Here is a 72,089-nt window from a genome sequence, read left to right as displayed (position 1 = left end):
TGAGTAAAATTAAAATACAATTTTAAAAAACGGACCCAATATGTGGGTCCATTAGACCCGACTTTCTATGTCTTTTTATAAAAAGAACCCAATTTATGAGGTTGTCTTGTACAAAATGACCCATTTAGGGTTGTTCTGTGCAAATAAATATTGGATTAGTCCTTTTTTGATACATAATTGAGTAATTTTCAACCTATTTTTTTAGAGTGTCGAGGTGGAACAATTTGCATGTTTTTTTTCATGGTTTTCAGTTTGTTGCATGTTTAGAAAAATCAATCATGTCCTGTAGTTAAACTTATATACTACATTCACGGATTTTTTTTTTCAGTATACAAGATATGATGATCATTTTTATTATTGTATTATTGTCTTGTGTGTACTTTCCAAAGAGAGGCATGCAAGCTCAACACAATTGGGAATAACAGTAATGATTCAAGCTACAAATAGACTTTGGGGTATATGTTGGGATGATGGTGGCACTTTTAGTATGTCAAATGAATCGTAGCAACAACCGGAATAGCACAAGGTGACAGCATCGCTTTCAGAAAAGGTCCTTGACTGCCAGAATGAGTCATCGTGAGAGCGTCTGACTTTTGTGTTCGGAGTAAAAAACAATATTGTCCTTTTTTTTGCCGGTTTATGAAGGATGCCACCTAAATGGACAACTGGTCAGATACTATATTCTAGGCTTTGCCAGTTCTGTAAGTCTTTTGCAGTTACTGAGCATTCTGTGTTTTCTTGAAATCTTCTTTACATTTGCAACACTTTTCTTCTCCATGCAAGTTAATTCGATTTAAATGTTCACTGAAGAATGGTTGAAATCTAGCAATGAAAAAAAAATGCTTATTTAATATAGCACGGCAGTTTTGACCAACATGTTTAGTCTCGTCACATTGATTGGTCTCTAAACTTGAATAGTTAGCCTTAAGGTTCACTTAATTTTTCCCTCTTGTACTGTGAATTTTTTTACATGGTGTTTCCTGTATAAACATGAACACACAATTAATCATGTGGCGTTAGTTTAGGTACTGGGAGGCTCCATGTTTCCATTGTTGTTACTTGGATGATCAGCTCAAATTTTATAATCTATCTAAGCAAAAAATTTCTACAGCGCATCGAAAGCAAATTGGAATCTCTCCGGAAACCAAGCTTCCTTTATTATTGGTTAATAGTATTTGCTTACTTTATTCCTCTGTCAGCTAAACATGGTAAAAAAACACAGTAGTTCCAGGTGGTAATAATGATTAAGACAAAAAGTAAGACATAACCATTAACCAAATAAAATATCAAATATCAACTTTCACAACAAAATTACTTTTTGACAAATGGCCCTTTCAAAACATTAACTAATATGATCATACCCATCCCTCCATCAGTTATCTTAGCCGCATATCTCCACTTGGGCCGCTGGATACTTTCTCAGCTGTCTCCAGGCAGTAGACAACCTGATTTTCTGTTATTGAATGTAAAACTATGGGTAACCATTATAACAGGCCATATAAATCCAACATGCTCACAGCTAAGTTTTGTATAAGAAGACATCCTGACTTTGCAGCAGCCTCACCCCACCTGAAGTAAACGTGGCTTGTTCATTTCTTGCCCATCAATACTAATGCACAACTAAATCTTAAATCATTTGCTAGCATTCCCAGATGAAATTCTGATCCAATAGTATCAATCAATAATTTCAGTCTGCCATGACACCAATTCCAGTCTTACCTGTCTACAACTGTAATGATGATGCAATCTTGCTCAAAATTTAAATATATTCATCAGTAAGATGTTGAAACACTATCCAGAGAATCCACTCCATTTCACAACTAGGATTTTTTGCTATGTAAAGTGTTTATTCCTTGTGCTAATTATTCTCTTCCTGCCCATGCTCAAACAGCAAAAAATGGTTGAAAATGAAAAAAAGAATAAAAAAAAAATATTTTGTGTCTGTCCAACACATATTCAAATGTGGTTGAAAAGAGACATTGAATGCCTGAAATTCTGAACGTAGAAAATGAAGGGTCTTGCTTTAAGAATAAACTACTATAATTGACCCCAAACAGGGATTGAGATTGTGACCCATGTGGTTTAAACACTGGACTATCTTGCTGCAAGATGATAATGGAGGATGTGCAGTATAATGGTAGCACTTTTTGTTCAACTCAATTTATTATTATTTTGTTACACACATACATTTCATTCCTGAAATTAATTCTGGTATACACCGTTGTTGGTAGAAATGAGAAAACACAGAATTTTGTCTAAAACAAATCTTCAACAAACTCTGAAGTACATTTAGACCTATTGGATGAGGAAAACAACTTATTTTTCAACCATTTTTAAACAAAATTTGGACTGATTAAAAACCACACTAATTTACACGCCAATTTAAAAAAAATAAAAAATTCTGGACGAAATTTGGACATTGGACAAACTAAACATAACTCAATTATGAATGACTATTTTTGGACTAAATTAAGATCTTATTGGATTGGTCAAATACAACCCTATTGTCAAAGACTATTTTTGGACTAAATTTGGACCTTATTGGATTGGCTACATACAAGTCAGTTTACAATGAATGGCTGCGTGCGGTTTCCGATCCACGTGAGCTGTTGCACGTTCTGCTATGCACAAAGACATAGACACCGAAAGTGTTAAAATCTTGTTATCTTTGTCACATAATCAGAACAATGACTTCAGCGAGCACCTCGTGTTGCTGTGACCTTTCACCTTACTTGGCCGCTCTTATCTATCGGGGCGTCCTTGTACATTTACTTGGGGTTATGATAGTTGAGCCTCACTTTTGTAGAAAGACCATTACACTGTGAAGAGGAGGAGGTCATTGAGTGCTAACAGCAGGGAAGGCTGCTTCAGCTGTCCTTCCGTGAAACTATCAGGACATTCTTCGAAGAAAAAGTGCACTTTGTCTTTTCGATCAGGCTGTAAACGAACTGGCAGCCATCCACGGTTGCATTGTAAAGCGGAAAAGAGCACAACATAAGTATAAAACGTTTCATTTAGCAGCATGAAAAACAGCTTTGCGCGCTCAGTCATGTAATAAGCGTGCAACCTCAAAGGTCTCCCTGATCCCTTATAACCCAGTCACCTTGCCTGCCGACACACCTGGTTGTCATTGGCTCTGATTAGGACGTTAATGTGTTGCACCTGTGCCTCTTAGCCACACTGGGCCAATCAGCCAATCAGTATCAAAAGTTGTAAAAGTCATCCTATGAGGGACATGGCTTGTAAAAGTCTATCAAACATGAAAGCTGGCCTGGGATTGATGCAGACCCTTAGGGAGACCAGCGCGATTTGTTTCTGTAGTGAATAATGTCCAGTTGAAGTGAAGCAGATGAATTAAAAAGCATTGCATGTTAAGTATGTTCTTTTCAGATTACTGGGTTAACATTTAAGGATATTTTAAAGAGTGCTGAACTCTTTCTGTTGCTTGTTGGGAGTCACATATGCATAGGCATGAGAATATACAGGAGAAATCATCTGCCATTGCAGAGTTCTGGTTCTTTTCCTCCTCCTCCTCCCTGTTGACAATTCTCCCTCTCATGACAGGTTCATGGTAAGGGCAGATGAGACATGGAGAGGGTTGGGAGATGGAGGAAGTGAAGGCGGTATATCAGCAAAGACAGTTGTCTGCAAATGATGGCCTGGCTCCCTACACGCAGACCACCAACATATTGAACCAAAGGCTTTGCTCTACTGAATGCGACATGTTCTATGTAGACTTCATTCTTTCACAAAATGCATTGCATAAAAGATCACGACATTTACACAGGATCTTCATTAATAAAACAAACAAAAAAAAGTCATCCAATCATGTTTTGGTTACACTGGCTTTATTAGAGCACTCTTATAAGACTCTATGGAAAGTTTCTGACGGACACGCCATGACGGCAGCCATATTTGCTGCTCCTTGACTGCTATTAGCTGTCGTAGGCAGCGCCAGATCGCACAGCATTCCATTCTATAAACACTATAATGGCACAATGTAAAGCGTATGAGTGCCCCAATAATAAGAGGAAACCCAAAGACATGCACTTCCTTAGTGTGCCTAAACATGTAAATTCAGAATGTAAATTTATCACAGAAAGGTAGCTGACAAGCAAGGATATATACTGTATATATATATATATATATATATATATATATATATATATATATATAAATGTGCACGTTTGTGTATGTATAGTATAAAATATTTATTAGTATCATGGAAACAACAGCAGAGGAAAATTATCAAACTATGAAGGTTACTTATTCTGATTAAAGTTCATGTAACTATTTGATTTGATTTGATTTGATTTGATTTGAGGATATCTGAATGGCCTCCTGTGATTTAAGAAAAAAGTCCAAAGAAACGTATTTCAGGTGTTCAAGAATGAAGTAGATTAATTTCCCCAGGCCTGTTTTTGATTAAAAGAAAGGGGAAAAAAAACTCATTGGAGACTGAAAATATAAGAATGGCTAATTTAATTTTAAATTTCTACTCAAGTTATGTTTTCAAAACAGTTCCAAGGAGAGAGGTCAGTTTTCCCCTGACTGTGGATCCCACAAAGAATTCTGTTCTTTTCCAAAGAGTTGAAAAGAAAAATAAATATTAAAAAGATCATCTGCTCTACTATAAATTAAAAGCAACACGGGAGCTGATTCTGCACATTTTGTTGTCAAAAAGTGAAGCAAGTGTTGGACGCAAAGGGAAAGTAATGGAAGGTGGAAATGGGAGGACTCAGACAGCCAAAGGCCATGTTTCTTTTACTGCTACGAGCTTTTCAAGGCTATGGAATATTAGAATCATAATAGCTGATTGTGAGTTTCAGCATTTGTCAGCAAGAGCCAAAGGTTGTGTTTTACAGCTCTTGTATTTAATTAGTCATTTCAATGATTTTTTTTTCCTCGCAGCCTCTCGTTCTGACTGCCAGACACTTTGTACATAATATAGAGAACATAATACATAGTGAAATCATGCATCCAGTGCAAAATATACACTGTTAACAGACAATAAAAAATAGACGACGGACAACGATAACAGTTGAAAGATTAATTACAGTTGGTGGCATTATCTATGTACTCTCTTTGAAATGAAAACAGTCTTGTGAAAATAAGAAAAATGTCAAACAATAGAATAGATAGAGCAAATGTGATGAATATTTAGTATGCACATTTTGATGTGAAATGACTGCCATTCAATAATGGGCATGCAAGCACAACTGCCAGGAATAAAAAGCACCTCTGTGTTTGTAGAATTCTATTGCAGTGTAAACATTGAGTCACTGTAGCTTTTTTATGTCACATATTTATTATATCTTATCACATACTCAGGTTTCGGGTCAGTAATGGAGCATTCACATTCACACGCAGTGTTTATTATTTTGCTCCAAGACATTATTGCACTCTGCTGTTTTCATAACGCGTATAGGGCAAAGGCTGAATGAAATTCAGTGTTGTCAATATTATCATTACATAGTGTGTATGTGTGCAGTATTAGCCATTCTTTTTGCATTTACTTTTGTTTGTGATGTACCAACATTCTCAGACTGGGTGCCAATCATATCGCGCCATTTTACGATCATAGTGGCAGCATTTAACTAGACACGCTGCAGCCTGTTGATTGGCAAAACACAACAGAAATACAAGAAAATACAATATAGTGGCTCATTTGCTAAGGTTAATGCCAGTGCAAAGTTTTTTAAGTACTGATATTTCATCAAGTGAAATTGTAAGGGAGACATCATCTTATCAGATATAATTAAAAGCTTAATTTAGCTTGACAACCTCTTGGAACTTCACCGCAGGGCTTAACTATGTTTTGTGTGTTTACCTGTACAATTATATGTGTGTCGTCCTTCAACTCACATGCTAGCCTTCACTCCTCCCTCTGCATGATGTGCTAACCTTCACAGCCTGAATATTATCCTGCTCTTCTGAGCTATACTGGATATCAAATCGTAGGTGCTAGCCTCGCTCCAGTTCAACTATTTATTGACATTGTAGTCAATTGGTTGTTCCATGTGCTCCATACTAGCACATTATTCACTTGGTAAATGGGAGAAAGCCAAATGTTAGCCCATCTTGTATGTAGATATTTTGCTAGGAATGGCTCACAGTCTGTTCTGCATTCACCCTTTACGTATTTGTTGCTAATGATTGCATCTTTGTGTCTACACCTGTTCCATTTCTTTCCTGACCCACCAGCTTTACTGGATTAAGTATAATGCCTACAATGAGTGGTAATTCTTGGTAATGATGTGGCACATATCTGACAAGCACTTTAATCTCAAAGGGGTAAATAAGGCATGCCAAATGAACAAAACCACAAAATCATCAGCTCAAAATAACAGGATTCATGATAACTTAAGAAACATGAGGAGGAAAGACTTTAGGGCCACATAGATCAGTGGAAGAGTGGTCGTCACATCGACTAGATCTGACAGAGATCACGAACCCAAACACCAAACTTGATGATGAATTGGCAAGGAAAGAAACCAAAAAACCTACATATAACAAACTCATCAATAACAAGACAACATGGTATACCTTGACAAGACACAAAGGATTGGAAGAAGCTGATTGGTTGACACAAGGGACACAGGTGGACACAATATAACTTAATCAGACAGACCTTCTCAAAAGTTATGAAACAAAAACATGACAACTTCAATCTAATCAAAACCAAAACCCACAAAGCATAAAGCATGACAGTAATGGCATAATAATGGCATAAATATGTTTTTTTTTTAGCCAGCTGTTTAAAACACTAAACGCACAGCATGTAGGGCTATGAAAAAATTGCCCTGCAAATGTGACACACATGGTTGTCATAAGACAGTAATGAGTAGCTTGTAAATGTTTGTAATAGGGTGTTTAGGTCCATGGTAGGAAGATCTAAGTGATTGATGGCCTGCCCTTCCTCTGGGTTGATGTGGACACATGAGCACGACTGCGCCACACTCAAGGCCAATGCTGCTATCACCCCTCCTCCCTGAGCTCATTTTGGCCCAACCCCATACCCCCCATACTCTCTAACTCCCCCCTAACTGCCCTGCATCTCCTTGGCTTCGATGGTCCCAGCCTAACTCATCTTCTCCCTGTTACCTGTTCTGATCACAAACTTAGTACATCTAAATAGACTAACAATTGGTCTCATGTGGCTGGAGCAAGAGGCAGCCATCTTGTGTTGCCACTATTACTGACAACTAATTTTTTGTGTTTGTTTTTTTTCTGGAATCCATTGTTATTAGTGTGGTTTTATGTCAGGATCCCTCTCTGTAAGGGGCAAGTGGGGCTCTCAAAGAATATGACCTCTGTTTGCTTTGACCATTAAGACCATATTATAGTGATGTGTCGTTCACAAACCAATAGTTCAATCCACCCCCCCTCTAAACCGCCCACCATTCACTCCTGCAGGGCACATCCATAAACTATTAGCACCATACAGTTGCACTGAAGCAAGCACAAAGAAAAAAAACAAAAAACAAAACGTCACACAGAGGGATGAGAGAAGAAAGGGAGTGAGGGGCAGAGGTGGAGCGGAGGAGCTGCTGGAGAGATTGAGTAAATGTAAAAGGCTCCAGGCTAGATCTGATAGATGTGATAATATTTTTCAAAACATTTCAGATCCAGTTAACATATATATGGTAGCCAATGTGCATAAAATGGTTTGCATGATTATAATTACTCATGTTTTAAAGAGAGTTAGAAGTGAATGTCTATTTTTGCCGACATTATCCACATTAAGCCATTTTTGGCACAATCCCCAACATGCCTTATGTACTTAGATGACAATATTACATGCCCCACCACTTAGACACCAAAGGTATGACATGAATTGCAATGTATGTATTGAAGTATTCCTTGTAGGATCAATTTAATAATCATTTTATGAGCTATGAAATGCATGAATAGCACTCTCCCAACCATGATGATAAATAATATGACAATACAATGGAGGAATCAATGTGTTTAAGTTAGACTTGATCAGAAAGTGGCAAAGTTAGTCAACTGACAGTGACTTAACTTCTCCGTACGGGAGTAAGCGCCATTGTCACTCCATTTATACAAGTCAGTGGTTCTGATGCAAGATGCATGTTGGATGTTTACAGTGAAAACTCAAAGTTCAACCTTTGGCCCAAAAAATAATTGAGCCTTGTGAGGTGAAAATAATCCAATGTAGGAAGGTCCATGTTCCACGTGCAACTCATAAATATCATCTGTGTTAAAAAAAAACAGTTATTTGGTGTGTTAATACCACGAAAAATGGGATCTAGAATAAACAGTGTTAAAGATTAGTGAGTATATATGAGTCTCATCATCTGGAATTCATGAGTTCCATTCTTGCTGCTTTGACTGAATTTATTCACATATCTAATTGGACATAATGATTGTTTCAAAACCACACATACATTAATCACATAAACTCACAATTTATCCTTGCAGACCGCTTCATGAGCACCAACACAAGGAAGCAAAGAACCCCCTTTGCTATATCTGACATGGCTGTATAGCATTTTTATTTTTCTTCTGTCCAGCCCAAAAAAATCAACATAACTCAAGCGGCCTATCCACTCTGGATCGTAAAGGGGGTGGTGGAAAGGAAGAAAGGCGAGTGGCTGCTTTATGACTGAGTGTGGGAAGTAAATTTTCATAGGCAGTCAAGCCATCACGCTTGGTCGTTGAAGGCCTCGATGGCGTGGGGGTGGATAGACCTTCAAACCGAAGAAAGACTTCGCACGTGTTCACAAAAACATAAACATAGATCCAACACCGCTGCACAAATGTCGCTTTCAACTACACACGTGCTTTCTTGGGAATGTTTTCATTTCTAACTCGCCTTGCTGGAGGACAGAGCCGGGTGATTATGCTACTTGCTGACGAGCGAAGTGGCTGTATTTATGGATCTGTCATAGGTTCAACATGAATAATACATAAGAGCTCATTGTTGTACAGGAGTAGTGAATGTAAATCGATAGGTGTTCACAAATGATATCTCTTCTAAGCACTCCCTGGTCTCCAACGCAGGTTTTATGCTGTCTATGGCTGTAACCCCGTCCCAGGAGAATAATGTTAACTGATACACGTGAATGCATCTATGTAAACTTGATACTGACATGAAAAGAAAGAAGTATACTGGGACTGGAAATATTTTTGTTAGTCCTTTATTCCTTGTGCGTAAAATATTAGAAATATATACAGTAAATCCCCTACAGTGCCAACTCGTTGACATACGCTCATAGACCAGTCAACGTACTTTATGATCTTGAGTTCAAATCAAACTGAGACTTAAGACTTCAACTATGTGTTTCAGAGGTTAAGTTTAAACTGCTGAGGCTCTGTCAGATACTCTGCCCTCCATAATTATTGGCATCCTGGTTGAAATGTGTTCTTTAGCTTCCAAGAAATTCAGCTTCAGGACTATAATACCAAAATTATTTAAAAGAAAAAAAAAACAACGCCTTTATTTAAAGTCAATTTATTCAATGGGAAAATGGCCCACAATTACCAGTAGAAGTAACTGTATGACACCAAATAATTTGTGTCACATTTTTGAGCATCTCTGTTGTAAAATATATGTATATATTTAAACATTTCAATATTTTTATGCTAATTGGTTTAAACCGCTGCTTCATTTGCCATATAAGAGGTGTTGTACATCAACAAAATAAATCCTTGATTAAAACATGAAATACACATTTTTACAGATTTGTAGTTTTACATTTCTTAGCACTTCTTCCTACAGATAAGAGAAAACTCATTGAAGACTCAAAGCAAGCAACTCTATCAAATGTTTCTATCTCGTACTGCAAGACCTGTTTTGTTTTTTTTAGGAACGATTCTTTCAATTTATCAGTACATAGAATCCCCCTATTTTTCTACCCTTTTGCACCTTACCTGCTGTCAGTGTTTCGAGTAGCAGTGTTATGATGTATCATTTCTTTCCAAGACAAAAGTTTCCTTTATAAGGGGCTACCTGAGACACTCTTTTTCGAGGTCACAAAGGTCATGACCTCAGAAAATGCAGAGTGTCTCTGAGTCCCCTGTTTCAAACCGATACCTTCAGCATTTGTTTACATGCTTTTTTTTTTTTAACGTCTTTTGCCTTACATTGAATGGGTTTACTTTCTACACATTTCTGGAGGTTTATTTATTCCTCTTTTGTTTTAGTCTTTAGTCTGACTCATTTCTGGCTTGGATTTCTCCTTCGCACGCACATACTCTTACTCTAATGGGATATACTTTTATTCCCTCTGACCTTCTCAATTACATGTCAAAATGCTGGATCTAATTTAAAAGCTGTACAATTGGTTCTTTCTTGAATCTGCATTCCCTCCCCATACCCACAGAATACACATATACAAACACATCACTCTCTGCCTGAAACCCCCTTTCAAAATTTATAACGTGGTAATTTGTCCAAATCCACCTTGCTCCGGCCAAACATTGACCCGAGCGCTTGTCATAACTCGGCACGCATCCACTTGCTGAGGTACATCAGACAGACGACGTGACTCCAGGAGGTATGTTTGAGGAGAAATTAGTTGAAGAATATAATTATTGAATTCAATTTGAGCTTCACCTTGGCCCAATAGTACAATGGGAGCCAAAGACACAAAAACCTTTAACATTAACAATTTCTTACTACTGAGAAAACATATTGCTGCCTGACACATCTAAAGTGTTTGTACGTTTATTTATTTACACACCTGTACATTTGTCTGTGTGGTCGTGGTATGAAATATAATATACTCTGATGAAAAATGAAACTTGGAGAAAATGAAATTGTCATTCATAATGTAATGGATTTTCTTAGACATATGAAAAATATGTGTATTGAAAGTCAATAACACAACAAGTGACATCGAGAGTATTATCAAACCAATTCCACTAAAACACCCTTAGTAAAATGCTAATAATATTATTGAGCATGGAAAGTAGCTCTATTGCTTAATACACAAATACTACAAGTTGTTTGTATTGTCAATACAAAAAAAAATTGGCATGAATGTCATATTTATGGGAAACTTTGAAGTTTAAAGTTAATGCTTTGTTCTTCTCTTTTTCCCCTTGACTTGCATTTGTTTCGAATGGCCAGCTTCATATCCTCTAACAAGGAACTGAATTATCCGGAAGTCAAATTCTATGACCGAATGAGTGAAGTCCTCCAGTGGGAAATTAGGGTAAACTAGTGAAAAGGAGAAATCTGAGAAAACCTACCTTATGCCAAGTGTTCCATTAGAGTTCCGAGTTTCATTGTTCGTAAGGCCCTGAGTCATACATTACTTCATCTTAAATAGTGGGATGTCCCAGGTGTTACATCACTGATCTTCAGATACAAAAACTAAGGAATAGATACCTCTCAGATTTTGACCTTGATACATATTTGTCAACACTGGGCTACCGCATTGACCATTACATTGCAATTTGATTTACACTGCCAGGTGGAAGATGGCACTTGAATTTTTCTTTTTGGGACTAGATTCAAACTAATTGCACATGGATGCTTCATTAACATTTTGAACATCTGCCTGAGCGTCTTGGGTTGGATTAGAGTCTGGTAGCTGTTGAGCATGAGGCATCCTCTGAAGTGGAGCTTCTCCAGACATAAGTGGTGCTTTTTTGGGCTCCCAGTAATCATGACCATCCTGTAGTTAATCTCTCAGTAATGAGTGATCTCATGCAGCTCCGTGTATGTGTGTGTGACATTCGAAAAGTGTGTTTTCCCCCCTTGTTCAGTTCATTGTGATCGTTGCTTTTGTTTGGAACAAAAATGTGGAGATACGCCACTTGTTTAACTTATTCAGCAGAGTGTGGGCTCCAACCTTTTGTTCTTCTTGAAGGCCCTTTGGTTATTTTTACCTTTACAATTCTGTCGGAAGATTGTAAGACCCCTTTTCTAATCCAGTATAAATGCACTTGAATGCCCACAACAACATTGCCACTTAGGTAACTTTGATGTGGAAGAATACTGGCCTGCATCACATCACAGATTAACCTGGACACTCATATATTATTTGTGCATTCAAAGGGAAGATAATGAAATTGTTGCTATAGCTCAATAATGACATGTTTTAATTTGTTAATCTGCATGCTTTGAATCAATTCATTGAAGTACACTGCATCTTGCTTGCAACATGACCTTATTCAGCATTAGTCTTGCCGGACTGCATATTCTCAGAATATAATATAAATATAGTTAATAGAGGTAATAGATAATAGAGAGATAAGAGATAATAGAGGCCTCCTGCAACAAAGCCATTCGTTAACCTGTCAAGAAGTCGCATCTTTTCAATGGTTAGCATCTTCCTCTGCCCCTGGGATTCATTGCCAGATACCTTAGAAGATAACCAAAATTTGGATGGAATTGTTGACTTGAACGAAAGGAAAAAGGTTCACTTATACAATACCTGTCACAACTAGTGGGTGTACCAAAATCCAGGAAGGCAAGGATGGCTGAACTCAAAAGAAAATCTTTTATTTACCATAAGAATAACAATTGGCTAAACAAAGTACCAAATATTAAATTAAAAATACTGAATAAATAGGAATCCAAGTGGCAAACCAAAAGAACAGAAATTGACACACATTTAAAAAGCGATGAAATTAACATGAACAAAATCTAGAACTGCAATCAGTTTTGGTATCCAGATAACCAACAGAAATTTCAAATTGAATATCTAGTATTGTGATAAAAATAATATTGTTTTTTTTTTTTTTTTTTTTGCTTGGTGAAAAAATTATTAACACAGAGGATGAAATAACACATTTCCACATTTTTCATCAACATTTTTTTTTAATAACTAAATTTAAACTATGCTGCTTTCCTCTCGAAAAAACATTGTGTTTTAGGCATCTGTGAGACAAATTTGTCAGCTGAAACAGCACAATTGACTCAGCGCGGTTTGCTAAAAAGTGATCAGTTGAAACAGCAACTGTCAGGCAGTCAGCATTAAAGTGTTCAGTTAACTACTAGCTAGCGGCTAGTAACCCCAGCCGTAATGGAATCCACTTCATTAGTAAACACTAGCAACAGGTGTTGTATGGCAATGTCTGCGTATTGAACTCGGTTGTTAGCAAACTGACTTGAAGCTTTAACGTGATTTTAGTTGTTTCTATAGGGAGTCGAGAGCAAAAACTGCAGTAGAAGGACAAGTCAAGCTGTTATGACATGTCAGACTTCCGGGATCAACTTCAAAATAAAAGTGTGCAAAGGCATTCATGTCAATTCTAGGTAAATGTGTTTTATTTAGTAAGGTGTTCTTTTTCCTGCTTTGTCTTGCAGAGCAATGGCAATTGCTGTGGTTGGCTTAACATATATTTTCTGTCGTGTATACTCATATGCACATTTCAGGAGCAAGAAAAAAAACACTCATGCATTTTTAATCGAAGTATTCAAATTACTCGAGGACTTGTTTCAGACCTTAAAAAACATCCCTAATACACATACCAGTACTTGAATCATCATCCGGAGTATATATTCTTTACAAAGCAACACACACAACCACATTTCTTGCACAAGCACACACATGTACTCCCTTCCTGCATTTTATAGTGTCCCTTGGGCTCATTGTATATGCACACACAAACATGATGCAACCCACTAGCCAGTGAGCCTTGCTTCTCTTTGGGCTCCAGAGGCTAGTTAGCAAAAGCTAGCATCAATCATTTACCCGTGGAGAGAGGCTCAGTCAATGAGGTCGTGTATAGGTGAAGAGCCCGGATCAGCACCACAATCCTTCACTCCAAGGGGAGGAGAAGGAGCCAGGATGACTGTGGGGGCCAGATTCCATAGAGTGAAGGATGTCTTGAATAGAACCTGAGGAAGCAAGCTCAGCAAGGTCGACTCGTGAGGCTAAAAATAAGAGAGCGAATACGAGTTCTCTTAACCGGCTTATTAGAGCTGTATTGATTACTCAAAAGTTTACAGTCAAAAAACTCATGCTGAACTTTTGTTTCAGCATAGTCCTGCTTTATAGTTCAGTTCAGCTTCTGTTCATTACATTCTGAAACATTGTAATAAACTGTATCCGTTTTCAAGTGTAAGTTTCACCATCGATATTTTCACTAAATACACATTTAAATAAAGTATAGGTAATGTGTTTTCAAAATCCAGGTTTATCTCACAGTGATTAGTTCTGAGATATTGATGAACATATGACAGAGATGTCCATTTTGGAATTTCTACAATAAACAGCCTTATTTCATTTCCTACCAGCCAAAAGGTTCAATTTGTAATCAAAGTGCATGAAAATGATGGATTAGTAGATAATGTGCAGCACTAAAAGATGAAAACTTTAAATGTGTTTTTCTCAAAACTAGGGACTAACTTGGCAACAATAAAATTGCTGTAACTTTATCAATTTATGAGCCCCCATGTATTGCATATCATTTTAAAGGGAAATCAGAACAGAATATATATATATATATATATATATATATATATATATATATATATATATATATATATATATATATATATATATATATATATAACAATATATAACATATATATATATAACAGAATATATCAATACCTCAATTTTCTCTTTCTGAGGGACAGTACAGCTAAATATACTGTAGTCTTCATATCCCAAAGACTTCATTTAAATATTACAGCATGAACACAGACGTAAAGCATTAAACAGACTTTCCATTTTTTCCCTATTTTAGGCATTCTGGATGTCAAAAATATTATACATATCTTGGTTTGTGCTGGAGTGAGCTCAAATTGCTTTTGATTCATCCGTCGTTCAACCAAAACTAATTAGAGATTTCTATCCATATCGATTTCCATTTTTCATTTTTGATTCTAATGTTACACAGAGAGTAATTAGAAATTCAGACACAATACCGTGTAATGAATATTATTTCAACCCCATTCCCCAATATATTGCAAAATCAAGATTAGACTGCGGGGGAATATGTGCCAATGTACGCATCTAAATGTAAATGCGCATGTGTGTGTGTCTGTCTGTGTGTGTTTGCAGGTGCATGTGTCAACCCACACAAGAACAGCGATTGGAATCTCACTGCTGTCAAGTCTGAAAGCAAAAGCTGCACCGAAAAGAGAAAATCCCAACACTGACCCTTATGGAGACATTAACCTCCTCTCTATCTTTGTTAATCTTCTCTTCTTTTTTTCTCACCATCTCAAACCAGCAAATGATGGATGAGCCTTGTGATGCTATTTTCCCCCTGTTCTATTTTGTTGGAATCAAATACATAACATAAAAGATGAAAGATGACATTTGTTTTTCCAGTCTCCCGAATTGGTTTACAACACTGCCTCAAAACTTTTTATAAGTTTTTATTTTTTCCCTTATCCAATTGTGTCACTTGGTCTTTCTATATATACAGCACATATCTGTTGGTCTGTCAGGATTTTCAACTTATCTTTGGAACCGGTGTTCTGCTTGTGCTGATAGCCTACTGGACTTTCATCAAGCAGTTGTCGAGAAACGGCGGGGGAGGAGGAGTCCGTGATGCTGGTGGAGGGGGGTGACTTGATTAACAATCTTGCCACCATGGGAGCCAATCCACATCGCCCAATTACTCTCCCCTTTAGAAATGTCGGAGCTTAAGGAATCAGAGCGGGAGCCTTGGAGACTTGAGAACACTTGCTCGCATGCTTTCTCTTGAGATTAACATGTTTGCGTAGGTATTTATCAATATGTTTATGCACTAGCAAGGTCATAGGTCAGTCTCTCCGGTAGGGCTTACAGTGTGGCCAGGGGATCTGGATGAGAAGCAGTTGAGCGGTCAAGTAGCTGACCTTCCACGGCCTTCATTTGGGGAAAGGCCACCCGCTGGCCCTCTTCAGCCCGGAGGTGAGATTAGTCTGGCGGGGCTGATAAAGCTCCGCGTTCCTCCAACAGGGAAACACTCAACGGAGGATTATGCTCCTGGAGAGAGGCGCTTCTCACACAAAGCAGGTGGGGAGACGGGAAAACATTTTAACTTTGGGGCTTCTAGTAGCGCTGCTTTGCTGTCTGTAGCCTAGAGCTTAAACTCGCCAATTTAGATGTGACACAAACAATAAGAAGGTATTTTGACAGACTAACAGCTGGGATAGTCATTAAGTGTTTGGCTGTTCAGCAATAATCACATAGTTTTGGCTACTAATTCCCGTGCGTCTCTCGGTTTTGTGTGCTTGAACTTTGGACAGATGTTCAAGGCCATCAACTATTTGGAAACTGAAATGTTTTATAAGGTGCGGAGTAGACAGTTCATAAACAGAGCGGAAAAAAATGTCCGCTCTGCTCACAGATCCCCCATCACATCCTTTTATTATTCCTTTGTGTCCCATCGTGCTCATCTACTAAGCGTAAAAAGAACAGAAACATATTTATCACAACATTTTACAGACACCTGTTCATACCTAGAGTACAACGACTGGATACTTCATTCAGCACAGCCTCCATAACATATTGTGATCAAATACACAAATTGTATTAAAAAGTGTCATTTTAAAAAGAAAATCTGCGCCAAGTCTCATCAATAATTCCAGATTGGGGTCAGTTGACCTCTCACTGCTGCAATAAAGAGTGATGTTTGCGCAAAACCCCGATGCACATGGAGCCAGGACTTCTCCATGGAACTGAAAGAGGCATTGTTTACTAATGTTTAATGTTTTATGTTGTTAATACGGGTTGACTCCAATTAACAGATGCACACAAGCACAACCAATCATTCTCACATTTATGGGCAATTTAATCTTCAAGTAACCAAGCAAGCTTATTTTTTGGAATGAGGGAGGAAGTCATAGTACCTGGAGAAAACTCACACTTGCATGTGGAGAACATGTCTTTTTCACACAGGAAGGGCATAGCTGAGATTCAAAGCTGAATCTCAAAACTGTGAGGCAGTGGACCAATAGACCACAGTAAATCTGCCTATTCCTTCAGTGATCTAGCTGTTCTATAGGTCAGTATCATGGTTGCATAAAAGTAGGGCCAGTTTACAAAATAACAGCCCCCATGCTATGTTTCTCCGCCAACACGCTAACACATTGGTACAATGTGTGTATAAATGGACTTTTCTTTTCTTTGGTATTTGGTATTTTGCAAGACTAGCACACATAGAAAAGGACATGCACAAACACACACACTAATTGGCACGTATAATTTGGTGGAAACCATGTTGAGTTGTAGATGCTTGCATGAGCTTTGCAGGACTCGGTCCTTTATGTAGTTTTTTTTAAGATATGGGGGTCCCCACATTTTGTTGAGAAACTCTGAAAAATTCCAAGACGAGCTGTTGCTCATCTCCACTTAACGCTTCATTTTATTACATTGCGCTGTTTCACAACCGCCAGCCACCTGTCTCTCTTGGAAAAGACAAATCTTAACACTGGATAGCCTCAAAGGAAAATTGCACTCGCCTTTATTACAGAGTATTCTCAACATCTTCTGCCTTTTAGTATTTGTGCATTCTACATGTTTTTTATCTTTTGTCAGTCAATAATATGAATTTTAACAGTACTCCATAATAGGAATTTTAGCAGTTGTTTAATAGTGCTGTCAGCTGCACAACACAAATGATGGCCCCCACCTCATTGATAAGGAAATTTCACTAATTAACCCTGATAAGGCACACAGGTGGTGAAAACCATGCCAAGTGACGACCTCTAGAAGCTCATCGAGAGAATGACAATATTGTAAAAAACAATAATTACAGGGTGGTTATTGTGAAGAAACCTGAATGTAAAATATATCACCATAAGCATATCCATGTTCACTCAAGGTTTTATTGTTGTCAGTGAAAATCTATAATGTAAATATGAAAATAATGAAAACACATTGAGGTGATGTGTTGCCTACCTGATAGATAGATAGATAGATAGATAGATAGATAGATAGATAGATAGATAGATAGATAGATAGATAGATAGATAGATAGATAGATAGATAGATAGATAGATAGATAGATAGATAGATAGATAGATAGATAGATAGATAGATAGATAGATAGATAGATAAAATTCTGTTAAATTATGTTGCCTAAGGAACAAATTCTCCTCCACAGTCAGTCAGACTAAGTCCTGCATTTTCCCATCCAAGCTTGCCAAATCTCTGTGGTAGGCAGACATTTCCTGATAACTATCAACCCTGTACACTTCACAATATTAATTCTTGCTTGCACCAGTGTTTTTGCAATAAATTTGCAAGACACAATTTGGCAGGACATACATCTCAGCTTTGTTTTCCAAAACAGTCACTTCCCCATCACCCCCTCTCTCTGTCCTTCTCATCTGTTCTTATCAAATCAAAGACTGCACAATCAGTGGTTTATCCCTGCTGGAAACGAGCACAGGAAGCAGATGTTATTCTGATTAAATAAACGTACTCACATGTATAAAAAGTGGCACTGCGAGCCACATCTCTGCCACTAGTCTGAGAAATTTACTGAAGCTAGGTAATGAAATCTTAGGTCTTTTTTGTTGTTCAAATATTCACAACAGAATATGCTAGAAGACTGATTTTGGTGCTACTTTGACCCGTCTTTTTTGTTCCATGAATAAACCTTCATTTTTATGGAATGAAGTGTAAAGCATATGGTTCGATTCCAAGGCCCAGATACAAAGTATTGACCATTAAATTCCAGTGTGGTCTGTGAAAGCAATTTTTTTTACATCCACTTCATTCATGTTCCTTGCAGAAATCATATATCGTTTTTAGATATTTCAAACTTTTTAGGGGGTTGATCAACCCCTTTTCAAAATAAAATAAACAATTATTTAAGCTATTTACGCAGAGTTCCGATGTCAAAACTATTGTAATGTTGCTATCCATTAATTAGTTTTGAATTTATTTTGTTTATGTTATGTCTATATTGTTTCACTGGTATGATGGCCCTAACTTACCATAACTATAATCGTGCCCACCACAAAAATAAATGAGACCTGTGGGTGTGTGTGCGTGCGTGTGTAATTAAGAGTCAGAGCATACATCACCTGGTTTCTACTATATTAAGTGCGCTTCGGCACCCCTTTATTTTCTTCACTTGAGGCTATTATTTTACAAACTAGATATAAAAGGACATAAATAAATGTCATAACTTACATGTACCTATATTTCCTTGACAAACATAACAAACAAAATGTGATCATGTCAAAAAAGTGAAAAAAAAATGTTAGATCTACTTGACTAGATCTTATGGCATTGGAAGTTATGCAATGACAACCATTAACTTCTGTGTTGTTATTTTTGTTCATTTTCTGTTCTCACCAGACATTGAAGTAAAGAAAAAAAATTATGTTACAGTACATTCTGTTTTCCTTCCCAACATGTCTTGCATATTTCCAAACAGGTCCTTTTATTTTGATCACTAAAATCCCAAAGTCACACAATGCCAAGAGGAAAGAGCCGCTGCATTAAGGATGGAGGTGTTTTTGTGAAGTGTCACTTATAAGTTAAAAACATTCACATGGGTATAGGTTCAAGAGATAAAGGAACAGCGCAAATGAAGTCCGCTGGGTTATACATGGGCTATACATGTATAATGTGTTCTGGGGGGAAGAAAAAAAAAAAAAGAAACATATTTTCCCTTCTTTGACACCTTGTCCTGTAACTCATCGTTGTGTCTTCTTCTAATACCCAGAGACTGTTTCATCATCACAAGCTTGACGAGTCCAAACTTCAGTCAGAGGCTTTTAGTCCCACCTCTGAGTGATCCTGTATCCAATTGTAATTTGTGACTCGCTGCCAAAGCGCAAACTGGTTGCTTTCCAGAAAATTGTTACAGAGTCCAGCTCACGAGACAGGAGCAACAAATAAAAGTGTGTTGGTTTTTCACAAGCTTCACAGTGGCCTGTGAATGGACAAGGTTAGTGTTTTTCAGGTCAACCAAACATCATACACACTTGTGCATTCATTCTCACATTCAAATCTGACTCTTATTTTACATGCAAGCAAAGAAGAAAACAACAATAAGAAATCCTGAAACATGAAAAAAAAAACAAAAACAGACCAGCATCCATTGGAGCAGGACTTTCTAGATTATATTACATTCTTCATTTAGTCTTATTCAATGCTCTTAATCATTCAAATGACTCCAGAATAGTGCTGGAGGGCCAAAGGTCCTTGGTGGGAGGAAAGAGCATCGCCTCTGTGTCAGGAGGAACTGCAGTAAGAAGAGGAGGAAGACAATGAGGAGGGAACGGAAAACTGGGCTTGGCGAGTGGAGACGTGAGCCTGAGGATGGACGACAGCAGCTGGAGAGCAAAAGAGAAAGACTAAATCAGTCACCGGCTTTGTCAATATCAACGACTTCCTTTGACTGTTCCATCCCAGACGGCATCATAAAACTTTCAACTCGTTCAAAACCAAAATTAGAGCGTCCTGGGATGGCCTCATTATTTGGGGTGATACAACAGTAGTTATAAAAGATGTGTGGCTATTGAAGTCTGAATGTATTGACTCAATGAAGACACTCTGAAATACCTGTTTGTTTATTTTGTTTTTATATGTTTATCAGTATTTTCCATTATTGGATGCATCAAGACACATGTTGAAAATATTGTTAGGCTTGGTTAGTGTCAAAACTCTAAATATTACAGAGGTCATAGAATTTACACGGACAGGATTTTGGAGCCAATCACATATGAGTTTAAACAAAATAATAACCAATCCCATCAGAAGATGGAAAAATATATCTGTTTTAAACAAATTGGTTTTTTTTTTCTGTAACAACATAATGGATACCAACAGAAATGCTTGGGAAATAATTATATCCTAAAAGTCCTCTCATATACAATGATTCAATACTTTACCAGGAAAACAGACAACCCCCCCACCTTTTTTTTTATTATTTCAAAACAAATAATGAATAAAAATGGTATGTATTATAATACCGGTATTTAATTTAAAAAAATCAATCTATATGGCTCTTTGGATTATTAACTATAAGCACAGAATGTCCCTGGAGTAAACTAGATTGGATTTGTTGTAATGTTTTGTTTTGTTTTGTTTTGCTGATCTGGTCAATGACATCAATGATCAATCAGCGAATTGTGATATGTTTATTGAATTTGCATGTCACCATACATTCAATGTTGTTCCTGTCCCCTAGTGTATATGATATCACATTATCATATTGCAGAAACAGCAAAAGGAACAAAAACAAATACCAATTCTCACCTTGATAACAGCTTGAGTAATCCTCTGTGGAGGGTGATGATTGTGATTCACTCCATATACATATTGCATTTGTTGCATACATCCTTTTGATTAAATACTGCCATATGGTCCTCTGTCTTGCTGCAAGAATAAACCCAATTAAATCCAGCAAAACAATTGTCCACTGAGACTGGCAAGGAAAGGTAAGAAAGTCTTGTAGCAAGACGTGGAGGCCGCCAGGGTTCTCATTCGGAGAGATGCATGGGATGAGCCACGCCGTGTGTTGGTCAGAGGGGAGGGAGGACATTTTTGGGAAGACAGGCCATTTGCTCTGGAAGATCAAAAAAATTCTCTGCAATGTCCTGAGGGCAAAAAAAAAAAAAAAAATCTACAAAAAAAAAGTCCACGATACAACGGAACATGCATCGCCCGCCACAAAATGAACACCGCAGCGCCACCATCTTCCTGACTTCTCTGACAGCTGCGATCCTCGATTTTGTGTGTGAGCTATCAAACAGATCCAGCTGAGACAGAACAATGGTGGCTGGGGCGGCCTGCGAGTCCCACAGGGACAATGCATGTACGATAAACACAGTCACAAGAAGGAAGAAGATCTGGTCTGCGCATCAATCCACAAAGAATGTTCCCAAAATAACACTTTGCCAATGAGAAGTACAAAAGGTTTCCCATCTGTCTTGCTTTTCCTTTCCATCCAATAAAGGCACTCCAGATTGGCCTCTCGGAAGCACTTCCAGCCTCCATTAATCCGCAAATGCCTTTTTCTCAGAAACAACAACAAAAAAGGGCAGAATAAAGGTCTGAAAAAGTGCCACTGTCCCCACTTTTGGCTTCATCTTTTTTTTCAGACCAAATTTAAAGTGCACAGATGAGGTAAACTATTTCTTCATAGTTTCTCTTTTGAAAGGTAGTCTTTTTTTGTGTTTTTTTTTCATTTTCTTAGGAAATGAAGTCATTTTGCGCCTATTTCCTTCTTTTTTTAATCCTTCAGACAGGAACCATTCTGCCTTGCATCTGTTGCATCTGGGACAGCATTCCCTGGACACTTGTCAGAATCTTGCTCTGGTGTGCTGCTGAGGAGATTCCAATGCGGGTCAGGTCCCTGAATGGAGAGGAAGCACACACTTAGGACAAACAAGAAAAACTGGAGACTAATGATTCATAGAATGGATTTTGCAGCTTTCCAATGGACTGGCAGTTAAATGGCTGAATAAACAATTTCATCTGCCAACAGCCCAATCCCAATCCTGTCATTTTAAGGTATTAGACAAATAATTGGAAGAACAGAGATTGACACGTCATAAACCTCCCACTGTGATCCAAAAATGGCCACGAATAACAGGATGTGTGTGTGAATGTGTGCACTGTCCAATGTAATGACATTTTTAATCATATTTTGGTAGTAAATGGGAACCTGGTAATAAAGACAGTATATTAAAAAATAATGCATATCTTCTTAGCCTTAACGCTATTGTACATTTACAGCATAGTTCCACTTACTCTTGTGTCAAGTGGATCACTGCCTCTGGAGTTGTGTAGCTGGCGGCTGTAAAGTTGTCAATGTATCTCTCCATGCCAATTGCCTGAAGCCAGTCCTCGACTGTGTTGGTGGCAGCGAAACCCTCGGGGCTCCCGGGCTCCAGCAGGGTCGTGGTGGGCCTGATGAGTAGCGATAGTAGTGGGAAGAGGGGTTTGAGGTGGGACAATATTGTCAGTTCGATTTAGCTTTATCATTTAGAGAAAAACGCGGCTCCAAAAAAAAAAAAAAAAACACTTTTGCTTTATATACCGTGCTTGTAAACGATGCATCATTTCTATCCACCATCGATCAACCATAGGTTGTTCTAAGGTTTGACTATTTGAAACTGTATTTTTGTTCTGTGTTGTAGAATTTGCAACAAAAGTATCCAGTCATTGTACTCTAGGTATAAAATATTGGTACAAACCTTGGCATTTACACCTTCTCTTTCCGTCATTTATCCTGACTTGTATTTATAGAATTCTGTTGTGCTAATTACGCCACATGGAACCCCTTTCACTCTGGTTGTGTAACATTAAGTGAGCATGGGAATGTGTGCTCAAACGCTCATTAAATTCAAAACAGACTTCCACTGGGCAGCAATGAGTCTGTAAACACATGTAGGTCATTCTTGACGTATTTAACCACTCAAGAGTAATAGCGTAGGGGATGTAGGGTCATATTTGTTGTTGACTTTGCATTACATTGGATTTCTCTATGCAGTTAAGACAGCAACTTTCCAGAATGTGTGGCACCATTCTAGATCATTTGAAAAGGAATCATTTACCCTGGCTGTTGGGGCTGAAATCAGTGACATGTTGCTCAAAAGTATATATGGTGTGTCATCATAAAATGTCACACAAACAAACCTGCCGTTAATGGGATGATGTTTCACACTTTTTTTTTAAAGATCATAAACAGTAAGCACACCCTTCAAACATTAATCATATACTTCACCATAACAAGCAAAGTCCATAAAGACATGCTTAGATGACTTTTGAGAGCCCTGACCTCCACACCTTCAAGCACCTTAGGGATGTGAGAGCTAAGTCGCCCCATTAAACACTTGTCACCCTTGACCTCAAAAATGTTCTTCTGGATGACAGGGCAAAGCTGACATAAGACGACCTGAAAATTACAAATATATATAAAAAGAAAAGAACCCTCACCTGACTATACTGTCTCCACCAGTCCCAGTTCTCTTCAGAGTGTTGGGGTTGCGAATCAGTTTATCCAGCATGTTGACAATCTGGCCAAACTTTGGTCGCTCTGCCCTCTCTCTCTGCCAGCAGTCCAGCATGAGCTGGTGGAGCGCCACGGGACAGTCCATTGGTGGGGGCAGCCGATAACCCTCATCAATAGCTTTGATCACCTATAAATAAATAAAAATGAAGCTATACAAGAAGACACTCTGTTTCTGATCATTTTAAAACTCAATTACTGTTCACTTTACTCCACATCTGAAACTATGAACTTTCAACATGTTTTATCTGTTCGTGTGATTTTTGTTATTATTGTCCTCCAGAGAACTAGCTTATTCATTTGTGTCCACTGTGGAGGACTTTTTTTGTTGTTCTATATCACAGGTGTCAAACTCAATGCCCGGGGGCCAGAACCGGCCCGCCACATCATTTTATGTGGCCCGCCAATGCTGATTTGATTTCAAGTTTCTTAAAAAAAACAACAACCAAAAAAAAAAACATGTTTCTGTTCCCGATCTGTTTATTCGACAGTTTTTATCGGCCTCTGATTTCAAAATTAGGTACATGTGTAAACAAGCAAAAACGGTGTTTATTTGACACATGTTTTTCTATTTTTAAGTCCTAATCAAGCCAGAATTTTCAGGATTTTAGAGAAATTTAGAGGTACATTAGAATTCAGGCAATGGCTGTTACGGATGCTTATTTAGACTATTTTTAGATTTATTCCGGCCCTCTGACAGAAACTATAACTACAATGTGGCCCACCATAAAAATGAGTTCGACACCCCGGGTCTATATTTATATGATAGGCAGAGTCTCAGAAGGTTATTATTCAGTGGTTTATAACTTTATGATGATACTGTCAATGGACAACATTGTACTTGAACAGTTTAAGTTAATTGATGGTTTAAATGATGTCACTTTTCAATGCAGTGTGTCTGTGGTTGTATTAAAAATGTCAATAGAAAGTTTCAATAATAAGCTATTTGTCATTATAGTTCCCTCTATAAAAGAAACAATGGACTTACATCTTGATTGCTCATGTCCCAATATGGCCGCTCGCCATATGACATCACCTCCCACATTACAATGCCGTAGCTCCATACATCACTGGATGAAGTAAACTTCCTGTAAGCGATGGCCTCGGGGGCCGTCCAGCGGATTGGGATCTTTCCTCCCTAAAGTGTTAAAAAAATGACCTGATAAATAAAAGCTGACAATTCACAAAATAGCGATGACACATAGTGAGGCACTTACACTCATACTCACCCTAGTAGTGTAAGCAGCCTCAGGGTCGTCCTCCAGCACACGAGACATGCCGAAGTCAGACACCTTGCAAACCAAATTGCAGTTGACCAGGATGTTACGAGCTGCCAGGTCGCGGTGGACGTAGCTCATGTCCGACAGGTACTTCATGCCTGACGCGATACCACGTAGGATGCCTACTAGCTGGATCACAGTGAAGTGGCCGTCATTCTTCTACAGAAAAGAGGAAACAGATGTTGAATTCAACTGTGAAAAAAACGTGATTTTTTTTCTAACCATTCTACTGTATGTAGAGCGCATATTTTGCATCAAATTTTGTCGACTAGAATGTACCTACACAAGCACAGTGGAATGCCATTTCAGGGTCAAGTCTTCCAAACAATAATAGGTGTGCTGAACTATTTCGTGTAAACGGGACTCGCCGTTCACCTCTACACCACAGGTCAATAAAAACGGTGCTCATGCGCACCAGGTAGTTTCCCGCGATACATATGACAATAAAAACTCCTGAATCTTGAATTTTGAAAAACTGGATTTTTAAAAATGTTTCAGTTGCTGGTTTGGTCCATCAAATGACAGAAATTTAAGAGAAATATTGATTGTTTTGCAAAGTTAAAATAAATGTTTGCAAATGTCTTCGATTCAACACAATGCCAATCAGTCTGCTTTCATAGAGGACTAAAGAAATCTGACAATATTTCCTTTGGAGACACTGAAATTCAGAGCATAATTAAGCCATTTTTTTGCACATGATTTCAGTACGTTGCATTGTTTGCAACGGTAGTTGGGAGCAACAGTTTGTGCAGCACAAAGACTAGTCAAGCCGTTATGCTGACGCGAAACACTGCAGGTAACAACTTCAAAATAAAAGCATACTAAGGCATTTGTGTCCTTATATTATTTGGTATGGTGAGATTTATTGAACATTTATTGTATCATGCCATTGTCCTTTCATTTACTGTCATGCCAGGCATGTATCCATTGCACCCCTGGCCCAACAGGCCAAGAAAGATCTTAGTTTATGAAGGAACGAAAAATTTTGTGCCATTCTAATCGAGGTCTTGTTACATCTATAAAAATGATCAATAAAAACATAATGGCAATACCATCAAAGGTAATGTGTGAAAAATGTGTTGCCAGAAGTGTATATAAAACTGGTAGCCTTTAGCACTTATCAGTACATAAAAAGTATCTATTAGGTTCAGAAACATTCAAGACCCTTGTTTCACAGTTTGTCCAGGATGCTTGATGCTTATAGTGATCGTCCAAAGTCTAGCGTTTAATTAATCTCACCATCACACATGTGAAATCTGAGTAAAATTCTTGAAACAAATATGCCCATTCGATAAAGGACGAGGATAAAGATAAGGCTGAATGTTTGTGAATAAATGCTTGTAATTTGGGTAGATGACAGTAAAGTGATAAGATTGAATCAGTATACTACAGCTGTATGTTATACACACGCACAGATACACACACACACACACACACACACATAGAAACGCATGACTGACCCTCAGGAATGCATCCAGCGATCTGTTTTCCATGTACTCTGTGATAATCATCACTGGCTTACCTGAGGAAAAAAAAAAAAAAAAGAGAGAGAGAGAGAGAGAGAGAGAGAGAGAGAGAGAGAATGAAAGGCAGATGATTATAGAGTTAAATGATGCACATGACAGCCCAGCAGATTCTCTGAGGAATTTTAAGTGTGTGTGTGCTCCTATGCGTGCACGTGTGTGTGTTGGGCCATCAATCTATGTCCCGCAGTGATTTAATTAGCTCAGTGTAACAGTTGCCCTGACATCCTCTTTCTTTTGCTGCACACGCTAAGGCATCTTCTCCTCTGCAATAAAAACATGGCGACACACTTCTTTGTTTTTGATGCAAGTATGACAGACTTTGGACATTTTGTGTGACATCTCGTCACAACCCTCCATCCACAGTCTATTTGACTCATCATTAATACCCCTTAATGTCCCTTTGACCTCTTTCTCCCGCCAATGTCTGACACATCTGTCACTCTCCGCCGTGTTGCACATTTCCCTCCATACGCCGTATCGTTTCCTTTTCCCCGTGACCCCGCCCATTCCTCTGGGCTTTTTCACCTCATCTCTCGATCTCTCGCACTCTTCTTCTCTTTGGGGAGCATCTGTGTCTTTATCTGCGCGGGAATTCATACAACCGTGAGGTTGGCTTTTCCCTGGTGGCTCTCTCCGTCTGTCTTTGTTTCTCATTAGATGAGGGGGATAGTATGCATGAGAAGCAATGCATGTGAAGAAGAAAAAACATCACGATGGCTTGATAGCTAACCAGCCATTGCATGACAGAGAACATGTTTTGTTTTGTTCCATTCCAAGCAGCAGGGCTAAGTTAAAAGCTGATTGCAATAAGAAGCGCTGACTTAAAGCTTTAGCTTAAAATGCAAATCTCCGATACATTCTGGAAGAATACTCGAAGGAGCAGAGCCGCTGAGCCGTTGGCAGCTCAGATCCCGAAGGTGACGTTCCCGTCCACAGCAGGCCGCTCGCCTTGCCAAGAGGCTGTCTCTCACCCCCTCACCCACTGTGTGACTGGCACGCTATTAATCACGGGGCGCTCGGACGATGCCCCCAAAAGAGGAAGTGGATTTAAAGTTGGGGGATAGCGGGGGCCTCTCTGTCAGCCATCTTTGTTCCCTTTGTTGAGGGCCTCTGCCCTCGAGGCGCCGCTGATTGACAGCTCCCCAATCCAGTCTGAAGAGCGTCTGACCTGCGACCTTAAACTCTCGCCTTTTCAGCTCCGCCCTATTCCTCGCAGCTTATTTGCATGCTAATTCCGTGTTTACTGAATACGCCCCGCCGCCTTTGGCAATGAACCCTGGGCAGAGACTCTCGAAAGAGCGCTGATTATCACCTGCCAATGAAACCGGGTAGGGAGAATCCGGCAACAAAGGGACAATATTGGGAAATCAGCAGGCAAACGCTCCTCGGAGGCCCACTCAAACTCAAAGACTCGCTTTTAATAACTCATCTGTCTTTAATTTAGAGGCTTGCTTTATGTAGATTCGACATTTTAATGGGGACTGGGTTTAAGGCTGAAGGCTTCCAAATGCACTCTGGCAGTCCTTAGTGAAAAGATTATATAAAATCATGTATTTTAGAAGCCCACTGAGGAGTATTCATAATTAATATGCCTTAACTGGCTCTGTTGGACATGCCAACAAGTTCATGCCACGTTAAAAATTCCTTTTAGCTTCATTGAAATAGAGAGGGAAGTACAATTCAAATAATTGGTTTTTAATAGATTCCGCCGACACGATCTAGTGTGAAGGACTCATTTGCCTGAACCTTGAGTTGAGCTCTCAGAAGGGAGAGTGGAAGGAGGCGGAGAGTTAGTTATCATGTTATCAAGATGCCCTTCTTGCTCCGGCTCACTGGTCTTTCGTGTTGCCGGCTATCGCCGCGGCACGGCTCATCCGTCTCCCTCATCTAACCCTCAACGCTTCGTCATTTTCAGCCTCTGGTTCACTCGCCTTCTCGGTTTCCTTTTTTTGTCGTTCCTGTTGTTGTCCTCTGTCGCTCCTCCAATCCATCACCTCCTAACCACCCGCCTGTCTTTTTCTGTCGGCGTCTCTATTTGCACCTCCCCTGGCTTGTCTCCGATTCTTTTTCATAGCTCCTGTCCATCGCTCCGCATTTCCTTATGCCTTTCCCACGGCTTCTGGTTGAGGTCCGGGGGGTCGTATAAGGGGTGATATGTGTTGGAAGAGATAAGTAATTCTGCCTGAGCCGCTGTTCGCTTTCAGGTCTGTCTAGGTCATGCACGCATCTGTCTTGTGTCGTGCGTGCAGAAGGGTCAGAGACGGTGTTATCGAGCAGATAGGACCAGGCTGCCGCTATGTCACGACGCATTAGGGCACTTCATCCATCTAACCTAAGCTGAGGCTGGCCATCGGCTATCGGCCGTCCCGAACACATGCATGGAACTCGAAGTGCACAGACGTGTTGACAAGAGTTTTACACAAACACACACGCACCTCAGTCCTAACAAACACAATCGGGACAAGGAGTAAATGGCATAGCCAAGGTTGGGGGGGCATGAAGGAGATAACACCAAGGGCAGAGGGAGGGAGATGTGACCAGTGTTTTGTGACCATGCAGCAGCAGATAGAGGAGGGATAGGGTATCACGCCCTAACCCCAAACACATTTAGAGCTGACACCATGATTAATGAGCCCATGCTGCACTACAGGGACTGTTCCTGGGCCATTAGCAACCCCCTCACCATTTGCCCACCTTGCTCTATTTCCCCTTACCCTTCCTACTGACGATGTAGCCTGTCCATCTGGAAAAAGGCCACCGGGTGACAGCCTGCCTGTGAGATACTTACAATACACCAATCATGTTGGGATGCTCCAGCTTTTACAGTTTGAGTTCAGGCAGCGCACATTGCTACAAACTCAACCATTAGTAAGGCTCAATTCATTAAATACATCATTTACTTATCCCGCAACCTTATGAAAAAAGCAAAGTCCGACAGACATTTATCTGAATCAACCTTCCGACAATGTCACCCACAATGTAGGCTAGAATGATTTATTGTTACATTTGTTAAGCGGCGGGTGTGGAGGGTAGGGAGCTAGGTACGTGGATGTCCTTTATGGTGTATTAACTATATTGCGTATTGGACAAACATGTAATAACAATGTTTGCATGTTTGTGGGTTGAGGGAGTTGGGAGTAATTGGAAATCTGCAAATGAGTCAAGGTGACTGACAAGTGAATTCTAACAACAGTAGTCAAGAAAAATAGACATACATTTGGTGACTACACCCTCAAGGTGGATGATGTTGGGGTGGTCAAACTGGCCCATAATGCTAGCCTCAGCCAAGAAGTCCCTCCTTTGCTGGTCGGTGTATCCAGCCTTCAGCGTCTTTATGGCCACACAGATCTCTCTCTTGCCGGGCATTTTCAAACGGCCGCTGCAGACCTCGCCAAACTCCCCTAAAACAAACATAGTATTATTTAAAGTGCAACCCACTGGCGCCAGTGTTTGTTTTTCTTATGTGTATCTTGGAAGAGGTCCTCTTTAAACATTGATCAGGGTCTCTAATCCCTTATTGCTCCCTCCCCGCAGTCGGTTCTGCGCTGAGGGAGAAACATAAAATGGATATTGATTCTTCTCTTTATTGTTTTGTCATTGGATGACTTTTCTTCAGCTGCAGAATTAGTACAACATATTTAGTTTCTACTGTTGTGCTCAAAGGCAACTGAAGCGTTATCCTCAGGGGGGGAAAGAGTCCCTGTGGAAGAACGGCAGTTTTTGCATGAACGGCAGTATTGGCATGAAAACAAATAATTCAACATCCCATCGCAAAAGTCTCTCTCAGCAACATCTCCTCAAAACAAATATATGTAATACGAGGTAAGATGAATAGTTTTAAAATATTTTCTACTTACCGACGCCAATCACTTTCTCGATCTTGATACAGGATGCATCAATCTCTTTGGCGAACTCGCGTACAGCTTGATTTGGGTCCTCATAGGTAAAGGGGTCGACATATGTCCTCACTCCTGAAAAAAGAACAAGAAAAAGTCAGTCTTTATCTCTTCTTCTATATTTGTTATGCTGCAGGCTACACCGCACTCCTCCACCATCCTTTTTGTCTCCAATACCTAGATTTACACTAATGCGTCCTTTCATGTCACTGTGGCTGTCTCTGATGAAGACGTAGTTTAATAAAATGTTTGTTGGACGCCAATACCAATGCTAATGGCATGATGATGAGTATTATAGAGTAAGCGAGGGTGGCAATATATTTGCCGCCAAATTGTTTTTAACAACATTCCCATTTCTTCTTTCCAGTCGTGGTCAATGGTGCATGCATGTCAAAATACTGAAAAGCGCCAATGTTTTTGGCTTACAGAATTTGTAGGCGCTGAATTCACATGAAATTACCTTGATGTAAATGCTTCTCTTCATCTGACTCTTGCTTGGCCTTACTGTACTTACTCCTTCTGGGGAAAGAGAAAATAAGCATCAGGTTACGTGTCACCTAAAAAAATTAATGTATTTTCTCATAATGTCACAATAAAATATTTATGTCCTTTAAATTGGGGTTGACTTGATTTCTCAAACGTGTTGTTACAGCTCTATCATTTACAACATTTCTCCCTCTGAGGGATAAAACAGAAACAAAGTAGAAGACTAATGAAGGCTCACAAGCTATAAATGAATTCTATAGCACAATATGTTGAAATCCCTCAGGATTACATTGATGCGCTGATATCCGTGACCACATGTGTGAGACATTGTCCTCTTCTGCCGTCGTGCAATGAGGGTTAACAGCTACGTGATTACAGTCCCTCCCGCAATCACCGCATGGCCGCCACAACACAATGACAGTGGTCATCACATGCATACAGTACAAAGAAGGCAAAGACAACCACCTGCTTTCTTGTAAAGCGGGCCAATCAAATGGAAAGCCAGAATACACAAAGGCACGCCATAAATCTATTTTATTACCCAATTCAGATACACATCGGTTTGGTATAATAATGCTCACACACCAATTAACAAGTAAAAGTAAAATGCACACACATTATAATGAATTCAAAACCCATTAATGCTCAAAAGTCACCGTAATTGCGGTCACACACATGCACACACTCACACACCGAGCATGGTTAGGACCCTGAGGTGAGGCAGCCCCATCTGCATGTAATCCCATCTGTGTGACAGAGCTTTGTCCTGCTCGCTGGTTAACACCCTGAGATTGGGTCACCGCAAATCCACCTGATGCCTCTCAGTCTGACTGTCTCAATTTTGCCTGCTACCTTTCATTTCTTGCTTATCTCATCGTCCGCCGCTATGCTCCTCGCGCCTTTCCTTAAACCGTTTCCCTTTCTCATATTCCTCACGTCAGTAAGCAAGGCACAGCGGGGGACAATAACCAGCGGCCGAGATTGAAATGGGTACGAGATAAGCAGAGGATGGGGGATGAGGAGTGAGGATGGATGCAAAGGACAGGGATCGAGGGGTCGCTGATTGCATCTCTTCAGCTGTCGCGGCTGTCAATCACGTCTTCGGCGTGAGGGGTCATCACTCATCACGTGCGAGTATGGCGCAATAGCTCTCCCGCTCGGCTTTCTGACAGCCACTTTTCCCGGTGCTGAGCGAGACATCGCTCATCGCGGAAGAGACGCGGACTGACGGAGAACAAAAGAGCCAGACGGGATGAAGCCCACCTTCGGCTGATGACAAACGCGCTGATGAGGAGGAGGAGGAGCACCACGCTGCCGACCACAGACACCAGCAACACCGTAGAGTTGGTTCCATCCCCGATTATAGGAGCCGGCACTGAACGAGGGAAGAGCGATATAATGAGTAAAAAAGAGCAATGCGTTCTGTGTCAGTCATTGACCCCTCTCGATGTCTCCCAAACACTCTGCACACACATGCTCAACCCACCTCCCTTTCACTCACACACATCGCTTTGTTTTACGATTCCGCCATAAAGTCTACTGCTGTTGGCCCTCATTGAAAGACAATGACAGCCCATTAGGTTGTGTGCTTGACCGTGTCATTATCATGCGCCGCTGTTTGGATCTGCATCACAAAGGAGACACCTGGTCCCTCCATCAGTTCTCTAACCATGCACACCGTCATATGGCTCTCATTTTTTTCCCCATTTGCTTGCATTGTTAGCTCTAGAATTGCTATAAATGACATATTGCATGTTGTCTAGACATATTTCACAGGCCAAAACAGCAGTGTTTGCTAAAGTTTAGTTTTAGGACCTGTATTAAAAGCACTCTTACTTAGATTAGAGTTTTGAAGGGTGTAAAACTGTATGATCACATTTTAAAGGTGAGCTCAACCTCATCTTTTTTTAAAAAAACAAAACAAAAAAATTAAATGCATCCCTACTAGTCTATACATGATTATAAGGATATTTGTGAAATATAAAGTAGGCAGCAAAATGTACCCGTTTTTATCCATCTCAGGGGGAGGCCATTTCACCACTTCCTGTAGTCTTTCCATTTATTTTCTAGAGCCACTTGTCCTCACAAGGGTCGCAGGCTTGCTGGTGCCTATTCCAGCTGGTTTTGGACAGTAGGCGGGGAACACCCTGAATTGGTTGCCAGCCAATCACAGGGCACAAAACAAAGACAATCATTCACGCATCAAATCACACCTAAGGACAATTTAGTGTTTTCAATACACCTGCCATGCATTTTTTTTGGAGTGTGGGAGGAAGCCAAAATGCATGAAGAGAACCCACGCGAGCTTGGGGAGAACATGAAAACACCACACAGAAGTCCAAAGCGAGGTGGATTTGAACTTGGGTCCCTGAACTGGCAAACGTGCCAAACACTTGCTGTAGTGTCGAACGAAAATGAGTTCGCTTTTGCTCAGAGAATGACCATTCACTGACGATCTGTTTTCTAAGTTTAGTTGTTGATGTTCGCAATCTGAGGAGTGATTGGTCCTAACCTTAGCCCTTATTTTCTGTTGACAGCAAGTGTCAAAATGGAATAATGCAGTCCTTCTCAAATAGTGAGGCGAGTCCCCCTGAGAGGAAGAGGATGAACCCAAGGAAAAGGCTTTGTTTTTACCTTGTGAAGTTTAGATGCAATATTTCTTTTATTTGTGTTTTTGTTGTTTTTTTATTTTAAGCACTTTGAAGCGCTAGTTTTTTGTTGTTATTTTAGACATGTTTATTTAGACATGTAACCTGTATAAAGGCCATAAAAATTGTTAACAGTTGAAAGTCGATTTGTATGTATTTTTCTCTGGTTTAAAAAAAAAAAAAAATACAGTTTTTGGTATACCTACACAATTTTTAGAGACAATAGTCTTAGTCGGCGCAGTGAGCGGGAGTGGCATGAAAAGTAAAGGCAAAATATAATTGAGTGGCACTGGTTGAATGAGATGGATACAAATGGACGTTGCTGCTTAATTCATGTTCCATACATAAAGTTATAATCTAAATAGTGTGGCTGCACAGAAAAGTAAAGAAATGTTTCAACTTGACTCACTCTGAAGAAAATCAAAACACATTGGCACCCAACATTTGAGTCAAAATGAAATAATTCATAAAAGCTGAATCTTTATTGGTATATTCACTGAGACTCGTTGCACCGTGAATAATGGTGACTCCTCTAGTTTCAAGTCAGGTGCTGCAATCCTGATATCATTTATCTTTCACGCACAACAGCTATTTTGAAAAATGGCTCTCCGAAAAAGTCACTCGTAAAAGATGCTATCATTGCAAGATTTCGCAGAAGTCGGTTCTGCCATGAAAAAAAAAAATGTCAGTCTTGAAAAGAGCACTGTATGTGGCTAGACTCACCGGAGTTTGTCATAAATTCAAAAGGGCCGCTGCATTCTCCGTAGCCGGCTGCTGTACGTGCTCGCACATGGAACACATAAGAAGTGAGGGGAGTGAGACCCTTGATGTCTGCGTTCCTAGATGAGGTTTTTATGATCCTGTAGCTTTTTTCGTTTTGGTCCTGTGAAGGGGGGGAAATTGTAATAAGAACTAGAAAAGAATACCGGATCATTTGCCAATGTTTCAACTACTTACCTTTTCGTAATACTTGACCTCATACTCCAGGATCACCCCGTTGGCTCGTTGCGGAGGTTGCCACACCAGCGATATGGTATGTCTTGTGATGTTCTTGGCTTGGACAGATGTTACCGGGGAGGGAGCTAAACAAGAGGGAAAAAAAAACAATTTAAGGCTGCTGTTTTCTACTTGTCTTTCATCCTGCAGCCTTGGAGACAAGAAGTCTGTTTTTGTTGCTCTTTTAAATCTTCTCCACTTTTATCTTTGACACCACAAGGCATTCACTTGTGTTTGGTTTTGGCGTTTATTGAAAAGTGATGCGGCACAACCACAGAGCTTGATTAAAAATATGATATACGTATTGCATCGCTGATGGTTGGAATAACTACAACTGATCCAGTGTTCCTTGGCTGACACTCACCCCTGTGAGGAGGTCAAGTAATAACAACCTTGTTTTTCTGCATATCTTCAGGTCACCTTGGAGAAGCCTGTGATGCTACAAAGTAGAACCCGGAAAAGCACAAAAATGAGCTCAAGGCTTTTGCCTTTTTTGTCTTCAAGAGAGCATATCAATTGGTTTTCATTAAAGCCCCACGCAGCGATCTTATCCTGAGCCATTTCTGCAGCAGCTGATAATAAGGCCATAATTCAAGCAACAGAGCTATCTGCATTCTGGCGCCTTTAACACATGAAGGTTAAAGCACAGATAATGGCTCACTTGAACCCACCCTTCACTATGTCGCTAATGCACAAATCAAACTTCTATTTCTTAGCAAGCGCGCCAACATTATAAATGGGTTATTCAGAGAAATAAAAAGTCGACATCCATGTTCAGTGCCAGGTGTTTTTTGTGATACAAAAAATAGAACAAGATAAATCATTTAATCTTTTTTGAAAACATGTTTTTTTGTTCAAGGGGAGGGGTGAAAACAGGACACTGAATATTTTGATTGCAGACCCTCTTTAAAAAAAAATCACTCGTCTTTCCTTAAATTCGTTGTACAGTACGAGTCATGATTCATCTTGGCGCCATTTTTTAATATGACCAAAGCAGGCTATTTGAACAAAGGTGTGTGGATTTTTATATTAACTGTACATAACGTTACAAATGAAAAAACATGAATATACTCGATATTATTGTCTTGTAATCAACCAAAGTTACCGTTCTCTTCTTCGTCTTTGCCACATTTTATTAGACCGTAAGGTTTACATCGAATACATTTTTGGACCTGTGCTCCACCATAACCTTCCTCAATCTGTTTTTTAAAACATTACAGCGGAGTGATTAATGAGGGGTTTATCATCCAGCGATCACGATTGGATTATCTGTGACATTATATGCATTCTCATCACTTTGACCACAGGCTCCAGGGAACTGAGTATTTAAGCTTACACGAACAAAACCCTGCTTTTAGCTGCGGATTGAGTTCAAACAGGCCTGGAATTTAAGCACCAGCCGTGGATTGAATTTCAGGCGGGCAAGGCAAAAGCAGGAGGGGGCATTTTCAGTGGGACTGGTGGGAGTTGAGATGGAGATGAAGAGGTTTGGGATTGCAGACATCTCTTGGTAAACGGATTAACCCAAGGTTGTGGTGGCCTAATGTGTTGCATCTCTGTTAAACAATTAGACGGCGGCCATTTGTATCCCTCGATCAATCTTTCCCAGCCGGGGAGAGCCAATTTGAAGCCCCCCGTGGGACTGAGCGAGGACACTCCAGCTACGATAGAAAAAAACCCAGAGGGTTCACTGACCTTCATTCCACTCAGGTAATCCACACATCCATCTTTTCTCCAAAGATGACAGATATTGCAATTTAATTGTGTTCCGCTTCTCTCATTGCATTTTTATTTCTCCTTCAACTAATGTGAGGATGAAGATGAGTGGACTTTTGAGTAGTCCCTCCTGAGAATTACTGGCACGAGACTGCAGGGTTACAAGCAGCGCGTGCAGGAAATACGCTAAGTGCTTTGCAAAGGCTGTGTTTTATTACCTATTGATTAATAATCAAAAGAATGCACAAAATAAAACCTGATGTATTTTAAATATTTTTTCAACGATGTAACCCAAACTTGCCTTCTCCTGCAGAGACCTTTTACCCGAGACAACAACTTGGGAAGACCGTGTGAGATGAATTGTAACATTCTCGTTGGGTTTGCATTTTACTCTCAAAAACAATTTGTTGAGGGTTTTACTTTGCAATCATGTAAATCTTTCACTGTTTTTGCAACGTGAAATACTGTATATGGTTGATGCGAGCTGTGCAAATATGCGGTGGATTACGGTTTGAAAAAAAAATAATTAAAAGAGAGAGATGCTGTTGAGCACATGTGGTTGCCAGATTGAATCCCGGCTGCCAGATTGGAGTCCCTGAGTTTTGCTGTTACCAAGGGGGAAAAAAAAAAAAGCTGGGAAGGGAGCTGTATTTCACAGTGTCAAGAAAATGGCTTCTGCTTACATGATCCTTTCCCACCCCATGTAACAAGGTGCTTCCATCTCCCCAAACACATTTGCACATGTCCGTTTTGCCAGGGAGATGGAAACTCACACATACGTTCGCTGACAGACAGCCCCTCGCGCACACACACTCACATGCTCTAATTCACATTTTGTCACCTAGGGTTGCCAAGATTTTATTATGGAAACATAAACACCTCCCTTTTAGATGTTTTTTTCCCTTCTTTGTCACAATATGCACATGTAGAAAGTGTTTGATCTCATAAAGGGGAAAAACACTTCCTTTTACAACCAGGGGTCAGTTCAAAGCATGCCCCCCCCTCCCAAAACCCAAACCCTTCCCACACCCTTTCGCTCCTCTCGCAGACCGGGTGATGGGGTTACACTCCCACTGATTTATGCCACTGGAATTGTTCGCGTCAAGGCAAAGAATCTAACTCTGTCACACCCGTCTAGTTGCAGATTCCTGAATGTGCAATCAACAGTGCTAATGTGTTAATTTTCTTTTGGCGCAGCTCTCTCGAAAACCATTTGTTTTCTTCTTTGTCAGAAATCTGAGTGTTCCTTCATTCCAAGCTGCACCCCTCACCTCTTCCTTTGCGACTGAAATTCGAACTTTAATGGGGAGGCAGCGGAGGCCGGGCCGTCTTTTCTACAGCAGTTATAAATCCTAATAAATCTATCATAATAAATGAGTAATCCGCCGTGCCTGGACGAAGGGAGGCAACACGGGGAAAGGGACAGCCGCAGATGACGAGCTGCATTACCAGAGGCTGAAACCAGAGATTCCAAAGCCTCTCGTGAGTATTAGCAGAAAGAAATCCAATCATTCTGGATATATCCTCTTTAACACACACACACAGGCACAGGCGAAGGCACACACATCCTAAAGGAGACATGGACACATAGGCAACATTGTTTGAGAGGCAAATGCTGATGGTCTCTTAATGTATAAACAGTCTCACCAGTATATCTCACTTTTCACATCCGTACAGACATACACACACTTCAAGCTACAAGTGCCTCATAACTAATCCTATGGAACAGTTGTGAAATATGCACCAGTGACAAGCCAAAGGCAGCAATGTCTATATCATAAAACCGGGAGGCCGCAGATGCGTTGACTGAAATTATAGAGGGACGTCACTTTGCGTGATTTTGTTTAATTCCACATGCGTGTGTTTTTGGATTGTTTTGTGCAAATTTGCGCCAGCGGGACCACCCCGTCACACGACTCCAAAACTCTCGGCCTTGACTCAGAGGTGCACTCCATTACGGCTCCTACACAAGGCTGCCTGGCAATGATCTCAGCTCTTCCACAAGCAAAACAGCCATTCATCTCTATTTCACTGACCCCGGCTGATAAATCAAGCCACTGTGTCCTCAAATTGCCAGTCCAAACTGCATCCAAGACATCCTCTTTTTTTCCCAGGGATGGAAATTAGTGATAAAAAGTGACACAAAAGGGGCACTTAGCTTGCCACCCAAGAGCAGAACAGTAAACGAGCCCAAAGTAATGATCAGCTTTAAGTGGTAGAGAGCAGGGAGGGATGACGAGAAAGGACCGGGGTCGTAAAATCCATTTGCGCAACAGCCGGTTGCAAAATGGCAAAATGACAAAACCGGCGGTGGCAACGAATGCACCCCCGAGCGGCTCCTCTTGAGCTCAAGAGTAGATGTTGCATTGCTGGACATCCTCTACTTTAATTACGCAAACAATTCTAGCAGTATTTTTAAGGACACCTTTAGTGGATCAACACAACTCATCTCATCCATTAGCTCCAGCTCTAAATATAGCATGTTGCAGCTTGCGCCATCGGGGTCCTTCACATGCATAATTATGCAAAACTCAAGTGGAATATTGCAGAAAATAATTTCCCCCTGAAAAGAATCCATCATCCTACACATATTTCCAGCTGTCACCAAAATGTATTCCCATCTTTAATAATCATGTTTTGTCCCTGCAGGTTATAACCCCAAAATGCAGAATGATCACCTACGGTGCATACTAAAAAATTACTAATCTCCTTCGAATGCACACTAGTCAATGCAATGGCGATAGGGTCTTCCTCGCCATCCGGAGTTTCTAACATGTGGCGGAAATTCAGTGGGCCAAAGTATGACATAGTATTGGTAATATAGTTTGTACTGTACTGATTTGTACACAAACTCTTTTAAATCTACAGTACGTTTTCTAGAATATTGTCAAAAAGCAGTAGACTGCAGCATCATCTTACTTCCCTTAATATTACAATTAGACCTTCCCTCAGGCTCTTTAATGACGTTCTCCTCCCACAAACTCAATCAAACCATGTCTGATTAGCTTACCGGCTTGGTTGGTGGTGACGGTCACAGACACTGCCTGTTCTGGTCCGGGGCTCTGTGGCGAGACGCCATTTACCGCCCACACCTCGAAGGTGTAGTTAGTGTGAGCCTGCAGTTCGTTGATGGACACTCTGGTTCCCTTCAGACTCAGCTGCTGGGGGCTAAAGTGGATAGCGTTGCCGCAAGGTTGACAGCGTCGCCCATCGGGCCCACAGCGTTTACACACTACGTTGTAAGTCAGATCCTGGCGTCCTCCTGAGCTCCTTGGCGCGCTCCACTCAAGGTTGACAGAAGTCTCGTTCACATTGGAGATGAGGTGGAGCGGCGCTGTCGGTGGCCCTATACAGAATAATGAAAAAGTTGCTGGTTAGAACACAGTCCCCGCTAGATGCTAAGCAAGTTACACCAAAATGTTCCTGTGGCTACCTTTGAAATGGAGAAGAAGACATTATTCTTGCAACCCTTATAACAAATTGCTTATTGTTGACAATTGGGGAGACCCTCGTTATTAATAAATCTGCTGGCCATTTTGTCATATGGGAACACACGGTATGGGTACATATGTATTAGGTAGAATTACACAATTAGAGAGGACCTGTTATATACGTAAATTCCATCATCCATCTTTGCCACTTATTGGGAAGAGAGAATGCCAGCTGTAGTAGGCGGGGTTCACCCTGAACTTGCCAGCAAATCGTAGGGCAAACATAGGATAAACAATCATTCACACTTACAATCACACTAAGGGCAATTTGGGGTGTCCAGTATACCTACCATGCATGTTTCTGGGAATGTGAGAGGAAAGCAGAGTATGAAGAAAACCCAAGCAGGCACAGGGAAAGCATGCAAACTCCAAACAGGAAGGCCAGAGCTGGAATCAAACCTGCGACCTCTATGAGGTCGCCTAATACAAATTCCACTTATACGAATTGAAGCATTATTTGTGAGCTGTTTTTCAATGAAGTTGTTAAGTGTCACTCAAAGAGGTATTTCGGATATTTCGCATCACTAAAAATATTGAACACATTTAGTATACTTAGATAGCAAATTTTAATCACATTATAAATCACAGGATTGTTGATACGCTCATGTTACATGAGACATACCATGTGTACTTAGTATCAGGAGTGTGTGTTAAATTGGCTTGTCTTTTAAATCAAAAGCTGAAGCTTCTTAAATTTCCTTTTAATGTCCTGTCTATCAAAATAAGGGTGGTTTCAATTTCACCCACACATCTTAACTGAAATTCAATCAACCGAAAGATTTTTTTTTTTTTTTTTCATGTGTCAAATCAGCGGCAGACAGCAAAATGCCAGTCTGTATCTAACAGGCAGCCTTATGGCTGCCAACAATAACTGGAGACAATGTTTGCCCTGGACATTGTTCTCAAGCACTCCCACCCACCACCGCCGCCGCCGCCGCAACTGCTTTGATCTTGAGTCTACAAACTGTGCGTTTATATGCAAGCGGCAATGCAGACGTGACACAGACTCCCCTCATCATCAATTTCAATTTACATGTCAGCTCTACTTTAATGAATGTGTTTTTTGCGTGTTGCTTTCAAACATAAGATTCAGTAATTGACTTAACTCTCCCTGCCCTCTCTCCATCTCCCTTTGACTAATGAAGCGCTGGCGAGCGCGCTGGGGGGGATCGATGCACGCTGAAATATGAAATCTAGTCTGTTGGCAGACTAATCATTTTGCAAAGGAAATTAATTATCAGTGTTATTTTTAGAGTAGCACAATGACAATGAAAGATGTCACAGACACGGGAACGAGGAGACTAGAAATGCATTTAGGGACTGTAAAGTATGTGTGCACAAATTTTGCTATATTAAGTAGACTTGCAAGATAAGGTTTATTCATAGCGCATATCCAAAGGTCTGCGGACAGGATGGGAGTGTATTTCCAATAAAACTTTAAAAAGTTGAGCAAATGTCGGAGGGAAGGTTACACTCAGAAGTAAGAGTTTAGAAATTGATTAGTACGATGATGTGATGCCTGGGGGAAAAGGATTGAAATGAAAGGCCTGAGTGAAAGTGCTACTAAACTTATATTCAAACTAACAAAAATATTAGCACATTTCATTTGAAATTTGTGACAGGGGACTGCTTCCCCCACCTCTCTCATATTTTGTCTTCCTCACCCGCTTTTCATTTGGAGGGGTTATAAATGGGATTTCTAAAATAAGGCACCCACACCCAACCATGATTATAATGGGACCCTTGTCTAATTTTTAGGCTCTACTGAACTTCCTGTTTAATTACCATACCTCACAGTGTACTGTAATATTTGCTATCCATCGGTTCATTTTCATTTAGTGCTCCACCAAATGAAATTATTTTGGTCTACTACGTCTTTAACAGTGTAAGTTTTCAAGTGGGCAGACATGTTCTTGCTTCACACGTGACTGCTTCTCAATGCTATTTCCACCAACTTCAGCTACACCTGTCGCTCTCCCAGAATGCACCATTGGGAGCAAGGGAGAATGGGAGAGCTGTTGGCTGTGAGTGACACTGTAATTAATCCCATGAGGGTGCGCGGAGAGGGAAATGGATTCGTGGATGAACGTCTAGCCAATAAGGCCTTCAAATACATAGTCACACATCCAAAAGTTTGTCCAAAATAAAGTTTAGGCTCAAGCTTACCCCTCCCTACATTTTCGTCCGTTTATGGGCAGGCAATTTGCTCCAAGCATTAGTTCTTTCTTTCCTGTCAGCCAATGCTTCATCTGTCTTTCCCATTTTTACCCCTAAATGTCTCCCTTCACACGCTCCCACCTCTTTTTGTTGTCTTCCTTTTTCCCTCCTGTCTCTTCCTATCAGCATTCGTTAGCTGAGTGTTGTGCAGGTCCAAGGTGGAGGGCGGGCAAAATTGGCCTGAGCATCAAACTGCACTACTGCAATCCATCTGGGATATATTCAATGCTACCCTTGGGGCTTCCCCATTCCATCTTCATTCCTCTCAGCCAAACCACCACTAAGAAAACTGGGAAAAATCTGAGAAACACATCAAGGGCCAAAAGAAACCCCAAATTGTAGAACACCCCCTCTTTGTAACCAGCAGGCAGCGAAGCAACCAACTCCCACGGGTGTCTGTCCATGGGCTTCATTACTGCTCTGTGCTGAGTTTATGTGGAGTTTTATGTAAGGCTGTACTGTATGCATAAGCACCGCCACCACTGGCTACACTCCCTGGGACATTATGTGGTTCAGACATGGCTAAGGTGCACATTTCATTTGAGAGCTGGCCTCGACCTAATATAAGAATTTGCAAACCTGGTCGTATTTTTTGAGAGATGAAAGATTCAAAGATGAAGCATTATTGGTTTGCTACATTTCTCATCATAATATGTATGTAATATGTACGTAATATGTCATTTAAAGTCAGAATTCTCATTCCCACGTTGACTATTCTCAACTTAATTTTCACTTGAACTGTCACTATAAAGTGAGATTTTTGAGACTCATAATTCTGATTCATTCCTAATCACCCCTTTTCCTTCACCGTCCCTAATCATCTTCTGTAGAAGAAACAATCTTAAAAACAAAACATTTGTTTGCCTTGAAAGTTTAAAACCAGCAGGAATGATTGAACTCACAAAGGCTGAAATGACACCAATTCATTCAGTGTCATTATTTTGTGTTGACAGACTTTTAGTCCGATGATTTGAAGCGGAGGTTGGTTGAACACCAAAAAGAAGGGGGAAAAAATTCTTAAAATATTTCTGAGTGGGTGCTGAGAGGAAGACACCAAATTGTGGGATGTAGAGGGAAGTGTGAGTGACAGCTGTAATTACGTATTGGGCTAAGAAGCAAAAACAAAATGCACAAGGAAAAGAGCAGACGACAAACGGCGGATGGATAGTTCAAAGATCAAATGTTGAGCGACTGACGAAGCAGAGGCCAGAGGTCGTTGGCAGCTTGGAACACAGAAGATTGCGATGCACGGTCCAATAAAAGCAGCTCAGTAATGAGCTATGACAGCTGTTGCTTGCAGCAGCCACAGTTAAATGCCACACCGGCTAACAGGACAATGGGGACCATGTCAGCCGGCAACTTAATGTAAGCAATGCCCCATAAGTGTCTTTGGGGGGATTATGGTTTCATTCAACTAGAGTAGGACACAATTACATTGACATTTGTAATAAAAAAATAAATCGATACTGGTATATGTCTTTTAATAAATTTAACAAGGATCTGAATCGTTTAGGGCTAAACCATATGTTCCCTGATATTCAAATAATGAATTGGACTATTAAAAAACTGCAAATCTAGCTATTGCAAACATTAGAAACACTGTAAAAATATTTCTCAAACCAAGCTTTTGATTGCAGATGTATCAAACTCCAAGGGAATCGTTGAACCATTTGGATTTGTTTCAGCGTGGAGACTCTAGGAATCTGCCTCATGTCTGATCCAATAAACCGTTAAGCTGACTGATGAATCCACAGGAACTTGACAGGTCATTCGGGCCTAATACTGAGCCAGCTACGAGCAAAGCAACTTAACAGATGTTTTGGTTGGTAGAAATTGCTTTATGACACATACTCAGTCAGACATAAACATCTGTCACATGGAAGCAAAATTGCTGTTATTTCCTGTGCAGCAAGGGAAAGGATTCTTTTGTTTTGTGGGTTGATACTCTTTCTTAGTGTAAATTTCTACCGATATGAGCTCCGAGTACCATGACTCAGAAGGAGGAAAAAGTCTCAAAAGAAAGGAGTATCAGGAGAATGCATGATTCTCAGTGGTATTTGTTTCAGCAATCATTCTGAGTTTGGCATGGAAAACAGAATAACTGACTCATGCTGCTGGATCAAGAAAAATTAAGATCAAGAGAGGAACAAAAAAGGATTTATTTTGCTTTGCTTCCCTCTTTCTCTCTATCATCTCCTGTTCTGCAATGTCTATGGAAAAAGGAATCTGGAATGTATCAGTTTGAGACCTGTTTGGATGTCAAGTAGTGTCACTGAGTAGACCTACGACTCGAACTCAAAATACATCTTTTAAAACAGCCCACGCTAGCATTTTGTGTTTAGATATATACTGGAAAGGACTTGATAAATTATTACTGTGGCTAAAGCAGTATTTGTCTGCGTAGCTTTACAGTCTCTGCACTAGTTTCATGATACAGTATATGTCGGCATATTGCAGAATTTAACAGAAAACTTTGAACTGCATGCAGTATTTACTTACGGGTACAGGGCATGGATGCCGGGTCCGTTTCAGAACGGAAATATCCCTTGTCGCAGACGCAGGACGTGGAACCCTCTCTGACAGAATAACTATGGAGTGGACACTTGGAGCAGGTCCCATCAGTCGCCAAGGAACGGTAGTAGCCGATCTTACAGGCTAAAAGAGAAAGAGCATAATATTTATGGTTAGATGGGATCAATGGTACGCTGTACCTCTAAGAAGAGCAAACACCACCTATCACACATCTTGGCAACAGAAGAACAGGGGGGGTGGGGGGGGATCTTCTTTCAACCAGTTTCTCCATCGTCTTTTAGTTTGTATAATGGTTGGAGAAGTTCACTGAGCTTATATTTCACTCCGAGTGCTGCACCAGAGTAGGCGGACAAAGGAACAATTCTCTGAAAGGTGCAGCGCGGAAAGTCACAACAGCGATTGGACCAAATAACCTGTCGATCCCAGAGGCTGCCATGTGAATCGGATGGTATTGAGAGAAGATTACTGGCTTGGATTTTTTTGTAAATTGCTCAGTGAGTGCACACCCGTCTTCGGGTCGTTTGTTGAATAGCTCCGTTCCAATATCTAATTGTAATTTCTTTTCACCCGCAGTGTGAGACAATTCGTGATCCCCGTGGTCACAAAGCCAAGTGCTTACAGATTGAGCCAATGTTGCTCCAAATCTACATTGGGATCTACACCAAATTTAAATGAGGTGCTCCTTACTGCATATGCTCGACCCCTCAGAAGGGTTATCAGTTTGTATGGGATCCACCTGTCTAACAAACAATGAAAACACAAACTCATTTGAGCGGAAGTAATGAAATCAAATAGCTACACGTGCGGTCCCCCAAAAGTACTATGTAAATACAATACCATAGCCACTTTGCAATGATGAACTCCGTCCTCTGGAAATGGTGCCTATCTACATGCATTAGACTTTTAGCACGCATCCACCAAGCACCAGACATTCGAGTAGACATAAATTGCAGAGGAATTGCACTAACCCAATAAAATACAGAAAAATCCCTCACTTGAAGGCGTAATAAAGTCTCTATTGGGCTGTGTCTTGTCTTCAGCTGCTGGATTAGCATAGCATGGTGAGCTGGGCTCGCTGCTACCTGCTGAGCTATTCTTTGCCCCCTCCCACTCAGTTCATCAGGAGAAAATCCCTGCTAACGCTAAGCTAAGGGCCTCTTTGATTGTGGCCTGCAGGGGTGCGCAAAGACTATATTCCTTTATTTCACAGTTGCGACAAAGAAGGGAGATTAGTCAGAGGGTGCTTTGTGTTATCTACCTATTATAACGCTCGGACTCCAACACTAGAATCGGCTAAAACGGCACTTTGGATTTGTGGGGTGTTTCAAGGGTTGTGACCGCTTCAGGTGACAAAAGCCATAGCTGCTTCCAGAGTTTGTACATGTGCGCTGACCAGAAAAGTGTCTTGAGTTGAGAGCCGGGTCATCCAGCTATTTGAGATGGTGCCCCTCAGCTAAAAGCTGCGGAGAGAGTTAATTGAGCCGTATGCTTCACAGCCTTTGGGTCTGAACCTCTTAAAGAGACACAGTTTTAGGGCAGAATACCTCAAACTGTGCACGGTTGATGAGTTTTTTAGTCTTCCGGTATTAAGCTGATCTTTTAAACCCCATGGGCTATTTGAGAACACTTTGCCCAACATCTAAATCTGTTTGCCATTAGTCATGGCTCGGCATCATTTTTCTGTGGTTTTTTTACTCCTACATATTTTAAAATATGCTCCAAAACCTGATGTCAACATTTGCAGGTTTGTTTACAGCATTTGCTGCAGTGCAGAAGGTTTTTTCAGAGGAGGGAAGGGAGAGGTTGATGTCTAAGTAAAGCTAGGGAATTTGCTTCCTATTAAGTGTGGGAGCGTATATGAGGAAAATGTACCGCAGCAGTGGGTGGTCTGTGAAACCGTGGCCTTAGAGGAGAATCTCCCTTAAGAGCCGATGGATTTATTACTGTCCAGGCTAACTTGGCAAAACCATACACAAGCACAAATACAAACGCTCTATAACAATATTGTAATGTGTGAGTTTTTTTTTAAACAATCTGACAAGTTTTCCCCATAATACAATTCTAAAAATGAAAAACACATTTTCTGTGCAGTCATTGTCTAACTTTCGCAATGTTTTCTTTCTTTCTTTTAGGCTTTCTCTCTACAGGATTCCTTTTAGATAGAGATGGTTTGTCAGGTGCCAAATCCCTAAGCTAAGAGATCAAAGGCGGACAAAAGACTAGTGACTTACTCTATCCTGAAAAGGCAAAAGATGGAATCCCACATACTGTGGGGCATCACATTCTTTCCCCTTTCTCCTAAAATCCTTTTCACTCCTCATCTTCTTTTGTCAGGCCTCCTCCCACCACATCCACATCCCGGTTGTTTGTGACTTAAAGCGCATTTGGAGGAAAAGAGGCCATGGTTTGTGGTATTGAATGAGTAGTTTTGTTCACATGAAGGGGGGAGCGTCTCCTGGTAATTAGTTGCACTACATTAGGAAAGAAATAATTGTATGACAATGGTGCATGGACAAAAAACAAGACAAGGAAAAAGACATTGTTATATATAGACAAGCAAGTCAACTATAACCCTGCTAAGTTTCCCGATGTGGCACCAGCCTACACAGCGGGCTTTGAACAGCGATACGTGCCAAATAAAACATCAACCTACACACTCACCCATGCAAGCCCACGATGGGTGACCTGCATGCAAAGTAAAGGTAAGCTTTTTCTAGTGCCTACAAAACGAGGTATGCAATACACCAGGGGCCGAAAGCGTGAGGGAAAATGTATGCAACGCTAGAACTCAGGAAAAAAACATCTAGCACACAGCACTATATAACCTAGCTTGCCAAAGCACCACAATTGCCTTTTAGGATTAAAAAAAAAAAAAAAAAAAAAGTTAAAACTGCAGTGTTGTCATTCTTCTCTCTTGACTGCATTTCATCTTCTTTGGGGTGATGAAAACCCATTTGGTGTTTTTTAGTGGTAACAGACAGTGAGCACTCTTCAGAAGGGCAGTCAGAAGCATCTTCACACAAAGCTGCTCTTTCAAAAAAAAACAAAAAAACGTGCGATCGACTTTCAGGACCCGAGGGCAAGGAGAGCCTCTGCTCTTGAAAAGCCACCACAGTCTATTCAAGCTGAATTTATACCATATCTCTCTTTGTCTTTGTGACTTCTTCTCAATTCTCTCCAAGTGGATAACAGGCGAGATTCTCCTTCCAAAAGTGTTTTGTTTATCCTCTGGCAGCAATTCTAGTCGAAATGTTAGAAGCATGTGCTGTGTTTTCAGACACAGATGGATAACATACCGCAATCACACCCACCAACCTGAGCCACTGGTCGGTACTGGCGATTAGTGAGGGTGACTAGTTGCTGAATGCTAGCATCTGTCACTGGAACAGCAGGAGAGTGGAGCAGGTTCACTCATTAATTCTGTCACAAGGGGTTATTAATTGCCTCCGGCCCTGACGGCGACTTTGCAGCCACACGGCCAGCGAAACCTATCAGTGTGATGAATGAGGGACACACGGTCACCGAAACTGATCACCAAGATTGATGATACTTTCTACACACGTCTTAACCTTGACCTGGCAGCAGAAAATGCCTCATATCGTATAAGATACAAAATTAATGAGTCATTATCGTGGATGATATTAATACCAGAGCTAATGAGGGCCAACAACAATAGACAGTAAGGTTAACAATGTTGATAATGTTCTGTTGGTAATTGCCAAAGTTGTGTTGTTGGCTAGCACTGGGAGGTGCCAGTATTTTTTTTTCCATCAAATGATTCGTAAGTGTTTGCAGCAAGACCCATTCATCGCAGAAGTGCCACCAACGACCCTGATTAAAAAATGTCTACTTAAATGCAAATCACTGAACTCACTGAGACTGAATGAATACATTTTGCAAAGAAATCTACACCCTCAAATTATAAAAATATAGCTGTGGCATTTTATGTATTGTATTCAAATCGAATATGAAGCACGAACTTTGTGGGATGACATTCTGACTTTTGCAACGCTTCTGTATCCCTCTGCAAAACATTTACATTTGATCACAAATGCACACAGGAACTCGTATTGTATCATTTAAACTGCATAAAGCTAGGAAAAAATGAAATATTGTTCAGAGAACTTCCTAAGTACCAAGCACTCCACCTTTGTATAGACACGTATACCTCGACTTCCTCCTCAATTCCTCTACAGCCAGGGCCTAAGAAAGAAAATTAATACAATAGTCTTATCCGAAAATCTAGTCTTCCACCCAACCTCTTTAGAACGGCCAAGCGTGAGTACGCCTTAAAATCGGAGGCATAGAGAACACAGGGTAAATGTTGAGAAAAATACAGATGAGGAGGTGCTCATGTCTTAAAAAGGAAATCATCAGTGTTGTTATGGGTGTCAAGATAACAGAGTCGATATTGCTCGATCCCTCAACTTTCATGGGGGGTTATCACCTAAAGCCATTTGATCATCTAACTTTTTATGAGCCACAACAAACATTGCGTCAATGCCTAAAGGAAACGGCAACGATAGGGCCATGTACAAAAACTGTATTTAAACAGGCTCCACACATCTATCTTCATGTTGTCAGAACGTGTGCTACAGTAAGTTGAGCAAATTGGGGTACATCAAGGGCAGAGGAGAGCACAAAAACATTGTATTGTCTTGATCAAATTAATCTGCTGCTACAGGATCTCCGGGGAGTGAAAGACTTGCACACATCAACATGTGTGTTTGATTAGGCAGTAGAGCTAAATGTTTTCCTGGTATTGTTTACAATGAAAGGAGCTGGATCTTACTTTATCATAAACAAATGAAACAAAAAGGTGGGAGGTAGATGAGTATGCAAATGCGGTCATGCTCGGGAACACACGCATAGGGACACGCCAGTAAACAATGGAGACAGGCAAACTGCTTAACACACAGAATGTCAAAGAGAATGGGGCAGGAAAAGGGAGGATGTGTGAGAACACACAAACACACTCTAAGAATAGGTAAGAGCAAAAGGAAGTGATAGGAAACTACTACCAAAGGGGCCTCATATGCAGTTCTGTAAACAAATGAAAACCACATGTCGCGCAGCAGCACAAACAACGTTACAAATCACCACGTCCCGAAAACAAGAAAGTCACTTGTGAGCATGGTTAACTTAAGGTAGTTTTGGATGTTTCATAATAGTTTTGTTTTTGTTTCATGTTGACTTTTGGGGGGGTCGTCAATTTTACTCATGTTTTTTGAGCAGGTTTTTTAGTTTTTATTACATTTTATTTTTTCATAACTGTCTTATTTTACATTGATTAGTTGTTACATTGTATATCATATAATATATATTATTGTATTATATTATTGTATTGTATTGTATTATTATTGTTATTATTATTACACTGTCTGTTATTATATTGTTTTTGTATTTGTTGAGTGCAAGATGAAATCATAAAAAAAGGTTACTAAGTGTTGAGTAATAAGGTAAACTACGTTTTTGAATAATTATTTGACCTTCTTACTGCTGTATGTCCATATAGTAATACAGAAAAAAAAACATTACAGTACATTCAAAATGAACAGTGGAAATGTATGTAAAGAATTAAATGACAAGGATGAAAATGAAATATATTTTTGCTATTGTTATAGTTAGTTTGATCAATGTAAAATGCAAATGCAGTTCGTTTTGATTTTGAATGCACTTTTTTGTATTATTTCAACAGACAACTTTTTCCATTTATTGAATGCACTTTTTTGTATTATTTCAACAGATAACTTTTTCCATTTATAGTTTGAGCTATTCAACATTTTATCTTATGTATAATAACATTCCATATGTAAACATATACAACCTACTACTGAACAAAGAAACATTTTCTTGGTTCAATTACATCTTTTAAAAAAATGGCATCATAGAACAGACTTATAAGCCATGCACTTACATACACACTGTACATAACTGCAAAATGCTTTTGCACGTGTCTGTCATGCAGAACATGATCAATGTGCTGTATGATTGATGCATGTGACCTACTGTAAAATGTAGTGCAATAATGTGGATGCCTCGCATGCTCATCCTTTGGCCTACTTTCCACCAGTATTAGCTAAGCAGAAAACGGTGAGTATAACATACTTATCTATCATGGGATGATGTATTAAAAAAAAGACCATAGTGAATAGTTTGTTGCTTCTTCTCAACTTACTTTATGGGGTGTGGTGCACAAAGATGCTGTAAACCATCGCGGAATTATTAGATTGAGGAAAATAACAAGAATGTCTTCCTCATTGTAAAGAGCACAACAAAATTGTGTATGCATTTTCCCTAAGTTCAGTTAAATAATGTACAAAAATATTGACACAATATGATATAGAACAAAATAAAACAACCAAATGAAATCACTTTTGTAATCTGGCACCAATACGTGTTTTTCTCTGGTTAAATAGCGGACGAAATATCATGTAAATGAAATGTGAGCAGCAAAGCAACAAAGATATGGCCACGCTTCAGTATCTGACGTTTGTTTTAATTGAAATCCAAACCCTGATTTATTCCTCACATGATGTAAATATCAAATGATAAAACTCTTTACCTTGTTTAACCAGTTGTGAGCATTTTCTATATACACGCTATAAGGTACAGGTAGCGGCAGTGACAGTAATATCGTCCACAGCCACCTCAGGTCGTGACCCAACTACAGCAGGCTTGTTCAGAGAGCAATCACCATCAATACCCATAACCCCCCACTTCACCTTTCACATCTCCAGCCATTTATCAAGCCAACTAGACAGAAATCCATTCATCATTGTCTAGTCTTCTTTACACACACTTCCTCCATCTAACACATTGATGTTTCATCTTGAATACATCTGTATGCAACTGTTGGATTTTTAACTGTCTTCTTTTTTTTTTTTAATCCATAATCAGTTTTTCATTTTTCTTTACTTCCTCCCCTATGCTCTCCATGGTGTATGCCCGTGCAAGGGATTGTGGCTTTCCTCTTCCCCTTCCAGCAGTATTTGACAGCTCACTGAGGATCAGAAAGGATCATGGTTTCTAATCCCGGAGACGTGCCCCTGCATGGACACACCTCTGTCTGTGGTCACTGATCTGTAGCTTTGGATCCCCACATTTCCAAATTATATTTTCAGCTTTCCTGTAGAGAGGGTGCAAAGAACAGGGAATCCTCAAGTGGGGTAATGCACATACAGTACATGCCCCTTACACAGCTGCAATATGTTATTTGTATGTGTTTATGTAGCTTTTCAAAACCAGAATATTGCCAATATTCAGGTTTTCAAAGTGCTAATAACTGCGTGTAAACGTAGACAGTAGGTGCAAAAAGATTTTTAAAAAATCATAGTCGCATTTAATAGGATGAGAACTTTTCTATTAACCTTGTAACAATGGGCATACAGTAGTAATTTCTAAAATAGGCAAACCTTTAAACTTAATGTAATATTGCTCTACCTACATATTTGTTTATTATTTTGAAGAAAATGGGAACACTGTAGTTTAGAAACTCAAGGTAACAGAGAAAATCTGCGATTTTGAATTCAGCACTCAAAAATGTGTTAAAAGCAGCTGTCAAAATTGTTTTCCCAGTCTGATAATGACCTATTAAGCAGACATGCTATGGTTATATTTCTATCAATAATATGTTTATATGTAAAAATATAATATTTTAATATCATTTTACTAATTTGCCTCCTCATTAATTCGTTGGAGGTAGTCAGTTACTACCTAATATAGTTAGTGAAGCATTGGAGTCCTATTTGGATCACCTAATAACATTACAAAATTAATGTGCCTTGCATGATAAAAAATGTAAGCACCATCTGACCAAATGCACTTTGCACTCTAATTTCACAAGGTGATGATATTAGGGTATTAAATGCATCCTAAAATGGCCTTGCATTCAAATTCTGAAATTATTGACCACTGTACCATTTCCAACCACTGCTGATTACAAATGGGGTCTGAGTTCATTAAAATGGATCCTTCGCCTTGTGCCAGGCCCACCAGATTACAGAGTAGCCCTTTATTGCAAGGATATATATATATATATATTTTTTGTCATAAGACCTAACTGATTGCCACAGAGCAGCCTTTGATTTGTCCACTGAATCTTGTGGCCTGGACTGAAACGGATGACAACGGGAAGAGTAGCAAAGACCACCTTCTATCAGCAGGGCAGGATGGGAAGAGCTCAAGATAGAAATCAGCAGAAGAAAGAGATGGAACATTTTCAAGGTGTTTGCAATCACCTTCCTATTGTCAGACCCTGAGTGAAACTTGGCCATGGGTTCCATGAGCTGTTGGGCTGCCCCAGATCACACTGTAACTGGGATGTACGTTAAAATTAATGACACAAAGATGCGCAGAACAAATGTAGACATGGATTTGGATGCATAAATAATGTATAAACGGACAGTGGATGAACACTACAGAAATTATTTTATGCAAGGTAAAGGTGCATGTCTGTACACGTACAAATTATGTTCTTTGTCCCTACTTGACAAACACAATGACAAGTTCAGCATTTTAGCACTGTTTTTTTGTTGTTGTTTTATTTGAATTTGCTTTGTAAATAAAACGATTGCAAAACCATTGTTGTGACGGAAATTGTTTGGTTGTGGATCCAAAAAACAAGGAGGCAAAAGAAGCAAGGCAAAGATGCAAGGCGTATTGAAACAGGGGACTCGAGAGAACTCTTAATACGTTTTTTGTTTTGTTTTGTTTTGATTCATCTTATAAGCCATCTCATCTCAAAAACACCTCATGCCTTGAAATGTTTTTTTGAGACCCATATTATACACGTCAATCTCGTCCTGTATTGTTGAATGCTAGAATGTCAAATTTAATGAAAAGCCTGTTATGAAGGGTGGGGTTTCTAGTTTTACTTCACGTTCTACAGCTCCACCCTTGTGGCACCATCCGCTGCTCATTGAGAGCCACAAGAAACATTTCATTAACCATCATTTATATTGATTAATCGGTAAATCAAATAATAACAATCAATCACTTTATTTAAAAGCAGGACAGTGTCTCCATTCAACATAGCAGAAAATAAAAATAATAATCAATTACTGATTTGGTCTGGAACACGTCAAAGATCGGGCTAAAATGTTGGTGATGATTTTCTAAAGTAAAGGCAGACGTTTGGAAGTATCTTTTTTAATCACAAAATTAGTCCTCTTTGAAAGAGGACTATAAATCAGAGACTAGTCGAGAGGGCGAAGTCTTGTGAAATGGAAAAATTTTAGGTCTTAACTATTAATTGATTATCAATAATGCTCATGAATTAATTTGTGGTAGCTTTCAATCAGTCTGTTTTGTGCGAACGCATCAATGTTTAGCTTTCTGTTGCAGGTCATCTACAAGAGTGGACTGAAATTTCCGACCACGTTTAAACTTGCCCAGTGCAGGTATGTCCAGCTTTACTGTAGGCAACACCTTGACCCAGACCGCCAAGAACATAGGTGTAACAGTGAACCAATTTCAGAAGTACACAAAAAGCACTGTTGTCAAACTGGCACTAAATCTCTATCCACTTCACTTCCTCTTGTGGATTTTGTTTCCCTTTGCCTCTCTACCTCCCTCCCTGCCTCTCCATCACCATCATCCATCGTCTCAGCTCTTCCTGGCGAGAAAGGACCGCTCTTCCTCTTTCCGCAACAAAGACGCCGGCAGGGGCCCTCTCTCTAAACTCACCCATGCCCATTCGATGGCCATCCACCTCTACCTCTTTCTGTCCGTCTTTCCCTGCCTATACATCAGTCCATCTCACTTTAAAAAAAGGAAAAAAAAACTCCTCTGCTTGCCATCTCTCAACTGAGGGAGAAAAGGGGTTAGCAAAGGAGGGGGAGGTAAGAAAATTTAATGTGAGCTAAAGAGAAAGAAGGGCAAGAGAGCAAGGAGGAGAGTGTGCACAAGTGCGGGATAAAATGGAGAGAGAAGGAGGAAAACAGCCGGAGGAATGAGGGAACGGCATTGAAAGGAGATTGAAAGAACTGCAGGATTGTGATGGTACAGCCAGGGTATTGATTCGGGGCCTTTTGACATGCTAATTTGCTTGCTGACTGCTTTAATCGCCCCCCCCTTCCCATCATGAGCTTCAAAGAGGGTGCTTTTCAAAAAGATGGGCAAGAGGAAAGGAGACGAGATGGAAGCTGTGGTGTATTTTTCTCCTCTCTGATGTTTCCCGGGCAAATGCGGAGCCAGATTTCAAGTAAAAACATCCATCATCTAAGTTGTCAAATTTGTGATGCGCTAATAAGTCTGTGGGCTGAACTGCTTTGCATAATAATACAATTTTCCCAATTAGTCTAGTTGACTGACAGGATATTATGGAAGCACAAACACAAATGAATGACAGTGAGACAGTGACTTGTTATTGAGGGATGATTAGATCTTCTTACTGTACTTTTTCTTGTTTACTTTACAGGATGACCCAGGAGTCGTGTCACTGTCCTTAATGTGATTGTATAATTACATCGTACTTGGATGGTGCACTAGCACAGTACTGTACATATACTGTATATATATATTTATATATATATATATATATATATATATATATATATATATATATATATATATATATATATATATATATATATATATATAATGATGTTTTTTTCCCCCATCATTGATGAGTCGCTTTAATACATTTTAAATGTATTTTCTGTGTCATTTGCTCAGTTAAGTCGCAGCGTGTTTTCTTATATCAGGAAGTTCCACAGTAAGTGTTTGCCCTACCTTACCTCATTCCTTAACTACTTTCACCCCTCCTTGGAAGAAGATTCAGACACGCTTGGCAGGTAAAATTAAAGCGTTGAACTGGAAACATGGCGGTGGCGCATGCACAATGTGAGGTTCAGGCTTTCTTTGAGGGTTGTAAGCAAGCAATGATATTCCTGCTTCTTTTGGGTCCGTTCGGACAGAACTTGTCTTTTATATCAATCACCCATCAGGAGTTTTTGAACAATAGAATGCAAAATGACAAGTTTCATCATCAAGTTTACCTGGCTGGCCCAACATGCTCGCAGGGGGTCTCGAGACCATAAAGAAAGACAAGGGAAACGCGGAAGGCTCGGCTAAAACTAAAACTAACATGGCACCAGTTCTCTGTACCCAGCAGTTTCCACACTAATGTGCAGTCACTGACGGACAAGAAGGATGAGTTGCAACTTCAGATTACACAACACAAGAAACTCATGTACTGTAGTACAATTTCATGTTCTTGATGAAAGCATAGGTACAGCGCTATCGAACTAGCTGGACGCCTCTTGGTCACTCCGGTAACTGGTAAGACTAATGGAGGAGGACTGTTATCTATCTACAAATAGATTTATCAGGAAATTTATCAGGATGTTCCAGTTCTATCATTTCACAAGATAAGTGTTTTGAAATATATGGATTTAGTTCCTCTTGTGCGGTATAGCTTCATTTTATTCAAGCTATATGTACACCGGTGTGCTTTGAAAAGGAGCAGAAGATCATATCTATTCATAGCTTTACAAAGATTTAATTTAAGCAGAATTCCCTTTTTGGTACTACCGGCAAATACGTTTTCACTCGTCAGTATTGTAGGCTACGTCACAGGCGCTATGGGAGCTGCAAAGCCATCAGCTCGGGTCACGCTCCATCACTGATGGCTTCCTGCCCTTAACAGGGCACCGAGAGGAGAAAGAGAGGGTGGTGAGTGTCAGGAACTGTGAAGGAAACAAATGCTTCAGGACAGCATCCCATGCAGGAAAAACATTTCAGCACCTCAGCTAATGAGAGCTGAATTACCACCAGCACCTTTCCTCCTGTTGACCTTTTGCTTGTGCATTAGAACTTTCTTTCTTTCTTTTTTTTTGTAAAAAGACAATAAAAAAGTTTCCAAAATATGCTTTTTTGATTTTAAGCTCAGTGTAGGATTATAGGTGAACCATTTTGTCTTCCATTCAACATCTATTGATCTTTCCTGCTCCCGTTTGGTTGATCCCTTGCGTCTATTCAGCAGCACAAAATGAGCCTCTCTGGTGGCAGGGTGAGTGATGAGTACATTCACCTCCACTCTGCTGGGCTCCGTTCTGCTCTCAGTGTCTACGCTGGTGTGCTAACGCATACTAATGTGTGTATCCGCAGTGCATATTTGCAAATATGTGTCTACTTAACTATATAATACAATATGCAATTTTTAGATACGAGAGGGTAGGTGTTAGTTTGTGCAAAAATGTTTGAGCATGACTTGGCTGACATTTGGATGTTTGAACAAGTTTTTCTTCACACTCCAAAATTGTGTTTGAGGAGAAAATGGCAATGTTCCATTTCACAATGAGGGTAATCTCATTATTCAGACCATTTGAATGATAACAACACTACCTACCTGTGTGTGTATAAAATCAAAGCAGATGATTAGGAAAAAAAAGACCTACACTATATGGCCGTAATAAACTCAAACTGGAGAACGCTTGGTGGGAGAAACAAATGAAAAGACTATGTGCAGCAAGAGCCCAAAATAATACAAAAACACATAAACGAGGAAGTAAATTGTTAATTTGTGATTAGATTGTTTTTTTTGTTTGTTTTTTTTTTTTTTTTTTTTCCATAAGGTCACTTGGTATTGTCAGGCTAAATAAAATATAATGAGCTGAATTTATATTTGGGATGGCTGAGTACCAAAACCAATTATCGTTATTTGGGCCGATAATTTATTATGACCTAGTTCAAGATATCGATACTTATGATGGCAGCTCATACTTGCATCAGTAACAAGTGAAACAGTTTTACATTCATAGGCGAGAAATTAAAAATCTGAAGAATATAAAACTGTTATTAATTTCATGTAATTGTAAGGAATATATAATATTGGAATAGACAGGTCTTTAAAAAGTATATGTCATTTGAGGGAGTTGTGTTTCAAAAGTACTAGTGATATATTGGTACCGGTGTGTGTGTGTGTATAGTTTGCATATTATGTGTTGATTGGAGGTGACTAGGGAACACGTGTGTTAATGTGGGAGCAGCGCCGCGTCTGTCCCCTTCACGCTTTCACAAGCATATTGGCCACAACAAACACACAGATTGACAAATGAAGCCTGGAAATAAAAAGCAATAAACAAAGAAATTCAGCTCATTTTTCTGAACACAGACAAAATATGAGTAATGATGATAGTCCAGAAGCCAAATTGCTGGCAGAGCACTTCATCCCTCCCTTTTCTCCCTCCATGATGAGACAAATTGTTATTACCATTGCCCCAGAGTGACACATGTAGTCTACTAATCTCCCCTCACCCCACCAGCACATCAACATCCGCTCAAAAACACAAACTCCATCACCAGATGAGGAGCGAGAGGACGCCCTGACCCCCACCCTTCAACAACAGAGCAGGGAAAGGGATCCCAAATGCAAACATACTGAGTTTTCTCTTTTTTAATCAGGGGCCCCTTGGACCTCCGTGCCCCGGTTGCCCCTCTTGCTTTAGCCTATAGGCGACACCCTCAGCACCCTGGGCCCACCTTGAGCACAGACACACACTCTACACAGCTGTCAAAACCCTGATGTCTTCATCAATCCTGGATCCGCAACCCTGTCAGACACAGTGCTAAGATGGATGCACAAGGAGGTCACCTCTGACCTCTGCCAGGGGTGGAGAATGCAACTTCTACATGCACCCCCCCAGCACACACACACACTCACAATCGCACGCACGGACCCCAATGGGTATCCCCAGCCACATTGGGCCCTGACGCTGCCCCCAAACAAGAATGGAGGAAAGCTCATTCATTCTGTGCTGGGAACCAAAGGCCAAAGTACCGCTACACACAAAGCCAAATACAACTGAGACTAATAATACACATTCACTATTATGAAATTGGTATTGAATCTTAACCAAAATTTCGACCACATTTACCTCATACTTTCATACCTGTTTCAAATGAAAGTGAAACGATTCTTCATATAACCTGTCACAATCGGTATTACTCAACAGCTAATCAATGCATGTAATGACTGAGCGCCACTAAAACCTGAGCGCAAGCATTCAAATAATGTGACAACGAGCAATAAGTTATCCAACTAAAAGGGTAAAATGTTAACATAAGTCAATTAGGTCGGCATTAGGCATCCAAAAAAAGAAAGGCAAAGCTTACTTAATATGCAGAAAGTGATGTGGAGATCAAGGCCCTAATGGATATGGTGGCTTGAGACTTGAGAGGCAATGCTGCCAAATAAAGAGACTGCAAATACTCTGTAAAATGAGGCCATATATGTCATAAAATCATGGTTTCCAAATGCTTTATTGCCTTTTAGAGTGTATGATTTTTTTTTTTTTCTACTGAAATGAAAGCGATTTACGATAGCATTTGGAGAACAAGCAAAGCGGGACACTCAGGAATCAGGCCGAGGTTCTCATTTTGATTTGAAGTGAAGAAATTACGGTGAAAGCTATTTAACATTAAAGTCTGTAGCTAAATACCTCACAGTCTCCTTTTTCAACCCTCAATCTATCCATCACTGAGGAAAAAAAAAAAAACACTGACTTCCTGACGGCTCAAATCAGTTGGTTTTTGTACGGGAGCACAAGCACATGTAGTCATACCGAACCATCTGTGACCACTTGGATGGCTTTTGCTGGGCTCCCCAAGCAGCTAGCGCTACCTCTAAATCACTTGTCCTGTTTGTCATGCAATTAGTCCAAGATAAAGGCTCCCCATAAATAAGGAGAGGCGTCCTTGTCTGCCCCCTTGTTAATCACCCGTGCTCAGCCTATGACCCCTCACTGCTGAGGCCCTGTGCTTATTGAGCATGCTAGTCACTAACGGTTAGTGGCTGGTGTGCAGAATGCACCGCTAGAATATTGTGACAGAATCAGGAGAGGGTTGTCTTGTCAGACGCCTCAACTTGGCAACATGCTGCTCTCAATCTGCAAAACAATACTTGTCAAAACAAAGAAAGCAGCTATTGCATATTTTTATATTTGGAGATCCAGCTGAAAATCTTTTTGGATGATTGGGTCTTCCAATTAAAAAAAAAAAAAAAAAAAAAGTATATATTTTGGCTTTTTGAAAAACTATTATAAACAGGACCCAATAACATATGTGTACTTAAAAATGTAAGACCAACTTTTATCATTTTGTTCATAATCAACTGACATCTTGTTTAATTATTTGTTAGTTAAATTTAAAATGTTTCTCAGCACAATAGCTTCCTCTATAGAAACATTCCTGAGATTTAAGAAGAGGTAAATGGACTTTCACTTATATAGCGCTACCTTGGGTACTCAAAGTGCTTTACACTGACTAGTCATTTACCTACTGATGACGCAGCATCATGAGCGATTGGGGGTTCAGTGTCTTGCTCAAGGACACTTCGACATGGTCGTGATGGTTGAAAAGATCAGTAGAAATAGCAACTACCTGTGACGCCGTCAGAGTGCGCAACAATTTACATCTAATGAAACGCCTTTGAAAAGTAATCTGACTGTTCTCGCCAGCCTACACGGCTCTTTATCGCTGCTAGCAGCTAATTTATGCTAGACGCTAACTCTGAAGCCAAAAACTGGCCGCAGGTACTTTACAATAATTGTCAATGCAATTAAGTTGTTTTTTAAGCACCCTCAATTGGTGGCCCTATAAGATTTCACAACAATGTTGTGTTTTTAATTTCAGGAGCAACAATTTGTGACATCAATAAATCATCCATTATGCTCTGCCGCAAAGAAAAACAAAATAAAAACGCATCAGGGCATTTGTGTCCAAATGTTGTTTAGTAAGGTAAGGTTTATTTTGAAGTTGGCCAACTCACTGCATTGGTGGAGGGGGCTACTTTCATGCAAAGTGTACAACAATTGTTGCTGCAACTGGCTTGACGTGTTTTCCATATCATGTATACTTTACACTAAATAAGCGGTCTCAAGAATTTTTCTTTAACCATGGTACAGAACTCAAATGACTGAAGGATTTGTTTCAGCCTTAAACCGGTACAATAATAAACTTAGATTTATTGCAAAAATGTGTGAAAACTAGAATTTTTATTTGAAGGTCTGTAAACAGAAATTAATCAGGGCTGTGTACATGTAGGCAAATTAGTCCATGAGTTCACTGTCATGCTTGCAGCTCTATCCTTTTGATTTATACCTGAGAGGAGAATCTCTCCTCTGACCTTTTGACCCCCGTCAAACAGCCCATTACAGGATCACAGCGAGCCAACAATAATTGTCCTCAAAGGGCTTTTTCCCCACAACAAAAAGCACTATCCATCCCCATTTTGGACCTGCATATTTTCCCCGCCTTTTATACCCGCTCGAAACGATGAATGCTAAACTACAGTTTTTTTTCAAGAGCTCTGCAGTCCCATTAGAGCGTCCCACCCGCATCCAGGAGTCGCCAATTCTCAAGGGAAAAATCCCATTGCACAACAGAATGGGCTCACTAATTGCTTCATCTACTCTCATTATGACATCTATTGCCCCATGCAGCAGAAAAGAAAACGGCAGCAAGAACGCAAAAGACAAAAGATATCCCGCCAGAGAAGCGATTTGAATCAAAACAAAAAAACAAGTCAAAGGCCATGGAACTATATTAAAAGTATGTCTCAATCTGAAAGACCGATCAATAAACAGCGTTGGGCTTCTTACCTTGGCAGTCTGCATTTCGCTCCTCGTAGCCAGGATTGCAGAGGCAATTTCCAATGGGCACCAACCACTCTCCGTCGGCTCCGCAGTACATTTTTGGAATCTCTTTCTCCTCTGAGTTATCCACGCATGATCCACGAACCTCCACAAGTGAGGAGGTATCAGCTCCAGTGATGGTATCAGGAAACTGGGCCAAGTTACGCACCGCCAAAGGACATTTCTTATAGAAGACCCTGACTGACACAAGTGCGATGCATGCACCGACATCCTGGAAGGCCAGATAGAAGCCCTTCCGGGTCAGGGCGCCGACATCGCGCACTTCGGTATTGAGCTTCATGATGCGATCGCCGATGTCCACCTGCGTGAAGCTCTCATCAGCGGCGATTGTATCAATTTTCGCAAACTGGTTTTCACGAATGTAGCGCTCTTTGTCGTTGTTGGACTCATAGTAGTAAAGATTGAAGGTTTCCTTGCAAGTTCCCATGAGCCCAGGAAGGCTGTTGCAGTCTCGGAGGGTGAACTTGATTTCGATGTAGACGCGCTGGGCACCTCCACGAGGAATCCAGTCTGTGCGGAGCCAGTTGTTCTGGTTTGGCTCCATGACATTGCACACCTGGTACGTCCGAATGGGGATGTTCTTCTCATCCATGATGCTCACCTCCTCCCACTGGTGAAAGAGCACAACCATTGAATGTTACACAAGAGCTTTAACCCAAGTCAAACAGTGACAGTCAAAACGTTGGGAAAACCTTCACATTCAAATGGTCTTCAAGACATTCAGAAGTCTCAAGAAATTCAAGTTAATAACGCTTGATAATGCAGAGATGTGAACTGAAAGGGTTAAACCATAATCCAAGTCATAAACCTAAGAATTGGCAACTACTAAATCTAAATCTAAATTATAAAACATGTTTTCATACTCCTGTCCATGTCTTCATACTGTTGTTTCACTCTATGTATGAAGTAAGTAGCTACCATTTAGGAAATTTTTCAATAATAAAAAAGATTTTAAAAAATGGAATTATATCGTTTCTTTAAACTTTAGTATGGTACTGTATCTTTGCCTCATCTTTTTGGCCAATTGACTCAATCTTTGGCCATAATTTGAATTACTGTTCAACCAATTGAATAAATTATGCACGTAACTATAATACGCTCAATGCCCGCAATTATGGACACCTTACACACAAAAAAACATGCGGGAAGTATTACTCAATAGTTCACTCTCAGCAGAGCAATTAATTGATGGCCAAACTTGATGCATATTTTATGAATCGGACCTGATAGGCTTGTTGGGTTTCAACAGACACTCATGGAAATGCATGTACATCTGTAAAAATACTCAGTTGAATCTTTTGGAACAGATAACACATGCAAAAACCATTATGTGGACGCGCTTTGAAATATCAGTAATACTGTAAGGTGTGCCTGTTTTAAATCTGAAGACCTGATATGAAGCTGGAGACAGATACATATCTCTGCTGCTTTTTGTATGAATTCACTGAGGGAGCAGATACGGACTTATGCTTCTTGGATTATGTTATGTAGCGTTACTTGTCCTATTTCTTCTGGGCAAGGAAAGTTTGCATTTTCTCCAAGATATGATAAATATCTTGTCAGAGCACTGCTCAAGAACATACACGGATTCACACTGTGTGTATTGTTGTGAGTTGAAAGCAATGAAAAAATAAATTGACGATAATCATAAACCAGGAACATAGGACGATCTTTGTGCTGTCAGATTTGTGTGGTACTGAAACATGAGCAACTTGATTTAAAACTTCATAAAAGTTCATGTACAACAGAACTATGACTGTACGATTGCAGGAAATGTCCATCATCCCCGGCTGCTCTGGGCTATTTTGCTTGCATCATGTTTTGCACTTTTGTTGTTGAAATCAAGCAGAACCAAGATAAGGCCACACCTTTCCCAATCGTGCGGAAAAGGCAGAAAAAGACCAATTGGCTGTAACGATAGAGTGAATGCATGTCTGCTGAGGCTGCCAGGGCCCCGTCAGTCACTTGTTTGTGATTCAATGGCAGAGTGGGGAATATGAGCACAGCACCCGCCAAGTTCATTGAAAACAGCTTCTAAGCCGAGCCTGCAGCAGCTGCACCATATGGATTTCCGTTTCCCCTGGGTGCGTGTTCATTCAATAACAGATATGAATTTGTATTGATTTTCAGAAAACATGAAAGTGTTCATTTGAGCCAGTGGTCAACCTTGACTTGCGATGTTGACACTTTCTATGGAGCAAGACGATATGAGGTAAATGGTCAACACCCTATTCATAAAGTGGGTTAATTTCCAGCAACATCATACAAATCTTATTTTCTTCCTTATCAAATATACTGACGACATCTGATTGGGAGCAGGGGTCCCGCTTTGCTTCCCAGCCGTCTATTATAGAGAAGCAACCATCATTCTTCTCATCTAGTGCACATATCTGAATGCCACTGTAGTTTCTCCCAAATTCATTCATTCCTGAGGACCCACTCTCGACCAGCAAGCCAACCCACCCCCTTTTCCTTCCACTCTCTGGTAGAAAAGGATATAAAGTTTCTTCACAAAGAGCGATTCAATTCACCGTCTATTCAGGAAACCTGACGCCTGCTGCAGTATTGGCCCGCTGACCATTAACGGAGAAGGGCAGCATGGAGAAAGGGGCACATGTCTCAAGGGATGACTACAGAAGGTGTTCCACAAACTTATTGTTGTTAATCATTTTGTTTTCTGGATTCTAAACAATGCCCGGGGATTGTAATCTCAGAAAAACTTTAAAATAAATTGTGGTGAAGCGCTGACCATAATTCCGAAGCAGGTTCACCTGGATAACATCACAAATTTCAAAAAGGTCTGCCAATGGACAAAAAGACCTCCAATTTCCTTCCAGTAGAGGAACAACAAAATTCTAACAAGGAGACACTTACCCCTCCTTCTGTAGGGTTGGCGACCCATCCTAGCTCCCCCTGCGCAGCTCTGGAGTCCAATAACGTGACTAGAAAGTAGGAATAGGGGAAATGAACATTCATCCTGGTCATATAGATCAGGACTGGCATGTGTAAAGTAATCCACCAAGCAACAACATTGAGTGAATGAGGGAGAATAAAATCCCTGTCTCGGAAAGGAAACTTCATTTAAGGAATTAAAACAAGGTTGTGGAACAATCAAGCTTAGAAATAAAACTTATTCTTTTTGCGATTTTGGAAAAAACAACCTTCTTATGGTCTTGACTTTCATGTCTCAGCAGACAGGTGGTTCATATTATAATGGAAATCTTTAAAAAGGGATTAGTAAAAAGTACACTCTATTTAAAGATTAATGAGCCCAAACCTTAAAGTGTTTTTTTTTTCTCACAACTCTAGTGATTTTAATTAGGCAAATCTTGAGCTACCTGAATGTATCGTATATTTTTTTACAGAAATTTAATTTTAGAATTAGAATATATACAAATATATATATATATATATATATATATATATATATATATATATATATATATATATATATATATATATATATATATATATATATATATATATATATATATATACGTGTGTGTGTGTACACATATTAATAGATGTAATATGCATATGCGTATTCATGTATACATTTAAAATTTATGTCAATCGAATGTTTAATTAACGTTTGAATATTTAGTAAAAAAAATTATATAGGAAAATGTAAGTGGTAGCTTAAAATATGAATTTAAGTTAAACGTAACAAATGCCACAGCAATACACACCCGCACACACACCACCACTTTTATTGAGCACTGACTGGTTGACGAAACCGTGTACTGTACTTAGATGCAAACGTTTCACTTGACAAATTTATTTACGCAAAACAAAGTTAACCTGCTTTTTAGTACAAATATAGCCTATTTGTTTGTGTGTGGCTTTTTGTAATTATTTTAATCGATTGAACAACGCATAGGTTTTATGATTCACGCAAATAACAACATTCGTTTTGAATGCTGTTTATTTTGTTGCACGGTCAGTACAGATGTAAATAAATAAATATATGGTAAAAGTCCTCTAAACTTTTCAACATTTTATTTTGGTATTTCATATTTTCAGCGTGACTCACACGCGTTAACATTTTAAAAGTAGGTGGACTACTTGCGAGACTCCCGGGACGCGTGCAAGCGGGCAGCCGACCAGTGGAGGACGTTAAAACCTTCAGACCTGCGCTCCGTTTTACCCTTAACATTTCATTTGGCGTTTACAGTGCGTTCATGTGCACCTTACATTCTGTTACAATTTGTCGAATTAGAGAATGTTAAATGGTTGGTCACGTGTCGGGGTGAAAATATAACGCGACTGAAGCCCAGAAAGCAAGCTTGAATCTGTTCGCAAATTACAGTCATTAAAGTCATCCCTGTCCGGTCTACAAAACTACTTTGCAAACGACGGACAATTATTTGTTTATTTTTTTTCTCCCTCCCATCAGGTTTTGGGTGCAAACAAGTATTCCTCTTCGGATTTCGCTCGAGTGTCTAGCGGGACCTCTTCAAGCTTGAGTCTTTTAGTTGGACTAGTTTTTCTGCAACAAAGCGGGCAATAAAAGTTCCAAATTAAGCGTGTGGTTGAACTGTCATCTATTAAATTCTCTCTCCGCAACAACACGCAAAAACTGACACACGCAGAGATGAGCCAAATGAAGACTCAAAGCACGCTTACCTTCATTCGGCGGATATGTCCGAGACGGAGAAACAAGTGTCGAAATTCCAGAAACAAGAAAGGCAACCGTGAACAAAATCTCCGCCATGAGTGCCATTAGTGTCACTGCGCCCGTTTCCCCTCTCTTATGCTTCTTCTTTTTTTAGTTGTTTGCTCTTGTTTCGGGTCTAGCGCTCTCTCTCTCTCTCTCACCCTCCCTAGCCCTGTCCCCCAGTGGAATAAAAGCAGACACGAGCAGAGACGCACCACCGCGCGCACCACTGGCTGGAGGCGGGTCTTCACTGACTTGCACCCCCCCGTCAATCCAAATGGGAAACGGATAGAGAGGGTGGAGGGGGGGGGGGGGGGGGGGGGGGGCGTGAGCACCCCGCACAAGTCACTCTATTTTCGCCAGCTGGCAGAGACGAGACGGAGATGGAGTGAGGTGACATTTCCACGCGACATTTGCCACACAATCATAAAATTCGGCGGGTCACTGAATGACATTTAAGGGTAAACTGCGTCGAGTATTGTTCCGGTGGTCAACAAAGCATTTGATGCACAATTCGGCAATCTCTTGCCGCGTCACTTTGAGGCTTGCAGTGAAAGCAATGTGTGCGGCAATTACTCGCTTAACTACAGAATACATATTGGCCGGTATCATCCTCCCCCCCAATGGAAGTAAAACGCTTAATATGCAATGCAGCAGTTGACTGTGCTGATCCAAGCTTGTTGTCTGGCACCAGTCAAGCGCGGACTTCGGTCCAAGGTGAGCTGCATCAGATCAAGGTCGCCACCTAGCGGGAATATTGACGCCTGTTCTGCCTGCAAAATTGAATTAAAGAACAAGCATCAGCGTGACCCCTTTAATAAAACACGGTATTGCACTTTGTGGGATTGACAAAGCCTATTTGGAACAGAATACGATTCTACTGTGGATTACCGTCACTTGCTGTTTTTTTAATGTTTTATCGAATATGTTTAGGGATTCATGATGGGAAAAATACTGCTCGCATTTCCACTTTGCCAGGACCTAACGAAGGACAAGTCACAACCGTTACTGTACTCAAGACGACTTTGTACCTGCACTTTCGACTTGAAATGAGGGACCTGTAATATGTACTAAATTGGTCTAATTGGGCTAGAAATATATGATGTGTAAAAAGAAAAAAAGTGCTAAAAAGGTTTTTTTCACAGTAGGCTACCTTTTCTGAATTGTTTTGGGTCATTCTAACTCAAATAATGGAGGGTATACCTCAAGCTTTACATTAATTAACACCCACCAACCCTCGATATGTGGGTGCCATTCAACCACTTTTACCTTTATTGTTGTCTGCCTTCTGTAAATTACACATGTGCACGGTAGTCTGGTTCAATTGTGAGGTAACCAGAAATGCTGTATCATTGTGAACCGGCGTTAGCAATGGAGCGAATAAAATGCTGCAAAGGAATGCAATGCAAAACCTGAGAAACCTGGCAGCACAACAGTGATGCACAAGCATCATAAAAGCAAGTACATTTGTGGCTGATTCCATTTGTGATGAACAGCGACAGTCATCCCTGGTCAGCTATTTGGCTAATTAGCAACCCGCCTTTGAGGCAGCCACGTTGCTGGGGCCAATGTCTCCATCAATGTTTCTATCATGAGAGTGGAGAATATCAGCCACGTTGGTTGAGAGTTTAATATCCTGGTATAACAATCTTTTAGTTTGCATGTATAAGGTAGGCTACACGCAAAGACTTGTGCAGTATTTTGTCCAACTTTTGATCGTTACTTCAAAGGCATTTACATCAAGGGGAAAGCATTGAAAAAAGACGCTGGCGAGCTGAAACTTCCCTCAGATGGCAACGAGTTAAATTTCAACATGGCACAGCCACTAAGATGTCACACTACCAGGAGTGTGCCGTCCCTTTGCTAAAATACTGTGAGAATAATGTGAAAGAAAATGACCCGAAAATACGGTAGAAACTACAATATTTGTGGCAGATAGTTTTAATGTTAACATTTTTATTTATTGAGGAAGAAGTCAAATGGTACTTATTTACTTGTACTTCAGAGCAGCAGAAAATGTTTTATTGTTTGGGTCTTGATTTCTGACTCCTCAGATGATCTGGCTCAACTTGGGAATGACGTCCTTGTTCTTGTTCATAATGGTAAAACATTGAGAGTTCAGTGCCAATGAAAGAGTCCAAATTAAGAAATTCATGTTGCTCATTGTCTCAAACAAAAAGTTGTTGGTGATGGTCTATAAAATTTGTTGAGCACTATTGTACTGTATATAATTAGAAACAACTGGCACACAATTAGAAATACAATACAGTACACTGATGTTGCTACTGCAACCTGATGTTACAAAGTCAAATTCGCATTGTTTGCCGAAACAGTTTTTAGCTTGTGTAGATGTTCAACACAAGTAAACATAAAACGACACTGTAAAAAGCCAGCTGTTTCCAGGTTTTGGAGCGTTGACCTGGATTGCGTTCACTCATTGAGGTCTTCCTACACAAGTTGTCTGTTGCTCCTTGGCAAAGTGCCCATTGCAGCAAGAGGTGATACTGTGACTGTGTGAGCACGATACAAGACTCTTCAAGGCTTAATACTTCAAAGTAGAGAAAATTCCCCTCAACATTCCATTAATGTGAATCTGGTTTGTGTCTATTTAACACATAATGCAGCCTTTATAGATTACAGCGACAATTATGCAGATGGAAAAGATTCTCCTTGCCTGAGTATCCTTGAACAAGTCATTAGATATCATCTCCAAGGTCTTAGAAACTCTCTAAAGCCAAAACATTTTTTTTATCACATGGATCTAATCCTTATATTTCCGTCGTTGGATTTGAAAATATATTTGTAGTGACAGTAGCAGCCTTAATTTGGCTTAGAACCGGTGTAAAGATAATAAGACAGAACATCGTACTGTGGCTGTAAGACGTGTTGAAAGTGAACAGGTGTCAGAAGGATTTTCTTTTTTTGGCAACACCTTAGAATCCGAATGTGTTTTTGTTGCTGCAAAAACTGTCTTTGGCTCATTTTTTTAGCTACATATTACTTACGGAACGTTAGCGTCGTGTGCAGCAGTTTTTGCAGCATGGTTGCAAGATAAAGAAGCAACATAAGTAAAAAGTATAGCTTCTGTTCTGTTCATAGAGCAATCATCTTGGAAATCCGCTGATATTTCAGTGTAACCCTTGCGGTGGTCCTACCAGGGCGAGAGTGGGCTGGTTGGTGCCCCTTTTCTGCTTTTGTTTGGATCACAGTGTTTTTGATTGATTACACTCCCATTATTTCCTTTATTTGCCTGTCTTACAAAGCATCTTTTTCTTGGGAGGCTGGGGGGGGGCTTAGAGGAACATATAGTCATCCTTCCCTTCCCTCTTTCTGCAAACCCACTCAGCTTTCTCCAGATGGCATGCTGCCCACACATGTGCATTGTGTGCCAATCACACACGCTGCCTTCCAATCCTTTGTTGGAGCTGACACGCACACGAACTCCCTCAAATTAACTCAGAAACTTCATTACAATTTTGCAATACCTCAAGCTGACGGTGGAAGTATTTTTCACTTTGGATGTCATATGTGATGACATCATTTGAAAAAAATGGATAAAAAGACTTGATAGTTTTAATATCTATACACTGTAGATCAAATAGTGACTGGTGGTGCCTGTTTCAATGAAAAGCAGTTCCCATTGACAGCAGTAATCAAATGTATTTTAAAATGTCTACAAAACAAGTCAAATATCTGATTCAGGATTAATCTTTAAAATTTTATAAATTGTGCAAGTAATTTTAAGTATCTGTTTAATATTTGTGTATAACGGCGCGTATATCTTATTGCTCGTCTTTTCATTCCTTCACCGTTTCTGTTTCGCTATATTAAAGAAAGCTTAAAACATTCATCAGTCCATTTTCATAGCTGCCTATCCTCACTAGGGTCGCAGACATGCCAAAGCCATCCATCCCAGCTATTTTCGAGCAGTTTATGGGGTAGATAGGCCACACATAGATCAACAAACCCAAACACATCTAATGGCAATTTGGAGTATCCAATATACCTACCATTCATGTTTTTGGGAATGTGGGAATAGAATTGAGTACTCAGAGAAATGCCAGGCTGGCACGGGGAGATCATGCAGACTCCACACATGAAAGGTGAAATCAAACCCATGGAATTGAACCCACAACATATGTTAGACGTGTTTAAGTGATTGGATATTTAATATTGTCTTCTTCCCAAATATTGTAAGTAGCAAATACATAAGGCATGTTGGGAATCATGCCAAAGACTGGCTTTAATTTCAGCATATGGAAAAGTCATTAAAAAAAAAAAAAATCACCCATCCGTTTTTTTATCCACTCGACCTTACAAAGGTCACTGGCGTGCTGTGCTGCCTATCCCAGCCATCTTCAGGCAGTAGGCGGGGATACCCTAAACTGCCAGCCAATTGCAGGGCACACAAATACAAACACAATTATTACTCCAGGTGATGTACAATGTGATTTGAACATGCAGCCTTCACCCACCAACCCAGAAGAAATGTGCAGCCCGAACCGCGGCGCTTCTTCTGTACGGATTAATAATGGGTAAAGCATCTCAAAACAAAATGCCTGTTCTTCAGTAGTGACTTGAAATGTAAGAATTGGCCATAAAAACAAAAAGGAGTTGCACATGTTAAACATTTGGTCCTCTAGACGAGAGGAAGAGGTGGAAGTTGAATACATAACTAAAAATAAAGTAAAAATTAGTTTAAAAAATGTATCATGAAGAAAAACACATACGCCACACCTGAGGATGAGTCACCAAGACCACCAAACTATGAAAGAAACGGTGATTTACTGTATAATCCGAAAAATAGGGTACTAGGAATCAGAATATGTCAAAGATTTTGTAATTCAAGAAACTATTTGTTATCTGCGCTAACTTACTACAGTAAGTTAGAAACAGTGGTGTGGTGGCCATTGAGAATTTCCGGAAAACGCCTATCACATTTCATCTTGCGGTCTCCATTGAGCTTCTCCAGCGAATCCAGTACATCTCTGTGTGGGACCGAATCTTATGAACAATTATAGCAGTAAAGTTAAATATGTTTGTGTTCAGCTGGTGGTATTGATCAGAACCTAAGCGCCAAAGGCAACAACCTGTTCCTGTAATGTCCATAGGATGAGCGTGGACAGGTCAAAAAAGACCAAGAATCTTATCGAATCAATCACATGGTGTCAGACATTGATTGCCAAAGATGCAAGATCTTCTTCGTGGCCACTCCTTTGTCTTCATACAGTTTTAGTCATTGTTTTATCTCAGGCCTTAACTCCCCCCATGCTGGTTTATGACCCCCAGGCTACTGGCCCCGCCCATCATCTTGGCATCCCCAACATCACACAGAGTTCCTGAGGCCACAGTGAGCAAGGCAGTCCCAGAGGTCAAAGCAAGTGGGTGTCAGTGGACAAAAGGGAGGAGATCAAAGCAGCAGCAGGACAGCCACGATTAACCAGAATGGTCAAGATGAGATCAGATCCACTGGACTGGAAATACGCACAAACAAGCACACGAGCAAACAAAGCCTTCTGCCTGTTTGGAGTACAACAGTGGGACCCATTGCTGAACATAATCTTTCCAATCTCCTTACTTTAGCAATCCTATCAACTTTTGCTCACTGGTGCGACAAATTTAAAGACTGCAAAAAATGTCTGTGTCATGATCCCTTTCACATTTTTAGTCTTAGAATATTCAACTTTGAACATAAAGTAGCCCAGTGTGTGCATTGTACAGAACAGTAAAATAAATAAATACTGTAAATACTATTACTGTAATTTACTGTGGATTTCAATTAATTTACTATGTATTTAGAATTTTACTAGAATTCCAAATGTCCATGAATAAATATGACAAAGGCAGGTGTATGTGTGAGAGTCTAAGAAAATTGGGGCATTCCATGCACATTTTACATTAATTTGCCTACAAGCCCTTTTTCTCAATAGCGACTGTTTCTCCCTGGTTTAAAATGTCTCCTCTCCCATGCTCTGTTAAATTTTTAAAACATACTAACATCAATTTGCTATTTATCAATCCCAAACGTGTTGGATCAGTTACTCCTGTTATTTAGATTTACATTGAAAATTGAAAAGTTTTGTTGAAA

General features: G+C 40.1%; 1 protein-coding gene across 2 annotated transcripts; it reads right to left on the bottom strand.

The window, feature by feature from the left end:
* Positions 1-18,963: 18,963 nt before the first annotated feature.
* Positions 18,964-66,110, bottom strand: epha4a (eph receptor A4a). Of its 2 annotated transcripts, none has more exons than XM_088427077.1 (18): positions 65,971-66,110; positions 64,219-64,286; positions 61,291-61,954; positions 44,654-44,809; positions 39,457-39,792; positions 34,692-34,816; positions 34,458-34,617; positions 32,350-32,461; positions 31,061-31,119; positions 30,562-30,675; positions 29,920-30,105; positions 26,639-26,700; positions 25,128-25,337; positions 24,887-25,036; positions 23,826-24,028; positions 22,638-22,796; positions 21,141-22,239; positions 18,964-20,215 (listed from the first exon to the last, which is right to left on the bottom strand). In XM_088427077.1, exons 1-17 carry the CDS (start codon positions 66,065-66,067, stop codon positions 22,125-22,127), a joined length of 2,976 nt encoding a protein of 991 aa, XP_088283203.1. In that variant the 5' UTR covers positions 66,068-66,110; the 3' UTR covers positions 18,964-20,215; positions 21,141-22,124. The 2 variants fall into 2 exon arrangements, with proteins under 2 accessions (XP_088283203.1, XP_088283204.1); XM_088427078.1 differs by having other exon boundaries at positions 31,061-31,116.
* Positions 66,111-72,089: the final 5,979 nt, after the last annotated feature.

Source organism: Hippichthys cyanospilos, chromosome 11, assembly GCF_059441005.1.
Source record: "Hippichthys cyanospilos isolate Australia breed blue-spotted pipefish chromosome 11, RoL_Hcya_1.0, whole genome shotgun sequence".
NCBI classification, from domain to species: domain Eukaryota; kingdom Metazoa; phylum Chordata; class Actinopteri; order Syngnathiformes; family Syngnathidae; genus Hippichthys; species Hippichthys cyanospilos.
The sequence above is the reverse complement of the archived record's forward strand: the minus strand, read 5'-3'. Positions and strand labels throughout refer to the sequence as shown.

Excerpts from the sequence above, each read along its gene's own strand:
- epha4a (XM_088427077.1), bottom strand. The coding sequence starts at position 66,067 with ATGGCACTCATGGCGGAGATTTTGTTCACGGTTGCCTTTCTTGTTTCT. Across the intron at positions 39,793-44,653 it reads GGCATCCATGCCCTGTACCC|GGCCACCGACAGCGCCGCTC; the intron begins GTAAGTAAATAC and ends TATTCTGTATAG. Across the intron at positions 30,106-30,561 it reads CGAGAAAGTGATTGGCGTCG|GGGAGTTTGGCGAGGTCTGC; the intron begins GTAAGTAGAAAA and ends TGTTTGTTTTAG.